The 54,502-nt window shown below is 44.6% G+C and overlaps 1 long non-coding RNA gene across 2 annotated transcripts; it reads left to right on the top strand.

Moving 5' to 3' along the window:
* The first annotated feature begins 34,291 nt into the window (after positions 1–34,291).
* Positions 34,292–36,906, top strand: LOC309535038. Of its 2 annotated transcripts, none has more exons than XR_014220988.1 (2): positions 34,292–34,392; positions 36,743–36,906. It is a non-coding gene; the product is annotated as an uncharacterized lncRNA (long non-coding RNA). The 2 variants fall into 2 exon arrangements; XR_014220989.1 differs by having other exon boundaries at positions 34,292–34,468.
* The last annotated feature ends 17,596 nt before the right edge of the window (positions 36,907–54,502 follow it).

Here is a 54,502-nt window from a genome sequence, read left to right as displayed (position 1 = left end):
CTCAAAGTAGAAGGGAAGAATGGCTAAGAATATTCAGTGAATCATGGAAAAATGCACTGTTTTAAAATGAACAATGTAGACCAACTGCCATAGCAACCACAACTGGTGAAGAGAGCACTGGCTTTCCCTGTGCTTCATTTTATCCAAAAGAAGTACAATGTTTGCAAGTGAATATTACATCTTAGCAACATGCATGTTGCCTGTTCCTAGAAGCAAGCCTATGCCTTGCTATTTTATTTGTCTTCCTATCTGGTCACATTTATATCCTGCCCTTCCTCTCACAAGGAAACACATGATGTAACCCCGGAGTTTGTCCTCTCCAGGAAGAACATGGCCAGTTTCAGTGTTGCAAAACCAGAAGGCAGATGTAATCACAGAGCCTATGGGGTAAAAATGCAGGATATAAATGAATACCCTGATTTAATAGCCTACCATTTTCTACAGTGCTTGTGTTGCATTATAATTTAACAAAACTAGTGTTGCTCTTATTCTGGCAGAACTCAAATTTGAATCTTTTCCTTCCAATCACATTTCTCTTTTTAAAATAATTTTTCTTTTATTAATATACAAAATATAACCCAAAGCATAAAGAAACGTTTAAATCTTTTTCGAGAAACCATACAGGAAGTGACTTTGTCATTCAGGAAATATGGCGCATGAGAATGTTACAGGGTTCATTCACATCCACAGCTACTCTTGACTCACACATTGTTAACCTCAAGAGCAGTCTGCGGTAATGTGCTCTATGTAAGAAGCTGCAGCATGTGCAAAACAGAGCTGCTCACTGACAGAGATGTATTTAGGGCAGTGTGACCAGTTCCTCTGCACTGGATGCCAAGCCTATGGGGTGCTGCAGGGTGTCGCAACTAAGATGTAGCAGGAGTGCCAACTCCAATAAAATATTTTCGGGGGGGGGCAGGTAAGCCCTGCTCTACATAAGTGATCACATGACGCAGCACACCCACACCATATTAATGGCAATGCTAATAAACTTGGGGGGGCACTTCTCCTGCCCCCTCCCAAAGAACTTCACTGCAAAGTAACTGAGTGAAAACACAAAAATAATATACAATTTTGAACTTTGTGGGTGTATATGTTTTACATATACTGCATGGATAGATTTCTGAAATGCATTTCCTAGAATATCCAAAAGATGGAGACAATGTATAGCAAATATTTTCTTTGAGTTCTGTTCATTGTAACACATTTTGCGCAGATACATAACCACTGCCGGATTTACGTATAAGCTGAACAAGCTATAGCTTAGGGCTCCACTCTCTTGGGGTCCCCCCAAAATTTCACTATTAATACAGTGGTACCTCTGTTTAAGAACTTAATTTATTCTGGTGGTCTGTTCTTAAGCGGAAACTGTTCTTAACCTGAAGCACCACTTTAGCTAATGGGGCCTCCCGCCTCCACTGCACTGCTGGAGCACAATTTCTGTTCTCATCCTGAAGCAAAGTTCTTAACCCGAGGTGCTATTTCTGGGTTAGTGGAGTCTGTAACCTGAAGCGTCTGTAACCTGAAGTGTCCGTAACCCGAGGTATCGCTGTATACTTCTTCTTAATTGTATTTCAGTTCAACTTTGATAAAATACATATTTTGTTATGTGCAAATGGCTTTAGATACCTATTAGGTCCATAAATTACCATATAGCATATATTCAGCACAAAATTTGTTGACAATTTTGTTGTTGACAAAGGACAGCTGGACATATAAAGGGCCCCATTACCTACAGTAGCTTAGGGCCTCATCAAACCTAAATCCGGCCCTGTACATAACATTATACTGGATCTCAGAATTTGACAATGATTACAGATCAGTGGAGCAATACAATTCAGACTTGTCCCATTATCATCTGTGGGACTTTCCTCTGGGTAAACATGCATATTTTCCTCCTGAGATCCATCACGTTTCTCCTGTCCTGGTCTCTTCTTGTGCTGGTTCACCACTAGGTCTATATGGAGGAAAAGGTGTTTGAAAACTAAAACTTTATGTGGTATTTTACCAACTGTGCTTGAAAAGAGAGGGTGAGGTGGGGAGTCACACCGTAATAGTAAGTATTCCATAACGAAAACATGCTTTTTGAGCTGAGAGAAAGTAAAAGGCAAACTTAGTTCTAAAGTGTCATCTGTGGGGATAATCTCCACCCCCCCTGCCCATGGAGTGTCATTCATGAACTGATAATATGCAAATTATAGTTACAATTAGATCATAGATTTGTTTTTAAATTGGGAGATTTTTGAATGTGGTGAATAAATTGGGAGGTTTTTTTGAACGTGGTGAACTTTAGTGAGTGTGGTGATTATGGAGACCAGGACTCACGATTCAGTATTTCCAATTGTTTATGTATGTATGTATTGGCTCCCAGTACGTTTCCGAGCACAATTCAAAGTGTTGGTGCTGACCTTTAAAGCCCTAAACGGCCTCGGTCCAGTATACCTGAAGGAGCGTCTCCACCCCCATCATTCTGCCCGGCCGCTGAGGTCCAGTGCCGAGGGCCTTCTGGCGGTTCCCTCATTGCGAGAAGCAAAGCTACAGGGAACCAGGCAGAGGGCCTTCTCGGTAGTGGCGCCCGCCCTGTGGAACACCCTTCCAGCAGATGTCAAGGCGATAAACAACTACCTGACATTCAGAAGACATCTTAAGGCAGCCCTGTTCAGGGAAGTTTTTAACGTGTGATATTTTATTGTATTTTTGGTTTTTATGGAAGCCGCCCAGAGTGGCTGGGGAGGTATAAATAATAAATTATTATTATTATTATTATTATTATTATTATTATTATTATTATTATTTAAGAACATAAAAAACATAATAAGAACCTGCTGAATCAGGTCAAGGACTCATCTAGTGCAGCATCCTGTTCTCACAGTGGCCGACCAGATGCCTGTGGAAGACCTGCAAATAGGACCCAGGCACAAGAACACGCTTCTTTGGATTTCAGCAACTGATACGCAGAAGCATCACTGCTTCTGACCCTGGAGGCAGAGGATAGCCCTCATGGCTAGGAGCCATTGATAGTCCTCTCCTCCATGAATTTGTTTAATCCTCGTTTAAAGCCATCTCAACTGGTGGCCATCACTGCCTCCTATAGGAGCAAGTATCATAATTTAACTATGCGCTGCATGAAGTACTTTAGCTTATTATTTGGTACAATTTGTAAGAGAAAATGGAGTGAATAGAAATGTAACCATGTTTGCTGATTAAAAAAATAGCTATTCCAGAATCTTTTATCAAATGTTTACGGCAATGATATAGGAAAAGTTGGGTGGTAAACATTTAAAATTAAAATTTCCCCACTGACTCCACAGTAACTTACGAGAGGAATTAATGGATGAAAAGTAGAAAGTTCTCTTCCTTAATGATATCAGATACTCTGCCTCCAAGAAAAAAATCGCTACTGATTTATATACAAATGGTATCTCATTCCTGCGAAATGGATTAAGAATAGGCAGAGCAGAAATATCCTGGTCCATGACTTTATATTGCTGTTGTACAAATGATTCAGGACTGCTTGGAAGGAGGCTGAAGAATCTCTTAAACGTGAAGATTATTCTAATGCTATCAGTTAGATTCATGCTTAGGAACATAAAGGACATAAAGAACATTCAAGAAATTGTTAGTAAACTGCAATAATTGAGTTATCTAGTAAATGAAAGGCTACTGAAGGTCTCTTTAGTCAATTGGTTAAAAATAATTTGGAATGCCTTGTGTATTGAAATGTTCACATATGATAAAATTTCATGTCACAAGGGAGAAGCTAAACAAGGCAAGAATATGAAAACTGGAATTGGTTATAGAATGTACCTTTTGAATACTAGCATTTTAATAAAATGATTACTCAGGAGTGTAATTACTGCTTAGCAGTACATATGATATGATATTTGTAGATAAATCAGATTTATGATGGTATCTTTATTGGATTTTATAAGAATCCCCATTGTAGTTTATGAAATACAGTATAATGAACAAAATGTAATTTCTGTTTTTAAAAATCAATTATATTATTAAAAAAATTCCCCAGACGATTACCCATTTAAAATGCTGATAGTTGCTGCTTGAGCTACCTATGTATGTTTGCCCGCCTGTGGACATGATGATGGTGATTTCTGGCTTTTACAGAAATATTTGCAGAACACTTTTTATATTTTTCAGTAAAGTTTATAAAAGAAGGAAGGACGGAAGGAAGGAAGGAAGGAAGGAAGGAAGGAAGGAAGGAAGGAAGGAAGGAAGGAAGATTTTTGCAGTGACTCTAGCTGGAGAACAAGACAATATTAAGACAGTCTATAATTCAATATTGTAACTGTCAGGCTTTCCAACTTATATATATATATAACTCAGTCACTAGAGCATGAGTCTCTTAATCTCAGTGTTGTGTGTTTGAGTTCCATGCTGGGCAAAAGCTTGCAAGTGGTTGGACTAGATGACACTTGTGGTGCCTTCCAACACTACAGGTGGAATCATATATATATATATATATATATGCTTTCGTAGATTTTCACGGGTACAGGAATGCAGGTTTTGGTGTCTTCGGGTGTCTTCCCGTGTAAGAGTCGGGGTGTCTGTGCGACGTTTCGACGAGGTCTCACTCGTCATCTTCAGGCTGGTGCTTTCGGCTTCTTGTTACTGGAACAGAGCAGAGTCTGGTGTTTGAGTTCCTATAAATACTGTTGAGGGGTGTGGTGTATAGCCTCCAACGTTCTGGGCAGAGAGGAAGTTCCTAGATTAGTGTGCCTTTTCTTCTTTTGTTCCTTAATTACTTGAGGGATATCTTGGGTGATTTCATGAGTGATATTCTGAATACCACTGGGTGGGTCATTAAGTGTAGATTAGTTGCTAAAGCTTTCGTGTCTTGACCTCTTGAGCTTGTGAAGAGTTTTTCTGAGAAGATGGCTGTGCTGCATTTAGTTGTGCTCTGGCTTGGCTTCGTGTATAGGGGCGAGCTGTGGTTTTGTGCCTTGTGCCAGCCAGATCTGTGTAGGGATTGCAGGGGGGTGCAGCATCCGGAGGTGCCACTATAGTTTGGCTACTGGATGGAGTCTGTAATATGTCTGTGGAGAGGGTCTGGGTTTGGGTCTGGTGTGGTTGATTGGTGACGGCGTTCTGTGTGCCTCTGGTTCTGGTGTCGGTTTTTGTGGGGAGGGCTAATTTCCAGATGTCTGGCAGGCGGGACGTGTCGTCACGCTTGTTCATGTTGTGAGGGTGTTTCTCTATCTCGATGGCTTCCATGATTATTCTCTTGTGGTGATGTTCCATGTTAAAGAGCAATTTGGAATCTGCAAAATTAATTTCGTGTCCTGTTTCTTTCATGTGTTGGAAAAGAGAGGAAGTTTTTTCTTCTTTTTTGACGGCATTCTTGTGTTCTGCGATACGTGCATTTATTCGTCTGTTTGTTTGTCCAATGTACGTGGCTGGGCAGACTTTGCAGGGTATTTCATAGACCCCTTGGTTTTCCAGCTGGATTTTGTCTTTTGGGTTTCTGAGGATATTGGCTATTTTTTGGTTGGTGCAGAAGGCTGTTTTGATATTGTGTTTATGGAGGATTTTGCTGATTTTGTCTGTAGTGCCCTTGATATAAGGAAGGAGGGCCATGCCATTGTTTTCTTCTGTGTCTTGGTTTTTGGGGGGTGTTTCTTTTTGGATTAGCTTCGTAACCCTGTTTTTCTGGTATCCATTGGCGATTAACACATTTGAGAGATTCTGTAACTCAGTTGTCAAGTGGTCTTTGTCAGCCAGGCGTTTGGTTCTGGAGATGAGAGTCTTGGCTACGGAGTTTATTTGTGCAGGGTGGTGGTGTGATTGTGCATGTAAGTAGCGGTTGGTGTGTGTTTTTTTCCGGTAGATAGTGTGTCCTAGGGAGCCATCAGGTTTTTTGTAGATTAGGACGTCAAGAAAGGGGAGTTGGTTGTTGTCTTCTATTTCCATAGTGAATTGTATTTTGGGGTGTAGGCTGTTGAGATGTGTGAGGAAGCTATCTAGTTTTTCTTTCCCGTGTGGCCAAATTACAAAGGTGTCGTCAACATATCTGAGCCAAAGTTTGGGTTTGTGTTCTGACTTGTCTAAAGCATTGGTTTCAAAGTGTTCCATGTACAAATTTGCGATGACCGGTGAGAGGGGTGATCCCATAGGTGCTCCTTCTATCTGTTTGTATCTTTGTCCATTGTGGATGAAGTACGTGTTGGTTAGGCAGTGGTTGGTCAGGTCCAGGATGTATTTGGGGGGGTTGTATTTGTTTTGAATGGCTGTCAAGGCTTCATTAATGGGCACTTGAGTGAAGAGAGATACAACATCGAAGCTCACAAGTAGGTCATCGGGATGTAGGTATTGTTTCTTTATTGTTTCTATGAACTGGAAGGAGTTAGTAACGTGTGAAGCGATGGATTCTGCATAGGGCTGAAGTTGCTTAGCGAGAAATTTAGCGAGATTTTGTAGAGGTGAGCCTATGGAGCTGACTATTGGTCTGAGTGGTGTTCCTTCTTTGTGTATCTTGGGGAGACCGTAGAGTTTGGGGCATCTGGATGATTTTTCTCTGGGGATGATTCTTAGCTGGATTTCTTCACTGATAGGAGAGGCTTTTATTTTGGATTTGGTGGTTTTTTCCAGATAGGTGGTGGGATCTGTTTTTATAGGTTGGTAGGTAGGGTCTTGGAGTAGATTTGATAGTTTTGCTTGGTAGTCCGATGTGTTCATCACAACAGTGGCGTTGCCTTTGTCTGCTGGGAGAATGATTATGTTGTTGTCTTTCCTCAGGTTGGTGAGTTACTTGTCTTTCCTCAGGTTGGTGAGCTTCACACGTTACTAACTCCTTCCAGTTCATAGAAACAATAAAGAAACAATACCTACATCCCGATGACCTACTTGTGAGCTTCGATGTTGTATCTCTCTTCACTCAAGTGCCCATTAATGAAGCCTTGACAGCCATTCAAAACAAATACAACCCCCCCAAATACATCCTGGACCTGACCAACCACTGCCTAACCAACACGTACTTCATCCACAATGGACAAAGATACAAACAGATAGAAGGAGCACCTATGGGATCACCCCTCTCACCGGTCATCGCAAATTTGTACATGGAACACTTTGAAACCAATGCTTTAGACAAGTCAGAACACAAACCCAAACTTTGGCTCAGATATGTTGACGACACCTTTGTAATTTGGCCACACGGGAAAGAAAAACTAGATAGCTTCCTCACACATCTCAACAGCCTACACCCCAAAATACAATTCACTATGGAAATAGAAGACAACAACCAACTCCCCTTTCTTGACGTCCTAATCTACAAAAAACCTGATGGCTCCCTAGGACACACTATCTACCGGAAAAAAACACACACCAACCGCTACTTACATGCACAATCACACCACCACCCTGCACAAATAAACTCCGTAGCCAAGACTCTCATCTCCAGAACCAAACGCCTGGCTGACAAAGACCACTTGACAACTGAGTTACAGAATCTCTCAAATGTGTTAATCGCCAATGGATACCAGAAAAACAGGGTTACGAAGCTAATCCAAAAAGAAACACCCCCCAAAAACCAAGACACAGAAGAAAACAATGGCATGGCCCTCCTTCCTTATATCAAGGGCACTACAGACAAAATCAGCAAAATCCTCCATAAACACAATATCAAAACAGCCTTCTGCACCAACCAAAAAATAGCCAATATCCTCAGAAACCCAAAAGACAAAATCCAGCTGGAAAACCAAGGGGTCTATGAAATACCCTGCAAAGTCTGCCCAGCCACGTACATTGGACAAACAAACAGACGAATAAATGCACGTATCGCAGAACACAAGAATGCCGTCAAAAAAGAAGAAAAAACTTCCTCTCTTTTCCAACACATGAAAGAAACAGGACACGAAATTAATTTTGCAGATTCCAAATTGCTCTTTAACATGGAACATCACCACAAGAGAATAATCATGGAAGCCATCGAGATAGAGAAACACCCTCACAACATGAACAAGCGTGACGACACGTCCCGCCTGCCAGACATCTGGAAATTAGCCCTCCCCACAAAAACCGACACCAGAACCAGAGGCACACAGAACGCCGTCACCAATCAACCACACCAGACCCAAACCCAGACCCTCTCCACAGACATATTACAGACTCCATCCAGTAGCCAAACTATAGTGGCACCTCCGGATGCTGCACCCCCCTGCAATCCCTACACAGATCTGGCTGGCACAAGGCACAAAACCACAGCTCGCCCCTATACACGAAGCCAAGCCAGAGCACAACTAAATGCAGCACAGCCATCTTCTCAGAAAAACTCTTCACAAGCTCAAGAGGTCAAGACACGAAAGCTTTAGCAACTAATCTACACTTAATGACCCACCCAGTGGTATTCAGAATATCACTCATGAAATCACCCAAGATATCCCTCAAGTAATTAAGGAACAAAAGAAGAAAAGGCACACTAATCTAGGAACTTCCTCTCTGCCCAGAACGTTGGAGGCTATACACCACACCCCTCAACAGTATTTATAGGAACTCAAACACCAGACTCTGCTCTGTTCCAGTAACAAGAAGCCGAAAGCACCAGCCTGAAGATGACGAGTGAGACCTCGTCGAAACGTCGCACAGACACCCCGACTCTTACACGGGAAGACACCCGAAGACACCAAAACCTGCATATATATATATATATATATATATATATATATATATATATATATATATATATTTGCTTTCGTAGATTTTCACGGGTACAGGAATGCAGGTTTTGGTGTCTTCGGGTGTCTTCCCGTGTAAGAGTCGGGGTGTCTGGGCGACGTTTCGACGAGGTCTCACTCGTCATCTTCAGGCTGGTGCTTTCGGCTTCTTGTTACTGGAACAGAGCAGAGTCTGGTGTTTGAGTTCCTATAAATACTGTTGAGGGGTGTGGTGTATAGCCTCCAACGTTCTGGGCAGAGAGGAAGTTCCTAGATTAGTGTGCCTTTTCTTCTTTTGTTCCTTAATTACTTGAGGGATATCTTGGGTGATTTCATGAGTGATATTCTGAATACCACTGGGTGGGTCATTAAGTGTAGATTAGTTGCTAAAGCTTTCGTGTCTTGACCTCTTGAGCTTGTGAAGAGTTTTTCTGAGAAGATGGCTGTGCTGCATTTAGTTGTGCTCTGGCAAAAACCGACAAAAACCGACACCAGAACCAGAGGCACACAGAACGCCGTCACCAATCAACCACACCAGACCCAAACCCAGACCCTCTCCACAGACATATTACAGACTCCATCCAGTAGCCAAACTATAGTGGCACCTCCGGATGCTGCACCCCCCTGCAATCCCTACACAGATCTGGCTGGCACAAGGCACAAAACCACAGCTCGTCCCTATACACGAAGCCAAGCCAGAGCACAACTAAATGCAGCACAGCCATCTTCTCAGAAAAACTCTTCACAAGCTCAAGAGGTCAAGACACGAAAGCTTTAGCAACTAATCTACACTTAATGACCCACCCAGTGGTATTCAGAATATCACTCATGAAATCACCCAAGATATCCCTCAAGTAATTAAGGAACAAAAGAAGAAAAGGCACACTAATCTAGGAACTTCCTCTCTGCCCAGAACGTTGGAGGCTATACACCACACCCCTCAACAGTATTTATAGGAACTCAAACACCAGACTCTGCTCTGTTCCAGTAACAAGAAGCCGAAAGCACCAGCCTGAAGATGACGAGTGAGACCTCGTCGAAACGTCGCCCAGACACCCCGACTCTTACACGGGAAGACACCCGAAGACACCAAAACCTGCATATATATATATAGTGTATATGATTCTATATCCTTTGCTCTGTGGAATTATTTATCTCGAAGGTGTCTGCTCTTGGATACTGGTGGAGGTCTTTTGGTCACTGTTGCTTTCTCTGTATTTTACATTCTGTGCTGTTCTTTGTATTCATTCATTTTGTTCTTCTTTTTAAAAAAGCTTCATAAAATTTTGTATTTAAAAAACCCTACTTTAAAAGAAACTAATCACTGCCAGACTTTAAAAACACAACCCACAGTCCTTGCCCCCAGAATTCATGCCCAGGAGTAAGTAAGGAGAGGCTAGCTGCCTGATTTTGCCAGATGGTTCTGCACCTAATAGCAGACAGTGATTCAAAGGTAATGAAAGGCAGCTTGTTTCCAGCACAGACATTCTGTTGCTTTGAAACAATCATTAAAATGTCACCATTCCTGGGCCCTCCTGCTCAGGCTTTTCTCACTCATCTCAGCAGTGGGAATCTTTACTCCCCCCCTATCACCCCATGACAGTGTAAGAGTTCAACTACACCTTTGCAGGCAGATATAATGATGTGCATTCCATGAAGAGCTTGTGTTTTCAGCTTCACATGCCATAAGGATAAAAGCTTGGGCGAGTGCTTTCATTTATCCTCGTAGTTGTTTGAGGTGTCAGGAAAGCTGCCCGCTCTTCTGTTGGCAATTCCAGTCACTCTGTGCAAAGCCAGACTCCTTTGAGCCAGTGTGCAATCAGGCCAGACTTGCGCTTGACAAAGACAAAGGGCCAGAGCGCATTGTTCTTTGGTCTCATACCTCACCAGATTCAGAAAATGCACACCGCTGCCTCCCATGATGCATTTATGTATATTTATGTATAATGCATTTATATATATTTTTGGCTGTGTATGCATCATGCATTTAAAACACATTGATCTTGCGCCAAAGCAGCATTCTTTGCAACAGAGCTGAAATTCCCTGCCCTCTTAACAAATGACAGTTCCCAGGATACTTTGGGGAAAATGTGTGATTTATATATATGTGTGTGTTCTTTTTCTGCAGCTAATATAAATAAAACAATATGCCTCAATAATCTAGTTCATTGCCAAAGTGAATAATCAAAGCTAACAAAATCGCTATAAACAATTTAGTAATCAATACAACAAATTCTCACTTTCAAGGGGTTTGCATCAGCATAGGCTTGCTCCGGTACCATGGAGAAAAATGTCTTTTTGTGTGCACAAAGGGGGCATAAAATTCCCCCTATCCCCCCCCGACCTGTCCCATATTTTGCCTGACCTGTCCTTTATTTTGCCCAACCAAAGGTGGCAACTGCCCTTAATCTGGTGCTGCCCTCTTTGGCTTGTGTCCCCTAGCAACTGGCATCCAGAGGCATACTGCTTCTGATACGGGACCAGCACTGATAACTTCAGCCTCTCTGAATTTGTTGGATTGCCTTTTAGACCCGCCACTCAAGTTTACGCCATCTTACAGGATCAAATGCTATAGCTAAACTATGCACTGTGTGAAAAAGTATTTTCTTTCCTCTGTCCTGAATCCCCCCCCCCCCATTCAGCTTTGTGACTCCAGGTTCTAGTATTGAGCGAGAGGGACAAAAGCTCTCTCTCCACTATCTCCACACCATTCATGATTTCTTTCTAGTTTTATTTTGAACAGTGGCCCATCGTGCATTTTTTAAGTCCTTGAGAAAAGCAAACTTCTAGCCCCTTGACTGCACCTGCTTAGGCTGTTCTAATTGGCCTCCTGCTTATGCATTTGGCTCTCGTTCTCAAAATGAAACATATTTCCCTGCTAGAATTCTCAGCTGCTTCTCCTCTGCCGACAAAGGCATCCTTATTACGTGGCTTGTCGTTTGTTGTTTGCATTTCGAGGAAAATCAGCTGAACTGAAGGCAGAAGATGTGGCCTGACTGCAGAGCTGCCATCTGCAAGGCTGGGGCCAGCCCAGTTTTGGAAAGGTCAAGGAGAGCTGCTGGGCAGGGAGAGCTGGGGCAAAGCTGCGCAAAGCTCATAAAGAGGAGGGGAAATTCAAGCATAATCTTCGCCTCCTGCTTCCCACAGCTCTCTCTGATGCTTTTCCCTTAGCAACATACACCGAGCGATGAGGAGACCTGGGAGAGAAAGAGGGAGAGAGAGAGACAGCTCCAGGCACCACCTGACATAATTAATTTTAGATCAAACTCGGCTCAGCATCACGGACCTCTATCCCACTGTTCCCATAACATCAAGGTAGTTTTGGTGTAAACAACAGAGATTTCAGGAAACAATTTTAGAATAGCCCGAAAACACACATTGGTACGTTGGGACAGGCAAGGCCTCCTGTCAAAACGTTATGCCACTCCGCAAAGCATGTCCTCTGGCTCGCTATTTGCAAGTAAGAATGAAAATGCAGTGAAAACAGCAAAAGGGGGGCAGAGCTGTGTTTGAATTAAGCCATCAGTTTTTGTGTGGGTGTGTCAGATCCAGGCTCACACTAAACTTGCTCCGTTCCTAGATTGGGATAGTCTGCCCTCAGTTCCCCATGCTCTAGTAACCACCCATCTGGACTACTGCAATGCACTCTATGTAGAGCTGCCCTTGAAGTTGGTCTGGAAGCAGGAGCTATCATTCTGTGAGTCTATGAGCTACTGCAAAATGTGGCTACTACATGGACCGGTAGCTTCACCGAAAGTGCTGCACTGGCTGCCAGTGAGCTCCCAGGGCCCACTTCAAGGTGTTAGCACATACAAAACCTTAAATAGTAGCTGAAATTATGGTACCTAACACCAAGGAAACTAGCTCTAATATGCCCAGGAACCTCATCAAAATGCTGGAGAGGATGCACCTCCACAGGCACATACCTCCACATGTGGCGGGAATGCCCCAAAATCCAACAATCATACAAGAAATATGCAAAATAACTAAGCAAGTATTAGAAGTCACCCCAGAACTGGCCCTGCCACACATCTTTTAATATAATAGTGTCCACTCACATCACAAAGAGCTCATAATCCACCTACTCTCAGCAGCCAGAAATATCATAGCCAGACACTGGAGAGACCTGTCAGAAGTAAGCATGGACCAATGGTACCAAATAGCCTTCTTAGAAAAACTAACCAATAAACTGAAACTGACGTGGGGACAAATGGAGGAAGATGCCTTCACCTAGTATGGCTCCCCTTTATCACATACACAGCCCAACAAGACAATCACACATAGCTGTCAACGTTTCCCTTTTTTAAAGGGAAATTCCCTTATTCTGATTAGGATTTTCCCTTAAAAAAAGGAAAAAGTTGACAGCTATGCAACGAATCCACCAACAGCATATGCATCAATATGGCTAACCTGATTAAAAAACACCCACCCACCCACTCGCACAGGAAAACAAAGTTCACCACAGCCAATCACAAACAAGGAACCACACCCTAGGCCAACCCCAACCTCTCTCACCAGCAAAGGAACACAAGTGAATAGTAAAGAGAACCCACAAAACCCCACACATACATTAAGTAAAATAGAAACATCACCACCCGACTCCACCCCCACTCACCACGACCCCCTCCACTTCTTTCCCCCTTTTCTTCTTAATGTAACACTAATGTCTCAACAAATGAAACTGATCTGTAGAAAATGTAACTTGAAAAAAGAGACATTGCACATACTTTTGTAAACCAAGACATTTTTAATAAAAATAGTGGTGTTTTTTTTTTTAATAGTACCTAAAATAGTACCTAAAACTTCAGGAGAGATTGTAGGCCTTGTTGGTGGTGCCACCATTGGGTGCTACCCTCTTGGCTTTTACCCATGACAGGGCCTTTGTGGTGGTTGCTCCTCATTTATGGAATGCCCTCCCTGGCGAGATACGTCTGTCCTTCTCACTATTTACATCCTGGAGGAATTCAGAAGCCTAACTTTTCCCACAGGCGCTTGATGACTGAAAGATACTGTTCCTGGGAACCTTGAAATCACAAACTGTTAAGTTGTATCAGCCCTGCAAGGAGGACCAAGTGCCTTCAATAATCCATGGTCTATGGCAGGCCCTGTCAGGCCTTCCCGTGGCTGCAGTGGACCCCTTCGGGCCTCACTCCAGCTAGCTTCACCAGTTTGCATGGTTCCAGGAGAAGTGTGTGACTGCACAATGTGCACTGGCCTCCCCCAATCTTGGGGGCAACCTGGAGCCGGTGTACGCAAGGTATCTCCACTGCCACCCATGGGCCTGCTCTGCTCCCCCAGGTCAGGCCTGAGCCGGGGGGGGGGGGCGGAATTGCAACAGGCACAAGCACTGCAGCCAAGGCCCAGCTACTTCTGGTGCAGAGCCAGGCTCCGGTGAAGGAGCCTGCTATGGGGGTGCCTGTTTGGGCCCCCTCTCAAAATGGCACCTGGGGCCATGGCACCCCACCGTACTACACCTGATTGTAGGTGGTAGCATTCTCCTTGATATGCTAGCTTGGTGTGTCCAGGGATGCAAATCTTGCACTAGGCAGTTCGGCCACAGTTTGTCACCTGATGCTGATGGGAGCTCGGCTGTTAGATTATACAGGGGGTGGACGTCTCAGCGCCTCTGAGATTGTAAGCCTACCTCAGAGATAAAGGCTAGGGACACAGGAGTTGCCTTGCAATGGGTCAAACCCTTGGTCCATCCAGCTCAGCAATGCCTATACAGTGGTACCTCGGGTTAAGTACTTAATTCATTCCAGAGGTCTGTTCTTAAGCTGAAACTGTTCTTAACCTGAAGCACCACTTTAGCTAATGGGGCCTCCTGCTGCTGCCACTGCACCGCTGCTGCACGATTTCTGTTCTCATCCTGAAGCAAAGTTCTTAACCCGAGGTAATATTTCTGGGTTAGCAGAGTCTGTAACCTGAAGCGTATGTAACCTGAAGCATATGTAACCCGAGGTACCACTGTACGGATGGGCAGGGTAGCAGCTCTCCTCCAGGCTTTCGGATGGCAATTTCCCCCAGCCCTTGCTGGAGATGGCGGGGATCAAACCTGGTATCTCTGGCACCTGGTTCGTGTCTTCCGCCACTGAGCTACAGCCCTGGCCACCTGACAGAGGCTTCTGGGAAGTGCTTTGTTCCCTCTCAGTAGAATCCCCTTGCTGGGGAAGCTGCGTCTCCTCCATCTCTACCCATCATGCCACTGTTGAAAGGACAGAGGCCCTGTCAGGGAAATGAGACTAAACCTAGACGGTTCCACAAAGCAGAAAGATCAAAAACTGAAATTCCCGTAATGAAGCTTCTCATGACAAGCTAACTTTTCACTTTTCCAGTATTATAACTGAAAACTCTGCTATGAATCTTAAATACATTCCTGTATAAAAGAGAGAACCGCAGGAGGGAAGAGTCTTAGTTAATGCTTGCAGACAGGGAGAATTTTGCATGTTGCTTCAACCATTATTAAATACTCCACCGAGCCCAGTTTGAGCTGCTTGCAACGTGAATGACTTCTGGAAAGGTGTTTCAGATACAAACACTCTACATTTGCACTTTTACCAGTTTTATTAGCTTGTCTCTAAGGCATCGTTCCTTTGAAATGCAGAGGCTGCTGCCTGGAAACCCTGACCCTGGCTTCAGTCTGGGCGAGATGGAAATCGGAGGCCAGCTGGGCTCCATAATTAGGAATATGCTGGTGCATAATTGGGGAGATGAGGATCTGAATGAGCTCAGTGTGACCAGGACTGAGGAGATGAGCTGTAAGAAGATTAAGGACATAAATGTTTTCAGTGAATATCAGGTTCCAGCAGGCTTCACCCCAGACCCTACCCCCTAGGGCAGCTGTAAGGCCCACAGCCTACACCAAAGTCCACTAGCACAAACCTTCCAAGTGCTCCTATTTTCCAGGGACAGTCCCGGAATTACAGAAGCCATCCTGGTTTCTGATTTGATCCCAGAATGTCCATGTTTTCCTTTTTCCTCCCCTCCATGACTTGGAGAACAATAAAAAATGGTGTCTGTCTGTGTGTGTGTGTGTGTGTGTGTGTGAATGTGTGCTCAAGGGCAAAAACGGAGTCATACTTATCCTGAAAATAAAACAGCTGCACCAAATGAAGGAAATGGTGAAGCTGGCACACAGCTATAAATTTTGAAGGAAAATGTCACCAATCCACTTTAAATTCTATAATTGCAATGCAGCCAGCCATTTTTAAAGGAAGTGCATGGAGTGTTTATTCCTTTATTGTAAATGGAGCCTTACACTGTCTACTCGTAAGTAAGTCCCAATGTATTCAATGGAACTTACTTCCAGGTAACTGGGCCAAGAGTGGGCACTCTTATACTGCAATCCTAAACATTTTTACTCCGAACTAAGTCCCACTGAGTTCAATAGGAGTTACTCCCTAGTATGTTCCTGTTCATTCTCACAGTTGTTGTTGCTATTATTATTATTATTATTATTATTATTATTATTATTATCATTATTTCCTTCCTTTTTCCCTGACAGGGACTCAAGGCAGCTTACAGCTAAAATCTTATTTCATTCCATTTATCTGTCAAAGGTGTTGCACACAATCCCTTCCCTCACACATTTTTCCTTTACAACAATTCTGTGAGGTAGGTTTGGCAGAGTGGTTGCAATTGGCTCGAGGTGTCCGATGTGTATATGATGTCTATGTGTGCGACAGGGTTCAAATGTGGGAGAGGTTTCCTGATGTAGTTTCCTATTTTCATCAGAGAAATGTTGGAGGATGCGCTAGCACAGCCTGGCAGTGAGCAGCTATGAGCCACCATTTAAACACTCCCAATATCTGAGGCATTGCTGTGAGACACTGAGGAAAATTATTTTGAATGCACTGCTACCGCATTTAAAGCCAGAAAAAAACATTGTCACAAACTAGGTCTAGGGAAGGAGGGAGGACAACACGCAGGAAACACCAGACTGCAATAGCTTGGCAGTCTCACCATCTGGAGTCTTCAAAGCAAGTGAGCGATCAAAGGATGGCAAATTCCAAAGAAAATGTAGAAGCAAATGTAATCATCTGCTAATGGTTGCAGATCCAGTTGCTCTAAAGGTCCAAAAGCTGGCAACCCCCTTTCTTCTATATTAGGAAAAGGTGCTGTAGCCATCAGATATCAAGTTAATGATTTGCAAATGCAATACATACATCTTACCATTGCCAGCCTCATTTGGTTATGTATTTGGACATATGGACTGCTTATATTAACATATATGTTTAAATTAGGATCATTGGGTTGTTCCTATTGTTAATGTGAGCTGACATTGTTTCTTTCTGTTATATTTGTGCTCTGTAGTATATATGGATTGCCGCTACACTGTTCTCAAGCCAGTCGCCTGGCAGCTGATTCAGTCCTTAAATATGAATTGATATCAAACTAATGTGAAGTGAATTGTTTATTTGTGCTTCTGATGATGCTAGGAAACTGAGCAGAGTTCAGAATATTCTATTTGTATGAAAAAATAAATGGAGTTCAGTTAAGCCAAAGTGATGCTACACTGACAGGGCTGTTTCAAATTCTGGATCCTTTGGAATCTGGTGCCAGGGCTAATGGTTCTGTGGGGAGGCTGCCCCATAGCACTTTTTTTTGGGGGGGGGATATGTTTGCAGATCTGCCTTGTGAGCTGAGCCTTGGTTTTCAAAAGCTGGATACTGTCAAGGTCCAGGTGTCAGTAAATTGTTATCTTTCAGTTCTGGAGGAAATGTAAGATGACTACCATCATGAGCCAATCTCCCAATCTGGCCTGAAAATGGAGGGAACAGGATCGAAAACTGCATTCCAAATTGATTTTACACAAGAGGGTGGAGGAAGCTGCAAAGTCCATCATGCATTATGTGCAGTCTTTCAGTTTAAAAGGTGGGTTCTCAAATAATTCCCATTATATGTGAGAAATATATGGTTTTGGAGTAACCAAGCAACTCCCTTGAGCAACACTTTCTTTGATCTTCCACTGTGTCCATTATTTCACTGATTTGTGCTTTCTTGTATCTGGGAAAGGGAACAAGGTCTCAGCAGTCAGAGGCAAAAAACTTCTGAACACCAGAAACCACAGGTGAGTGCTCTTCTGCTTGAGTCCTGCTTGCGGGTTTTCCATAGGCCCCTGTGAGAACAGGATCCTGTACAGTGGTACTGTACCTTGGGTTAAGAACTTAATTCGTTCTGGAGGTCCGTTCTTAACCTGAAACTCTTCTTAACCTGAGGTACCACTTTAGCTCATGGGGCCTCCCGCTGCTGCTGCCACGCTGCCGGAGCACAATTTCTGTTCTCATCCTAAAGCAAAGTACTTAACCTGAAGCACTATTTCTGGGTTAGCGGAGTCTGTAACCTGAAGCATCTGTAACCCGAGGTACCACTGTACTAGATTGGCCTGATGCAGCAGGCTCTTCTTTTGTAACAGGGAGGAAATGAGCTACAATTTCTGCTTTCTGATTTTTACCTTCCATATGAGAAATTCCCTCCTGTGAATTTCCCACAATTTTCTCCGTAGTAGGAACTAAGGCAGCTGGCTTTTGTGTGAGAGAGTGTCATACTAGTATATTGTAAAAAATGAATACATTAAACTAGGAAATGTAGTCTACCTTATCAACTTTTGATGAGGCAGCAAATACATTAAAAATAAATAAAAACACACGGCAAGGAGAGGTCTAGAAGGAGTTGTGAAATACTGGTCTTTCCTAGAAAATGCACCCAAACAAGATTTTAAACTTTTCTAATGATTTTTAGTGTTTTGAACATCTACAGACGAGTACTGGCTGGCATTTGAGGATAAGCAGAAAAGCCTTGGGGGGAATCTTACGTAGCTCGCTGTCCTATTTATGGAATTGCTTTTAATCCAGATGAGGTGTCCACTAATTTAAGAGAAGGGGAAGTGGCTTTTTGCAATTCCTCTTTCCTGCTGCAGACCATCGCACCCTTGAAAAAAGACTGCTCCAGAGGGTGGGAGACCCTCCAGAAGAGTATGGAAGGTAGCACAAAGGAGGGCTGTGGAGGGAACCAGCAACTTCAATCAAACGCCTGAGGAAGCAGATTTTTTTGGGATTCAAAAATTATGTTGAGATCCATCTCAGATGGCTTGCTTAAGTGTCTTGGCAGGAAGACAGTACTGTATATAAGTGCAATAAATGCAGTAAACAAATAAATAAAAGTGAACATTCATTGCAGGGCCTTCTCTTTGGTGACCCCGCAACTCCGTTCCTCTGAAATTAAACAGGCTCCAATATTTATGTCCTTTTAGTGGGCTTTGAAGACTCATTTTTTCTTGATGGCATTTAATGATTAATATAAACAGGAGGTGTTACACAAGGGTCTGGTGGAGTTTTAAAATTTTATTTTTATCTCTGTGCTTTTGTTGGGTTTAATATTTTCATTATTTATTAAGTTTATATCTTCAGATATGTTGCTTGCCACTTTGTGGAGCACATTCTCAAAAGAAAAGCTATAAATCCTTTTAATAAATAAATGAAATAATAATAATAATAATAAAAACTATCAGCATTGTGGAAATGAAATGTTGCTCGCTAGTCTCAAAAACTTTCTGACTGCTTCTCATCTGACAGGAGGGGTTGATGGAGAAGCTGAGGCTTGACAGATCCCGCTTGGGCCACCCACGAGAGTTGTCACTGGTTTAGAGTCTCATGGCAGGTAGCAAACAGCACAAACTTGAACTGTCCAAGTCAGACTTGCTTGCCTGACAAGTCTAGGCCTAATGCCATAGCAAATGTTGACGACATCTGTTCAGGAAATACTCTTGGGATGGGAGATGGCCAACTTCTCTTTACCTTGCCAGAAAAGCATAATGTGGCCTCGGCATAACTGGCAATCAGACTGACTGGCTCAGATCCTGCCCTCTGAGATGCCGGAATACCCTTTTCCTGTAAAGTTCTTCGCTTTGTAGTGAGCATCACAACAGAGTGAAATGAAAAGCATCGAACCTACTACTATGTGTAGCACTCCAAGCATACAGCAGAAAGTATATAATTCCTCTGTACATGAGACAGACACATTACACCCTCATTGCAAAAATTCCATAAATTTGGACCAGGTTATCAAATATGGGGGGAGGGGATAGAAGGTCGATTTTGGCCTCCCATTGCAGTGTTTTATATTCCTCTCCTAAGACTGAAACTATGCAGTCAAATGGGGGAAGGTAAATGGGTTCAGTTGGGGGCACTATAAGATGGGCAATGTTTGTGTGTGTGCGCGCACACAGGATGGGGTTAGTTTCCTTCTCCCTGATTCTAGCCACTGAGAATCCAATCTGCTCTATGCTAGATTCTCTTTCCTTACTGTGGAATATAGTGGCAAATTAGAATATGTATTTATAGAGATGATTTAACTCCCACGAAGTCCTCCTTACAGAACTATCATTGCTTTGTAATTTTCCACCATGGAAGAAGGTCTGAGCTTTAAACGTAGCCTGTCACGGGGATTGCTTGATTTGCATGCACAGTTACTACTGCTTTGCTCTCCAGTTAAGCAGTTCACATGCAAAGGGCCAATTATGGACTTAATTGGTCATTTTCACTTGGAATAACATAGCTTTGTCTGCAATCACAATAATTACAAATACGCATTCAGAACAAATTTGCATGTTCCTGCTTGAATAATTGGTCTTTTCTTTTTTTTTAGAATGTGCCCTCCAACAGTTTCAGAACTTGATTGTTAAATGGCAGTGAGATGAGACATCTTATTTTTTGGCGGGTGGGGTGTGGGGATTTCGTGATGTTTAAACTGTGACTCTCAGAGAACTTGAATGAGGATATTTTGTTGCTGCGGGGGAAAGTAAGCCTCTGATTAGATAATGCTGTCTTAAGAACTGTTACGGAAAAAATCTGGGTGCGGGGTTACTCTGCCACCCAGCTCATCGGACTAAGTCCGTGGGTCCCTGCGGAAGAAAATGAGCTCAGCCGGACGCAGGAGCAAACTGCAGAAGATCCAAGTTTATTGCGCAACAGGTTCAAGGCGAGATTGAACAGTGAGAAAGGGGTGACATGAACTTTTGAGTTTTCCCTCCATGTCCCAGAATACAGTGCATGAAACGTCACGAATACATTATGGGAAGGTTGGGTTTCACAAGTTACATCATGAATATACTTTACACGTCATGAATACATTATGAAAAGGTGGGATTACATTAATTAGCATTTTCGGATGAGGGAGGGGGGATATGCGGAGCGGGAAATATACATAGATACACATTTATTGAGTACTGGTGGTGGCAAGACAATGGGCCAGGAATATACATCGTCTGTCACCTAGTATTGCCCGAAGGAAGGATTTGCAAAACTATCTGACAGGATTAAGAAGTTCCTGCGTACGTGACCTGCCGCTTTGGGGATTATGGAAGTAGGGACAGCATCATGGAGTCCAAGGGGAACTGAGTTGAATGGCACCGAGAACGAGCAGATCAGAACCACGGCTGATTTTATATCAATTTTTGAAGATTTCAGTGATTTCTAAGCCACTCTGTACTAGAGAGCAAAAGCAGAAACAGAGTGGATACATTGTAACAGGATTTTGACAGTATTACTTGAGAGATTATGGAGGACAGGGGAGGGGTGATGGAGTCCTAGAGAAATTGAGCAAATATATTGTAGTGAAGAAGACATTGCCCCCCCCCCGTTCCGTATCAGTCCCCCATTCGGAGATAGATTTGCATTAAAGTTCTGTAAGAACTTGCAAATCTTTTCTCCGCACCCTAAATCTCGGTGAATGGGATGTGTGGCTTTATGCAAACCTGAAAGGGACTTGCAAGCCATGCCTCTTACGGTCATTTGCAAGTATATCAGTGCAGGTAGCTGCATATAGGGTATTATATAAAGAACACCTCTTGTATTTTGTTGCTAAATTACTTGTGGCATTCTCAGTAGTGTTTTATGCTTTACACCTAGCAGGAAGGTCTAATTGACTGAAAAATGCAGTTGGTGTTTTGTCCTTCGCCATTTTTGTGTATTTCTCAGGTGTCAAGCTAGCTCTTCTGTGGTCTCACACTGACATAGTGCTACAGCAACACATCCTGTCTGTTGAATCCCCTCAGGGCTTTCATTTAACCATGTCGCCTGGCATTCACCATAGCTGGCACAGGTTTGGGCATCTCTGAGGGAGATGTCTTCGCCTTGGCCTTTAGCTATGGGATTTTATTATAGGCTGTGGTTTTGCACGCATGGGGGTTGCTCACTTGCACTTAAAGGACCAAAAGGCTAATTGCAGCCTGGATACACGTGCCCAATTCAAACTGAGTCCAATTTGAATTTATCTTGCCCCATGGTTCTCAACTCTTCAAACCAATCTGTTAAAAGAAAACCATTCTTAACAAGGGCAGTTGTCCAAATAAGTCAATTTAAGTCTATAAGGAATCATTCCTGCTAAACGAAAGCATATGCACCTTCATGTATCTTATCAGCTTCTCTTTGGTAAAGCGAGTTTTAGCACATTTTAAAAATGGGTAGGGAAGTTGGGAAGTTGGCAGAGTGCCAGGTGGAACAACGAAATGTGGTTATAAATTTATCTAATTCTAAACATTGGACTACATAATAGCCTGACCTATTAAAAGCATAAAATGTATGAGAATCCTTCACTGGGGTGTAAGGAATAAGACATTAAACATAAAAACAATTACACACAAAATAGCCCCCCCACAAATAACACACTGTCAGACACATTTCAACATTCCTACGTAATAACACGTAATACAAACAAACTAATTAAGTATCAGTTGCATATCTTGACACAATTGTGATCTTTTACGCATGTATCTTTTGAATCCTGGAGCACAGAGGCTTGAGGTTCAAGTGAAAAGATGTCCTTGTAAGTCAACTCCACCCCCCTTTGTCAGGCCCACTCCCCAAGCAGTCTCTGTTGTCTGTTGTTGCTGGTCTTGCGATGGCGAAGTACTGAGTTGAGGGGTTGTTGCTGCTTTTCATCATTGCACATCTGTAGAAGTGATATTCTGTAAGGGGGCAGGGTTTTGGGGTGACTTAAAAACACAGTTAGACAAGGAAAGGGCAAAAGGTAAAAGGGATGTCCTCCAGTTTCCATGGGAAGCTGCAAATAATAACAATCTTAGTGGATTAAACATTTTATTCATTATCATTATTGGACTATTTTGATTGTTGTTAGCCGCCCTGAGCCCAGCTTCGGCTGGGGAGGGCAGGATAGAAATAAAATTTACTATTTAGTATTATTTATTATCACATTTCCATATAATTACTGTTATTATCTGCTAAGTTTGTTTGCTTTCCTTCACTTAGTTTTTGTTGTTGTTGTTCTTTTCATATTATAAAATAAAAATTACTCCACATGTATAGAAAGAGAACTGAAAAAATACAAAGGTTAAAAAAAAAAAAAGAAAGCAAAAAATTAGATTACCAGTTAGATGAAAATGGACTTGACACAAAGACATCAGATTCAGAAAATAACTATTATTAAATAGTACAAAGATATTATCAAAACCACACATATTACTACTGGACTGGAAAAAATGGAAAAACAATGAGGAAAACTTAAAATTCACCATGTGCTATTCAATAAAAGAACTTCGTGAGACTGACTTTCAACATGTGATGAACATGTCCCCCAAAGTAAAACACAAACACACAAAAATGAGCTATGAGGAACCAAAAATAAATAAATGCTAAGACACACAATTAATAAGTAACCTGAAGTAATCTGTTTTGGCATTCTAACATCCCAAATGAAAATAAAAGTGTTTCTTGATGTGACATCAGCTGTAATGTTAATAGCGGAATACTGGGAAATGAGTTAATACCAATAAAATGAATGGCAATTTAAAGTTGTGCAGGTACCTTGCACTAGCCAAAATGACAGAATTAGTAAGAAATGCTCAGGCCAAAGGTAAACAAGTACCATTCCACAAACAATGTTTGGTTGTGCTTCGATTAACTTCATAGACATCATGGAGAAACTGATTAAATAAATGAAAACAGATTATTTGTAACTTAAAAAAATGTCAAAGGCACAAAGAGATAGAGGTCACTAATACAGCAGGGATTCAGACTTGTTTCACAGAACAGAAAGAAAGTTGCTGTGGGAGGAAAAGGGACAAACACTTTGTTATCAGGGTTCACATATCCTGTTAAAAGGGAAAATTATTTCATGTGAAAAGCCTGTCAGGAAATGCTGTTCCTAAAATTCCCAATCAGGGGGGAATGCTTTGATATTTACCTGTGAAAAGAATTTTGCATGTTAAGATTTGGAACCTGGAAAGCTCTTGACTTTTGATGGGCTAGTTTTTTTTTTTTTTTTTTTGTAGCCTTTTGTCTTAAGTAGCCCCTGGGGCAAAGACAGATTAAGGGTGATTTCCCTCAATGGTTCTGACTTTTCTTTTACATTTGGAAGAAACCTCCTCTCCCTCCTTACAGTCCCCCCCCCCCCGTCCTCTCTCTCTCTCTTCTTTAGCTGATCTAGCCTCTGTGCATGTGCAGAGTTCATGTCTCAGCAAACCTTTTGTACTATTGAAAATGTTGCATCCTTTGGCTAAATTAACATTTGAATAAGGGAAGGGAAGGGTATGGAGTAGATTTTGAAAACAGGGTTTGATTTTAAACAAAAAAGAGAAACTCAGCAATTTAAGTATTCACCAAAACTAGCAATTTCAGCCCAAGGAAAAGGGACTGCTTCCTTTATGTACAGGAAAGGGCTAATATCCCTCTGGCCATTCACGGAACAATCAACCGCTCTCTTATTTATGAGTAAAAATGGCCAGAGTTAGAATTCATAGGATTTTTAACATTCTCAGTCATTTCAGCCTTACCATTTGCAGACAAATTTTACTGCCCCTTTATTTACAGGATGGATGGTCAAGGCGCCTATGTATTCGTATGTGCTGAAACTTTGAGTTGACTTTGAAGTCTGATTTTTTTAAATAGTAGACAAAATGATAAACACTGTAATCACCCAAATGCTTGATGTTACCAGTTGTGCTCCAAAAAATAATGGCTTCATCTCGCACCTTTTAAAACTAAAAAAGCAAAGCTAGGCTGAATTTCAACTCCATTACCACACCAGAATTTAAGAATTACCCTCCAATGCTTGCAGACACATGGCCTTCCACACAGCCACAAATTGGGAGAGTTGAAAGGGACCCTGGGGTCATGTAGTCCAACCCTCCAAAATATAGGGTTCACAACAAGATCTCACAGCAAGATTTGTACTACCAAAGAGACATACACATTTAAGTACAGATTTACAGCTGGGAAAGGAAACATCTATGCTCATATCATGTACTAAAGAAGAGGAAAATAAAAGTACATAACTTTACACAGAACCCTTTTGCAGAACTTGAGATAGTTTGAGTGAGTTTGCTTTCTTAGATTAAAGAATGCAAGTTCCTAGAGAAATAAAGGAAGATTGAATTGAGCAGTTTTCCCTAGGATAGGGAAAGGATCTTTTATAAAGCAAAGTTAGTTCAATTGATATAACCACTCACAAATAATTAAAACAGCCATAGATTTGATTTAAAAGGAAGACAAAAGTGACAATTTTCCTGAACTTGCAGAGGAATAGTAAGCCTAATCTATGCCCCCCCCTTGCAGTTTCCTTTAAAGGAAGCTTACTCGGGAGTAAATTTACCTGGCACAGAATAAGAAGGAGAAGGGGGGAAAAACCCTGAAAGAGACAGAATGAAACAAGGGGGGGGGGCATTTTCTAAGAAAAGAGGCCAGGACGTCTTATAGAGACTACTGATATCAGGAGCCTTACAATAACTCTCACAATAACCAAATCAAAGTTAAAACTGGACTGACATAATTTTATTAGAAGGAACACCATACTTTCATAGGCATATGCTTAATGAAATACATACACTGCATTTTAGCTTGAGAGCAGTTGGCTCAACTAGGCTTTTGCAGCAGAAACATTAGGTTTTACCACTTGGGAGGAAAACTCTCTTTTGGAGCCCCTCTCAAATAACAAATATTTGCACACTTCATTCTCATTTTTTTGTCTTATTTAGGACTGCTAAGGTCCAGCATGGTTTCCTTAGATTTAAATTTTGAAGCAAGCTTGCATTTTAAACCATGCACACTTAAGAAAGGCAGTCTGCCAGAGACAGAAGGAACAGACAACACACATAACGGACAACATGTAAACATACATATTCTCATATATGTATTCACAGACAACACACATAACAGACAACATGTAAACATATATATTCTCATCCTTTAGTTGGTTATTGCAAGGAGATGGGCCACTACCTTTGGCTTCATTAAGTGAAATTAGTAGGAAGGTCCCACATGGTTTTATGAGCCTCCTTGCCTCTTCAAACACACCACCAGGTAATCAGACTGGTAGGGCTCACAACGCTTGGTTGACTGGGTACCCCTTTATAGATGCATGCGTTGCTGTTGTTGCTTTTTTTTGCTTTTTCTTTTTTTGGGGGGGTGTCTGGGATAGAGAAGGGGAAAAAGAGGGGTTGATTAGGATTGGTATGTCTAGGGGTTTGGTATGCTTAGTACAGGGACGTATAGTAAAGAGGAGAAGGGGCTTCTAGTTGCCTGGCAACTTCCTTAGTGGGTTTTAGAGAGCTCTAGCTATCTGGTTCCTTGCGTTCCATTTCCTATTTCCTTATTTCCTTATTTCCTGTAACCTGGGGTCTCTTTCCACTCTGCCGGTCCTGCCCAATTCCTCATGGGCTATCCCTCCTGGCAACCTCCTACCTATCGTCACATCTCAGGAAAAGGGGCCCTACTGGACGCCCGCGCCATGCAGTGCCAGATCGGGTGGTCCCTGGATAGAATTTCGGGTCGAAAATCCCCCTTGCTTTCGGAAGCGAGCTTACAGTACACGTGGTATGTAGCTCGACCGGTGCGGCTGGGATTGGGATAGAAAGCAAGACCACTTCCTGCCCCCTAGAAAGGACGCTCGGGAAGATCGGAAAGAGAGCTCCAACCCCTTGCTTTCAACTGGGATGCCCGTTGCAGAGAGTCGGCTATCTTTCAAGTCGGGTCTCTCCGTCTTACTTTCGGGCTCCCAATTGGTGCGGCTGGCTGGAGATTTTAAGGAAAAGGGATAGAGCTCAGAACCCCCCTTTCGGGTTGAGCAGCGGTCACCGGTCTCTCTCACTAACCGGACCAAGAGAAAGGCAAGAAGGAGCGATAGAGAGGAGGGCAGAGAATTCAGTTGCCAGGAGACTTCCACCCCCTTCCCACCAGTGCACTGGATTTTCCTTTTTCCTTATACTCACGCGTCTTCTATGATGATCCCGGGATCGATGAATAAGCCGGCTGGATCCCTCTTTTGCTCCCCGGCTGAACTCCTAGGGCTTTCGATTACCGCCCAGAAGATGGCTGGGGGTCCAAAAGGATCTTCCCAGGCAAAATGGCCCGGAGCCGGCTGAAGATTTCGGGGCCCCCAGTCAGCAGCTTGGGAGAACCACAAGCCCCACGTTGGGCAGCCAACTGTTACGGAAAAAATCTGGGTGCGGGGTTACTCTGCCACCCAGCTCATCGGACTAAGTCCGTGGGTCCCTGCGGAAGAAAATGAGCTCAGCCGGACGCAGGAGCAAACTGCAGAAGATCCAAGTTTATTGCGCAACAGGTTCAAGGCGAGATTGAACAGTGAGAAAGGGGTGACATGAACTTTTGAGTTTTCCCTCCATGTCCCAGAATACAGTGCATGAAACGTCACGAATACATTATGGGAAGGTTGGGTTTCACAAGTTACATCATGAATATACTTTACACGTCATGAATACATTATGAAAAGGTGGGATTACATTAATTAGCATTTTCGGATGAGGGAGGGGGGATATGCGGAGCGGGAAATATACATAGATACACATTTATTGAGTACTGGTGGTGGCAAGACAATGGGCCAGGAATATACATCGTCTGTCACCTAGTATTGCCCGAAGGAAGGATTTGCAAAACTATCTGACAGGATTAAGAAGTTCCTGCGTACGTGACCTGCCGCTTTGGGGATTATGGAAGTAGGGACAGCATCATGGAGTCCAAGGGGAACTGAGTTGAATGGCACCGAGAACGAGCAGATCAGAACCACGGCTGATTTTATATCAATTTTTGAAGATTTCAGTGATTTCTAAGCCACTCTGTACTAGAGAGCAAAAGCAGAAACAGAGTGGATACATTGTAACAGGATTTTGACAGTATTACTTGAGAGATTATGGAGGACAGGGGAGGGGTGATGGAGTCCTAGAGAAATTGAGCAAATATATTGTAGTGAAGAAGACATTGCCCCCCCCCCCGTTCCGTATCAAGAACATAAGAGTTCTGCTGGATTAGACCAAAGGCCTATCTTGCCCCATATTTGCTTGCCACAATGGCTAACCAGATGCATATGGGAATCCTGGAAGAAGATCGTGAGCACAACAGCACTCTCTGCACTCAGCAACTGGTATGCGATACTGGAGTCAGAACACCAGCTGCCTTGGTCTTTTTTTCTTCCCCACACCCCACCCGCCAAAAAACAAGATGTCTCATCTCACTGCCATTTAACAATCAAGTTCTGAAACTGTTGGAGGGCACATTCTTAAAAAAGAAAAAGAAAAAAAAGACCAATTGTCTACGGGCAATTGAAGTCTTGGCTGAGGACATGGGGACTGGGGGCAAGATGGCAGGGTGGGAGCAGGAAAGAGTCCAGAAACCAGGGGTTTGAGGGTCAGGAAGCAGGGAGTCACAATGTCAAGGGTCCAAGGACTGAGAAGCAAGGAGTTACGAAGCCAAGGTCCGAGGATCAGGAAGCAAGAAGCCAAATGCAACAAGGCAGGAAGCGTGTTCCTGTGGCAAAGAGCTGAAGGGAAATGCTGACCTTATATCCCTTCCCGGCTCCTGCCACCAGGTGCATTGAGTTACCAAACGGCCTCACCTGTGCAGTCGTGCCTTGCCTCTCCAGAATAAACTTAGGAAGGCCCCAGTCCTGCGAAGCCCTACTGGTCACAGGGCCTGGCTCCTGCACGCACTCCTGACAACAGCCACCATGACTTGCAGCCTTTGATAGAATATCCTCCATGAATCCCCTTTTAAAGTCATCCAAGTTTGCTTTGCTGCTTTGTGGAATGTGGCTGCCCTTACGGTTATCATATGACATGTGGCTGGTGCCAAGGGCTGCCTGAGACATTTTGCTGCCTGAGGTGGAGCAGCAAAAGGCACTCCCATCCCATTATGATGCTTAGAACTCAAGGCAAGCCAAGCTATTTTGGGAGCAGAGGTGGAAAATCCCACAAGCACTTTCCCCTTTACCTGGCAGTAAAAATACAAGAAAAATAAACAAATCTCCACGGCTCTTTCATGACTCCTGAAACAAGCTGCCTGAAGCAGCCACTGTACTCTGCCCAATTACCTCACTTCACCAATGCTTTCTTATGCTGTGTTATGTGACACTTTCTTTTAGCCACCTTACAAATTATTTGGAGGCAGTGTGCTCCTGTGCTGCACAACACCAGCTCTGAAGCTGACAAGTCCTAAGGTGATGACTAGGGAAATTGTTCAGCATAACTATAGCAAATGTACTGAACATAGCACAAAAACGTGCCTGCCTGCCTGCCTACTGTCGTGCTTAAAAAAAGAGAAAGGAAAATAAGGCTGTGCCTTTGGCTCGTTGCCTAAGTTGCATACGCCCATTTATCTGTTTACAGTGGGAATACATTCTCTGAGCAGGGTTGTGAGGACATACTGCCAATCAGGAAAAAATGCAATTGGCATGCACTTCAGTTGATCACATGGAAAAGCCCTTGTATATATTTGCTTTCAATGGTTGCACCCCCATTTCCCAAATTTGCTCAAGGTGGTTAGTGACAAGTTATATAGATTGAACTCTGTTTCTCAGACATGGCAAAGCTTCACCTCTTTAACCACTTTGCTGCTGTAGCAGACCCACCACTTAAAACCAGCAGTATCAGGCAAGTTCAGATGTGAACATCTGGCACATACACAAATATGCATATATGGGAACCATCTTGTACACCTGCATACTTTTTATTCGCATCAGAATGCCCAAATGTACAAGTTCTTTCTTTCTTTGATTTTTTTACTGAACCAATAGATGCGATTTTAAAAGGAGAACTTTTAAAAATCCTTCCAGCAGAGGGCAATCATGTATTTGAAATGGAGTGATAAGGAGCAAAGTTAAAGGGCTCTTTAGCCATTTGCTTTGATCTCCCTTCTGCCCCACAATAAATCTGATTTTAGAGTCGCAATAGGTTACATGGTTTACACAACATAAGAAAATAAGACCAATCTTGTGTCTTGTAAGCTGCTTAGAGGTTTATCTTGTAAGCCACCCGGAGGTTTTATTGCAATCAAGCGGTAAATAAATTTTGTGAAATAAACAAATAAAAAATTGGGTCCAGCACCCTTCTCAGAGTGGTCAGCCAGATCCCTATAGGAAACATACAAGTGGGTTTGGTGCTTTGTGAGTGCTCATTGCCCATGAAATTGGTCTACTTTTCTCCTTTTGTAAATGGAGAATCTAAGAATAAGAATATTGTAGGGAACCTTTGAGCAGGGAAAATGGTCCTTGTACCTTGCCGGACACACATACAAGCGATTATCCACATAAGGCAAGTTACATTTTTAGGATTATTTTTGTTAAAATCATAGAATTCTAGAGCTGGAAGGGACTACATGGTCTGAATGTTTAATCAGAGAATTGGTTTGATTAATGAGTTATAAAGGTCTCCTCAATCAGATGGCAGGGTTTGTTTGTTTGTTTGTTGAAAAGATAATACTTTTAAAACATGTACAACTACAGAAAGCAAGCACCATCTTAAATGAGCTATCACTCCTTTCTGACACAGGCATGCCCCTGCAGATGAGACTGAATAGTGGGAGGTTCACAATAGACAGAAACATGCATTTCTTCACACACCACACAGTTAAAATATTGTTGTAAGGATGACCATCAGCGTTGTGAAGGTATTAGCCCTCTAAGTGCCCTCAAGCTTTTAAGGTTGTTTTCTAAAAATAAAACAAAGTGTGAAGTTAGTATTTTAGCCTTCTCCTTTGTTCAACTTCTTACGTCTTTAATAATTGGAGTAATATTCAAATACTTCATAGAGTGGGCCTCTCAAAATCAATGGATTTGAGTTACTATGTCTACTGATTCATTAGGTCTACTCTGAATATAGCTAATGCTGGGACTTCCGGTTGGCGCCAGCGTTCAATGGCGGATTTCCCTCCGAGCTCCGGAGGTAGTCTGCTCCGCGAGTTCGGGTCTGACCGCTACGGCGAAGCGGGGACCCTTAAAAATCACAGGCGCGGAAGCCTGTGAGCAGGAAGACTCGGCGGGCACCTTTGCGCCCCCCCCAAAACCGCAAAGGAGCCTTTTTAAAGGCTCCAGAACGGCAGCGGGTGTGCGGCGCGGTGCTGAGAGTCGTCACCCAAGCCCATGGAGCGAAGCCACGTCACCATTGTCAGAGAGTGCTGATTCCTTCCTGAAATTTGGACTGAAAATAACTACCCGTGAGTAGGATTTAAAGATCTATTGGGACTTTAAGCTAATTAAAAGACGATTTGGCCGGAAACGGGAAAGGCATAAAATAAGGAAGTCTGCCTTTCCGGACTGCAGAAAGTTTAAAGCAAAGAAAGTGCAAAGCTGCAATTTGAGAAGGATTATTTGGAAAAAGAGTAAACTTGACATTAGAATCGAAACCCCCCTCTTGCATGCAGGAGCAGAGGGGGAGAAAGGTGGACTTTTGAGACCTGCATGAAAAGGAACTATTGGAAAACTTTATCCGCTGTCTCAAAGCCCTGGGAACGGACTGCCTGGATAGGGAAGCCGAATAGAGAACTGTCACTTTGTTAAAGGAAATTCTTTGAAATTGACACTTAACTCGACTTTGTGAAAGATACAGAATTACTGAACTGCTAAGTTTTTGAAACAAATCTGGGAATTGTTGAAGTAGACCTTTTGGGGGACGTTGGGGACTTTTTTAAAGAGACAGTTTGTTGCAAAAGTTTTGGAGATCTCTCCCCCTAGAGGATCCTGTTGAAACAGTTGCAAAGTGGACTACTTTAAGTTGAACAAACAAAAAACCAAGGTATTGGAGAAAAACTTAACAGTTACTGAAAGGGAGAGGTTCCAGAATGAAACAGGATTAACTGTGGTTAAGAAGGTGAAATACTTGGGGATTAATATGACATCTAAGAATGTGAATCTATTTAAAGATAATTATGAGAAATGCTGGACAGAAGTAAAAAAAGACCTAGAAATATGGTCAAATTTGAAGCTTTCCTTGTTAGGCCGAATTGCTGTTATTAAGATGAATATTTTGCCTAGAATGTTGTTTTTATTCCAAACATTGCAAATTGTGGATAAGATGGATTGCTTCAAGAGGTGGCAGAAAGATATTTCGAAGTTTGTCTGGCAGGGCAAAAAACCCAGAATAAAACTTAAGATTTTAATTGATGCAAAGGAAAGAGGGGGATTTGCCCTGCCGGACTTAAAACTGTACTATGAATCAGCAGCTTTCTGCTCGATGAAAGACTGGCTACTTCTTGAGAATACAGACATTTTGGATTTGGAAGGTTTTAACAATGTTTTCGGATGGCACGCATATATATGGTATGACAAGGTGAAAGCTCATAAAGCTTTTAAAAATAATATTGTCAGGAAAGCATTATATAATGTCTGGATTAGATATAAAGATTTGTTGGAAAATAAAACCCCAAGGTGGTTGTCGCCAATGGAGGCAAAAGCCGTGAAAAAGCTTAACATGGAGGCCAAATGGCCAAAATATTGGGAAATTTTGGAACAAGAGGGAGATAAACTGAAATTACAGAGTTATGAGAAATTGAAGGTTAAAGTACGAGATTGGCTCCATTATTATCAAATAATGGAGGTTTACAAACAGGACAGGAAAATTGGCTTCCAGGTGGAGAAATCAAAATTAGAAACAGAACTGCTAGAACCCAATACTAAGAATCTGTCAAGAATGTACAACTTGTTGCTGAAATGGAATACACAAGATGAAACAGTGAAATCAGCTATGATAAAGTGGGCACAAGACATTGGTCATAACATTATGTTTGCTGACTGGGAACAGTTGTGGACCACCGGTATAAAATTTACGGCATGTAATGCCTTAAGAGAGAATATTATGAAAATGATATATAGGTGGTACATGACCCCAGTCAAGCTAGCAAAAATCTACCATTTATCTGATAATAAGTGTTGGAAATGTAAAGAAACTGAAGGTACCTTTTATCACCTTTGGTGGACGTGCCCAAAGATTAAGGTCTTCTGGGAAATGATATATAATGAAATGAAAAAGGTACTTAAATGTACTTTCCCTAAGAAACCAGAAGCCTTTCTCTTGGGCATTGTCGGCCAATTGGTGCCAAAGAAAGATAGAACTTTTTTTTATGTATGCTACAACAGCAGCAAGAATACTCATCGCAAAGTATTGGAAGACACAAGACCTACCCACTCTGGAAGAATGGCAGACGAAGGTGATAGACTACATGGGACTGGCTGAAATGACTGGCAGAATCCGAGACCAGGGGAAAGAGACGGCGGAAGAAGATTGGATGAAATTTAAAATTTATCTTAAGAAATATTGTAAAATTAATGAGTGCTAAAATGTTGCGGTTATAGAAAATAGGGGATTACAGCTGTAAAAGATTAAGTAAAAGAAAAGAATAAGGAAAAAATAGATAAAATTAAGGGGGAGGATTCGCTGAAACAAATTTGGGAATTGGGATGCAGAAAGGGGAGGTACGGGGAAGTCGGTGAAGTAAGTTTTAAGAAAAAAAGGATTCGAAATTATACATGTTTGTTTTTGTGTGTGTATGTTTGTATTGTGTATTGTGTGTGTTTTTATAATTTGTTTGTTTTATAATTTGTTGTTTTTATAATTTGTGTGTTTTTAAAATCCAATAAACATTTATATAAAAAAATATGAATATATCTTATGCTGAATAAAACCCTTGGGTTTTATGAAAGGGGTGGGGGAACGTCCAGCCCATGAGTTAAATGCAGCCTAGCGGACTCATAAGAAGAGAAGACACCCTGGAAAAGACCCTGATGTTGGGAAAGATGGAGGGCACAAGGAGAAGGGGACGGCAGAGGACGAGATGGTTGGACAGTGTTCTTGAAGCATGAGTCTGACCAAACTGCAGGAGGCAGTGGAAGACAGGAGTGCCTGGCATGCTCTGGTCCATGGGGTCACAAAGAATCGGACACGACTAAACGACTAAACAACAACAGTGGACTCTCTCCAGGTCATACTCCTCTCCAGCTGTACGCTACACACTCAAGTGATTTTGCCTGGTTGGAATGTTTCCTTGAACATTCTTGCTTAAGTGGATTTAAAGGGGGGGCACTTAGAAACCTCTGACTTTTGCATAGCTGTACAAAGACGGGAGTCACATTGACTGTGCTATTCCCCTCTGCCTCCCACTTACCACTGGCATGCAGCCCTGGGTAGGATGGTTTTATGGCTTTGCCTGCTAGCAGTACAGAGGAAGGTTGGTCTACATATTTTTAAATAATAAACAAGAACACAAATAAATCACTGCTGAGTTGTACTCACAATTGTGAGGCCTGAGGAGATTATGCCTCCCCAGCTGTTGCCATTGGTTACAGACTACCTGTGACGTCACAAAAATACATGGCAGCTGAGTGGATAGAAAGGTGGGCCTTTCCCTCTTCCACAGAGGCAACAGCTATGGCATTCAGCACCATGCAGTCTCCCTCCACTTGGAGGAAGCAAATTGACAGATGGACGGAGGTGATCATGGGGCTGTGGGATGCTTTAGAGCAACAGCAAGGCAAGTTTGCTTGCAGAGCGGGAACATGGCTTGAAGGTATCTGAAATCCATGGCTGGAAGCTGGCTGATGTCTAGTGGTGGCCCTAGCAGAAGTTGGCAAACATTGGTGGGTGGAAGCTGGTGGAATTTGCATTTAGAAGCTGGTGGGTGCTTTAAGGCTGAAGCAGGCTGGCGTTTGTGGGTGGAAGCTGGTTGAAATTCACCTTCGTAAGCCAGCTGGCAGGAGCCAGTGGATATTTGTGAATTGATGGTGGGGTGTGAATGAACGGACAGGGAAAGAGGAGTGAATGTGTCCATTGGCATAATAATAATAATAATAATAATAATAATAATAATAATAATAATAATTTATTATTTATACCCCGCCCACCTGGCTGGGTTTCCCCAGCCACTCTGGGCGGCTTCCAACTGAATATTAAAAACAGTACAGCATCAAACATTAAAAACTTCCCTAAAGAGGGCTGCCTTCAGATGACTTTTAAAAGTAAAATAGTTGTTTATTGCTTTGACATCTGCTGGGAGGGAGGGCATTCCACAGGGCAGGCGCCACTACCGAGAAGGCCCTCTGCCTGGTTCCCTGTAACCTTACTTCTCACAATGAGGAAACCGCCAGAAGGCCCTCGGCGCTGGATCTCAGTGTCCGGGCTGAACGATGGGGGTGGAGACGCTCCTTCGGGTATACTGGACCGAGGCCATTTAGGGCTTTAAAGGTCAGCACCAACACTTTGAATTGTGCTCGGAAACGTACTGGGAGCCAATGCAGATCTCTCAGAACCAGTGTTATGTGGTCCCGGCGGCCACTCCCAGTCACCAGTCTAGCTGCCGCATTCTGGATTAATTGCAGTTTCCGGGTCACCTTCAAAGGTAGCCCCACGTAGAGCGCGTTGCAGTAGTCCAAGCGGGAGATAACTAGAGCATGCACCACTCTGGCAAGACAGTCCGCGGGCAGGTAGGGTCTTAGCCTGCGTATCAGGTGGAGCTGGTAGACAGCTGCCCTGGACACAGAATTAACCTGTGCTTCCATGGACAGCTGTGAGTCCAAAATGACTCCCAGGCTGCGCACCTGGTTCTTCAGGGGCACAGTTACCCCATTCAGGACCAGGGAATCCCCCACAGCCACCCGCCCCCTGTCCCCCCAAAACAGTACTTCTGTCTTGTCAGGATTCAACCTCAATCTGTTAGCCGCCATCTATCCCCCAACAGCCTCCAGGCACTCACACAGGACCTTCACCGCCTTCACTGGTTCTGATTTAAAGGAGAGGTAGAGCTGGGTGTCATCTGCATACTGATGAACACCCAGCCCAAACCCCCTGATGATCTCTCCCAGCGGCTTCATATAGATATTAAAAAGCATGGGGGAGAGGACGGAACCCTGAGGCACCCCACAAGTGAGAGCCCAGGGGTCTGAACACTCATCCCCCACCACCACTTTCTGGACACGGCCCAGGAGAAAGGAGCGGAACCACCGTATAACAGTGCCCCCAGCTCCCAGCCCCTCAAGACGGTCCAGAAGGATGTTATGGTCGATGGTGTCAAAGGCCGCTGAGAGATCCAGCAGAACTAGGAAACAGCTCTCAGCTTTGTCCCTAGCCCGCCAGAGATCATCAATCAGCGCGACCAAGGCAGTTTCAGTCCCATGGTGAGGCCTGAATCCCAATTGGAAGGGATCCAAATGGTCCGTTTCCTCCAGGCGTGCTTGGAGTTGTCTGGCAACCACCCGCTCAATCACCTTGCCCAAGAATGGTAAATTTGAGACTGGGTGATAGTTGGCCAAATTGGCTGGGTCTAAAGATGTTTTTAAGAAGCGGTTTAATGACCACCTCTTTCAGCGGGTCTGGGAAGGCTCCCTCACAGAGGGAAGCATTCACCACCCCGCAGAGCCCATCGCCCAGCCCTTCCCGGCTCGCTTTTATCAGCCAGGATGGGCAAGAATCAAGGAGACAGGTGGTTGGCTTCACTCGTCCAAGCAGCCTGTCCACATCCTCGGGGGTAACAGATTGGAATTGATCCCATGTAACAGGACTAGACAGAACTCTAGCACTCTCCCACCCTTCTTCTTGGATATTGGCTGGCAAATGATTGAGCGCGTGAATGGGAAGTTTTGAATGTGGTGGAGGCAAATGGTAGGTGCATGTGCTTGGATGAGAGGTGTGAAAGGAAACTGGTTATGAAGAGACGAAACCTGTGGAAGTAGGAAGGATGAAGTTAGTGGATGAAGTCACCAGGCAGATGTCAGTGGTGGTGCTTGGATGATGCTGTTGGATGGTAGCTGTCACCCTCACTGTCTGTTTTTTTGCTTTTTGATTCCAGGAATATCTGAAGGTGATGAAGCTTTCCCAAGACCATGCATGAAACCAACCATAGGGCTATCTGAACCCCCACCCCCCACCCCTGGTGAAAGCAATGAAGAGAATTACAGGGCTTAAATACAAGCCAGCTTATATTTCTATATAAATGCTTTTTCCGAATACATATACCGGTACCTTTCATGTCTCTTCTATCTTTTTCTTCAGACAGATAATGGAAGGTCAAATACCTGAGCTTATGGTGTGACCCCCTGCCCCCCCAATCAACACACATGAAGGGTGGGCTGTAAATATTTTTTTATAATAAACCATTACTGAGGTGCCCCCACAATGGTCAGGCCAAGGGAGGTTGTGCTGACGCCTCCTTAGCTGTTGCTATCAGCTATAGGCTGCCTCTGATGTCACAAAAGGACAGAGTGGCTGAGGGGAAAGAGGCAGTTACTAGAGGGAGGGAAAAGCCCCAGGAGGAGGAGGCGGCTGAGAGGGGCTGGGACAGGGCCGGCTGTCTACTTGAGTTGCCAACCTTTTGCTCTCTCGGGGCTCCTGTGCCTGTCACATCTACATAACTGTAAAGGGAAAAAATGCAAGAGGTGAAAGCGCTGCAATCTTCATTTTGTACTATGTTCTGCACCAAATACTGCCTTCTAAATGAAAAGCAGAACTGTTGAAGATGATTCTGGATATGAGGCTGATAAATGAAAATATGTCCCAGCTACGTACTTAAAATAGTGAAGAAATGTGACTTTTCTTCAGAAATTGGGGCGGGGGGGGGGAGAGCCAGAAAGCAGCTGTATCTACAGGCATGTCTTACTGAATTGGCTTCTTGCGTGCAGCAATTGCTTTGACAAGATTAAGGCCTCGGAAGTTTATTTATTACAGAAAAGCACAAAAGAAGGCAAGGACAAAAAAGAAGAAGAAAATTCTTGCAAAGCAACAAACCACCTGCAAATCCATCTCGCATTTGTATTGTCTCTCCGCGTTCTGCTCAGCTTACTCACACATTCAGTGTGACTGCCCCACAGGCTCACTTTTTCGCTCTCTCCCACCATTAACCTGTGTGCCTTTGTTTCCATCCCACGCAGAGTATTGTGGCTTCTTTCATACCGGCTCAGAGTTTCACACAGGCTCTCATTCCCAATCTTTACTTTTAAACCCATTTTCCTCTCGCAGCGGCTTGCGCAGTGGAGACGGCACATTCCTTCCTCTCCTCTCCTCAGCATCTCCACTTGATCTTTGGCTAGGATCTATTTTGCAGCGTATCCTAGGATTTCTGTTCACACCAAATACCACATTCAACAAACACTACATCACTTCTGGGGGTTTGCTTGGCATCAGTGAGCCTTCCTGGGTCAAAAGGGCCCTTCCCTTTGCTACTCCCACTAGCCAAGGACAATTATATTGCCATCAGCTACAAAGAAATAGGAACAGCCAAATTGTCTGGCGGCTTTTGGGAGTGTGAGAGCTGATAGCTGAGTGGGAAGCAAGCAGCTCAACAGTTAGACGCACACCACACAAGTGTCCTGTTTTAAGCGGAACATCCTGTTTTGGCTCCTGGGTTCTGGCTGCTCCAGAGAACGAGTCCAAAAGACACACCTTTCTCTTTTTGTCCCGCTCTGTGGCGTGAGTCAGTTGGCTCACACCAGAGTGTGGGACTAAAAGACAGAAGCAAATGGAACTTGCCGAATTGACTGGGAGACTCCGGGACCAGAGAGAAGAGATGGTGGTAGAAGACTGGAAGAAGTTTAAAGAATATTTGAAAAAATATGTTAATATTTAAATCTTAGAATAGCTTTGGAAGTGGATATAGGCTGTAGGGTTAGAAGTAGAAGATAGTGTATTTTAAAATAGTATTATTTGTAAGGGGTAATATGTGAAGATTTTTATGGTAAAAGTAAGTGTGATAAAAGAAAATGGTTAAAAATTATGATATATGTAAACTGCTAAAGATGAGGTAAAATGAAAATCAGATAGGGGGGACTTGGGGAAGTCTTGGGGACTTGGGGAAGACTTGGGGACTTGGAGGGCAACCAAAATGGTCAAAGGCCTGGAAACAATGCCTTATGAGGAACGGCTAAGGGAGCTGGGCATGTGTCAGGGAACTGACATCAGAGGAAAGGGAGTTGGTAGGGCTCCCAGAGACTGGGAGAGAGTCAGCAGCCAAAGCAGGGACCAGCAGGGGGAGCGAGGGGTCTCTGCCACGTCGTGAGTCCAGGAGACGCGTTTCCGTTAAGGAGCTTCTTTGCTGGAAACGCTTCCGCAGGCAGCCACTGTCAGACTCTACTAGTGACTAGAGCAGACATGTCTGAGGAGCTCTGTCACACACAGAGGTTTGTGGAGCCGCACAAACTCTGAGGGGGCACAATTTTAAGCACAAGCAGCTAATCATCCCCTGACAGCAGTCTGACAGTCTCTGTACGCTGCCTGTGCAGGAGAAAGCATCATGAGCAACCCAGCCGGAACCGGAGAGGCAGGGGTTGGAGCTGGTCCAAGCTTGGAAGAAAGGTATCAAGCTCTGGAGGTCCAACTTGCGCTGCAGACGGCGAGGCTCGAGGAGAGAAGGGCTCAGGATGCAGACAAAAAGGGGAGAACCACTCAGTTCCCCAGAAAGGTACCAGGATTGGTGCAGAAGTTTGGGGGGGACCCCAAGGATTACCATGCCTTTAGGACAGAGATGCAATATGCCCTTAATGTGCAGTTTGATGAGTTCCCTGATGAGGAATCGCGAGTTGCTTTCGTAATTGGGCATCTTGAGAAGGGGGCGCGAGACTGGGTTCGACCCCTGATGGCAACGCACAATGATATCCTAAAGGACACTATGAAGTTCTTTCGTGCAATGGATATCATGTTTTCCAGCGATATTGAGGAAGGGGTGGTGCGCAGACAGCTAATGGCTTGCAAGCAGGGAAGCAGATCTGTCCGTGAGTACTGGACTGAATTTACCATGCTGATTCACAGATTGGGGTGGGATTTATCGGCGGCACCCATTCAGATGCTATTTGAAGAAGGTCTTTCTTCGGCTGTGAAAGACGAGCTGTCCCGGAGCCCCAGGGCGGTGTCTATGGATCAGCTGACCAAATCTGCGCTGACCATTGGAGCGCGCCAGGAGGCAAGAGCCTTGGAGAGGCGGGAAGGGAGAGGGGAACGTTGGAAGGAGTTCCGCATTCCAGACATTCCTGAGCCAGCTTTCCCGCCGGCAGAGCCGATGGAAATCGGAACAGCCCGCGCGCGCGCAGTTTCAAAGCCCAGTGAGGGGGCTAAGAAGGAGGGAAAAGGAGCCCGGAAATGCTATCTCTGCCAACAGCCAGGCCACTTTGCCAGAGTCTGCCCCCAGAGGAAGGAATGGCAAGGGATGGTGGGAGCTGTTGAGGGGGGAGAGCAGGGAGAAACGGAGCAGGTAAAAGCCAACGCCTGGTTGCCACCGTCAGGGCACTGCAGCCAGGCCAAAGAGCAGTGAAAGTGCCCGTGCCAGAAGCTCCTCGACCTGCTCTAGTGATTGAAGTGTCGCTAGAGCTGCAAAATGGACACCCCCTAAAAATAAAGGCGCTGTTGGACTCAGGCAGCTCCTGCAATTTTATGAGCAAGGAGTTTGCTGCTGAACACCAGATACAGACTATCCCTTTAAGCAACCCCCTGCAGGTGACCACGATCGATGGCAGGGAACTGTTGGGAGGAGGAGTCAGCTTGCAGACCGTCCCAATGATAATGAGGGTGGCAAGGCACACAGAACTGATAGCGTTTAATGTGGCCACCTTGGGAGGCGCTCCCATTATTTTGGGAATGAGCTGGCTAGCCCTACATGATCCGCTGGTGGGCTGGCATCAAAGAGTGGTTTCCTTCGGTTCAGCACATTGCTTAGAACACTGCAGGGGGGAAAAGGGGTCAGCAGGGGCCCAAGCCACCCTGGCAGGGACTGAAGTAATGGAGAAGGGGAAGGTGCCACCACAGTATGCTGATCTCAGCGACGTGTTCAGCGAGAAGGAAGCTGACCAACTACCCCCGCATAGGCCCTTTGATTGCCACATCAATTTACTCCCTGGAGCACAGCTTCCTGTAGGCAAGTTGTATGCCATGTCAGACAGGGAAATGCAGCAGTTGCGAGAGTTCATTGACAAGAACCTGAAGAGAGGCTTCATCAGAGAGTCCAAGGCAGCGGGGGGTAGCCCAGTGTTTTTTGTGGATAAAAAGCACACGGACAAGCCGAGACTTGTATGTGATTTCCGGCAGTTAAATGCAGTGACAGAGCCGGCGGCTTTTCCTATGCCCAGGATTGATGATATTTTGACCAGGGTGCGGAAAGGAAAGATTTTTACAAAGCTGGACCTAAGGGGGGGCGTACAACCTGATACGTATAAGGAAAGGGGATGAATGGAAGACCACCATGTTCACCCCTTTGGGGGCATTTGAATACCTCGTTATGCCTTTTGGATTACAAACAGGCTCCGCGTGTTTTCAAGCCTTCATGAACCACGTACTGGGGCCTTTGCTCTACAAGAATTGCGTGGCCTTCTTAGATGACGTGTTGGTGTATTCGGAGAATGAGGAGCAACATGTGAGAGACGTCAGAGAAGTGTTGAGCAGGCTGCAAGCCAACAGGCTGTGGGTGAAACTGGAGAAGTGTCAAGGAGGTGGAATTCCTGGGGTACCGCTTGTCAGACAAGGGGTTGGCCATGGACCCCGGCAAGGTTCAAGCAGTGCTGGAATGGAAAACACCCAAAACCAAGAAGGATGTGCAGAGGTTCCTAGGGTTTGGAAACTTTTATCGTAAGTTCATCCGAAACTTCGCCCACCTGACGGCGCCCATCACGGACTGTCTCAGCAGTAAAAAGAAGTTTGTTTGGACGGGGGAGGCGGAGCGAGCGTTTGAGGAACTGAAAAGGGCCTTCGCCTCTGATGAACAACTTCTGCATGTGGATTTACAAAAAAAGCTGAGGGTCGAAACAGACGCTTCTGACAGAGCCATAGGGGCGGTGCTTCTTCTGCAGCCGGGGAAGGAGGAGTCAGAGTGGCGACCGTGTGCCTTCTTTTCGCGAAAGCTGAACAAATCCGAGAGGAACTACACGGTGTACGACCGGGAACTTCTTGCGATTCATGAGGCTTTCCGGAGATGGAGGCACCTGCTAATTGGTGCACAACATAAGGTGCAAGTGTGCACGGACCATAAGAATCTAGAGTATTGGAGAACTGCACGAGTGCTCAACCAACGGCAGTTGAGATGGGCCCAGGAGTTCTCCAAATTTAACTTTGAGATTTGTTACGTGCCAGGCCCGGAGAACGTTAGGGCGGACGCTCTCTCACGCAAACCTGAATATTTGGAGGGGGAGGGTGCACCCGAAGAGACCCATGTCATTCCCGAGGACCGCTGGGTGTGTGGGGCGGCATTGGTGGGGCAAAGGGAACTGGTAGAGGGAACGGTGCAGGATGAATACGCCCAGGACAAACTCAGGGGTCTCAGGAGGGAGGGAGACAAACCCGGGGGTTTTGAGGAGAGAAACGGGGCGTTGTACTACAAGGGAGCGTTATATATACCTGAAGGGGAATTGAGGGAAAAGGTACTCAAGCAACTGCACGATAGCCCCACAGCAGGGCATTTTGGGCAACACAAAACCATGTGGCTGGTTACCAGGGAATTCTGGTGGCCCAAGGTCAGGGAAGATGTGCGGGAGTATGTGAGAGGGTGTGACCAATGCCAACGAGCCAAGGGGGAGAGGCGGGCACCGGCAGGTTTATTAGAACCACTACCCACGCCGGAAAGGCCATGGGAGGCAGTGGCAATAGATTTCATGACTGATCTGCCAAGGTCCAGAGGGAAAACAGCCATCATGGTTGTGGTAGACCTGTTAACCAAGATGGCCCACTTTATAGCCTGCTCACATGCGGTCACAGCGGAAGAAACCGCTAAATTGTTTGTGGAAAATGTGTTTAGGCTGCATGGCGCCCCCTTGAGGGTGGTTTCTGACCGAGGGAAACAATTTACTTCCAGGTTCTGGAGGAAGCTCATGAGCTTATTGCATGTAGAGGTGAATTTCTCAACTGCCCGTCATCCAGAAACCAACGGGCAGGCGGAAAGAGCTAATGGTGTCCTCCAGCAATATTTGAGGTGTTATGTGAATGACAGAGAGAATGATTGGGTGGAGAAGCTGGCGTTGGCAGAATTTGCCTACAACAATGCAGAGAACGTGTCCACGGGGATGAGCCCCTTTTTGGCTAATCACGGGTGTCATCCCCGAGCCTTCCCAGGGGGGGAAGGGGAGAACTGGAGCGTTCCAGCTGCAGAACAGTTCGTTGAAGAAATGGAAGCGATCCATCGCCAGCTCCAACTTAATTTAAACAGGGCGAAGGAGGAATATAAGAGGCAGGCAGACAAAACCAGAAGGGAAGGGGAAAGCATTAGGGTGGGGGACCAGGTGTGGCTGTCCACCCAAGGGTTACCATTCAAAGGGGGTTGTAAGAAGTTAAGACCCAAAAGGCTGGGCCCATTTGAAGTCACGCAGCAGGTCAACCCAGTGGCTTTCAGACTCCGGTTACCGAACCACATGAAGCTGCACCCAGTGTTCCACAGGTCGTTGCTGTCACCGTATAAAGGGGACAGAGAAGGGAGGGTCAATAGGGGACCAGCTATGGAGGAAAAAGAACACAGCTACCATGTAGCGGAGATTCTCGATTCCAGGTGGAAGGGAGATCAAGTAGAGTATTTGGTAATGTGGGAAGGGGAGCCGGAGTCGGAAAACACCTGGGTCATGGCAGAGGATGTAGATGACGAGGTTTTGATAGAAACTTTTCATCAGAGATTCCCTCGTAAACCTCAGCCAGTGGCGAGGTTCCGGAGGGAATACTTCGCCACCACCGACGAAGAAGAAGAGTTGGAGGGGTTCTCTGATTCCGAGGCGGAGGAGGATTCAGCGAGCCGGAACGAAGACCGATGGAGGGAAATGTTCGAGACGTCTGAAGATGAAGAGGATTCTTTTCGGGGTTTCAGCTCCTCACCGCCCAGAGGAGAGAGTAGGGGCGGGGGGGAAGGGGGCCCTGGAGGGGAGGTGGATGTCAGGGAACTGACATCAGAGGAAAGGGAGTTGGTAGGGCTCCCAGAGACTGGGAGAGAGTCAGCAGCCAAAGCAGGGACCAGCAGGGGGAGCGAGGGGTCTCTGCCACGTCGTGAGTCCAGGAGACGCGTTTCCGTTAAGGAGCTTCTTTGCTGGAAACGCTTCCGCAGGCAGCCACTGTCAGACTCTACTAGTGACTAGAGCAGACATGTCTGAGGAGCTCTGTCACACACAGAGGTTTGTGGAGCCGCACAAACTCTGAGGGGGCACAATTTTAAGCACAAGCAGCTAATCATCCCCTGACAGCATGTTTAGCCTGGAGAAGAGGAGGTTAAGGGGTGATATGATAGCCATGTTCAAATATATAAAAGGATGTCACATAGAGGAGGGAGAAAGGTTGTTTTCTGCTGCTCCAGAGAAGCGGACACGGAGCAATGGATCCAAACTACAAGAAAGAAGATTCCACCTAAACATTAGGAAGAACTTCCTGACAGTAAGAGCTGTTAGACAGTGGAATTTGCTGCCAAGGAGTGTGGTGGAGTCTCCGACTTTGGAGGTCTTTAAGCAGAGGCTTGACAACCATTTGTCAGGAGTGCTCTGATGGTGTTTCCTGCTTGGCAGGGGGTTGGACTCGATGGCCCTTGTGGTCTCTTCCAACTCTATGATTCTATGATTCTATGATTCTATTCTATGATTCTATGATTCTATGATTCTATGATTCTATGATTCTATGATTCTATGATTCACCTAACAATGTTTAGAAAAAATAAGGACAAGACAAGAAATTGTTTGTATTGTTTGTTTTTCTGTTTGTGTTGTTTATTTGTGTTATAAAATGAAAAAAAAATTGTGGGGGAAAAAGACAGAAGCAAAACCTACCTTGCCCTTCCCCCTCCACATCAGCACTTTTCTTCCTTCTCTTGCTGTGGCACTTCTGGAAGCCAGCACTTCTGGAACTGCAGCACTGGCTTCCAGAAGTATTTCTGTGGTACTGGCAGTGGAGGAGCCAGTGGCTTCAGAGGAGGTTGCGCCAGTGATGGCATCATTGGCGGGAGAAAGTGCAATGGGGGAGGGAGGGGCAAGGGAGGAAGGGGGTGGGTGGGCAGGCAGTGGCAACTGCGCGAGCGAGCAAATGATGGGGGTGGGCGGGTGTCCCGATTTGGCTTCCCAAATTGTTGGAGGGTATGTGCAAAGCCACCTCAGGAGGGGGAAATTTAGAGCAGGAAAATGTTAGAGGGAGGGAATATTTAACCCTTTCTCTACCTATCAATTTCCTTCTGCGACTCTTGCCCTCCCAAGGTTGCTTTTCTCCCTGGGGAGTTCCAGTCAGCTGGTTCCAAGCAACTGTCCAGGTTTCCTTATGGATGTAACATTGAATTCTGCTCCGAGTTAGGCCAAACCTTGACTTAGCTTAGTGTGGCATGGGAGCAAAAAGGACCAGTGGTTATGAGCTCCTCTCTGGGAGCCTGCATGTTCTCAGAGTCCCAGCAAATCATCGTGTGGCTTAACTGTGTTGTGTGAGGCAGGCCAATTTGTATCTAGTTGGCTATGTGCTGAAATGTTTGGAAGGGCATGACCCCAGCATCTTATGTGAGCATGTGAGAAAATGAGCAATTGTGTGCTGAAGTCCTTGAAGCTGCTCACCAAGGATCTTGCACAAAAGGATAGCCATCTTTTTGAAGTGCGTTGGCAAATTTAGCACCAAGGCTTCATCCTACATATGTCAACAGTTCACGAGGTAATTATCTGATATGGAAGCAGTGGAACAGGGAAATGTCTGTTGCCCTTTGCTACGAAGGAAAACCTTTCATTAGTTTGGAGCAATTGTTAGAGGAGTGCTCGTGGTTTAGCATTATATCTGGCAGAGCACAAAATATTAGCACTGGCTGAGCATGGAAAACACACATACGCAAATACGCAAACACCATTATCAGCTGGGAGCTGCTCAGCCATCTCAGTGGAGGAGCAGCTATGTGCTCTATATTTTGCCACTGTCTACATACATGACTGGGACGCGGGTGGCGCTGTGGGTTAAAGCCTCAGCGCCTAGGGCTTGCCGATCGAAAGGTCGGCGGTTCGAATCCCCGCGGCGGGGTGCGCTCCCGCTGCTCGGTCCCAGCGCCTGCCAACCTAGCAGTTCGAAAGCACCCCCGGGTGCAAGTAGATAAATAGGTACCGCTTACCAGCGGGAAGGTAAACGGCGTTCCGTGTGCTGCGCTGGCTCGCCAGATGCAGCTTGTCACGCTGGCCACGTGACCCGGAAGTGTCTCCGGACAGCGCTGGCCCCCGGCCTATAGATGTGAGATGGGCGCACAAACCCCAGAGTCTGTCAAGACTGGCCCGTTCGGGCAGGGGTACCTTTACCTTTACCTTTACATACATGACACTTCACAGAGCAGAGACAAAAGAGAGATCTCTGCTCCCCACGAGCATATAAACTTAATTTTGACAAGGAAAGAAAAGGAAGGTTGAGACAAGCCTAAGTAGCGCCACATATGAGCAAATGTTGTGGCGCTACTTAGGCTTGGTTGTAGTTGGTCTATCTCGCTCACGATTGCCAACACTGACTGGCAGCAGATCTCTTGGGTTTGGTTCCCTAGGATTTCACACACAAGTCTTTTCCCTCAGCCCTACTTGGCAGTGCTAAGGATTGAACCTGGGACCTTTTGCATGCAAATATCTACCATGTGTACTCTACCACTAATTTGTGGCCCTTCTCCAAATTTTAGTGGTGCCCTGTGCAACACTAAAATCCCCCCTTGCACTCCACTGTACAGCATTATTGTGGTGCCCCCTGCAGCGTGGCACCCAGTATGGCCAAACCGGTCACACTACCCTAAAACTGCCTTTGTCCATGCCCAAATGTAATGCAGGAATGCAATAATAGTGAATGGCTCCAAGTCACCCAGTGAGATTCATGGCCGAGTGGGCATTTAAACCTGGGTCTCTGCAGCTTTAGTCCAATGGTCTAACCACTACACCACACTATTCACTAGGCCACAAAGTTTTACAGAAAGGGCATTTTAATGGCAAAAAAGAGAAAAGTGATACTGTGTACTTATTCCATAAGCAGAGATAAAATGGACAGTCATTAGGGATGGGAGGATCTGTCAATTTCTCCTGATAACCACATTTTTGTATGTTCCTTTGACCAAGGTAAGCAATTTCCTCTAATATAATACATTTTTGTGTGCTATTTATTTTTATGCATGCTTTCCCCCAACTCATGCCTTTTTATAAGCATTATTTCACTGCAGAACTGCATCACAAAATTTTGAATTTTGAAAGAGGGCGGTGATTTGTATTGTTTCGGAAAGTGAAAAACTGATAGATTCACCTTTAAGTCTGAAGTGAATCAAATTTCCTTCCCACCCATAGCAGTCATTTAAGCCTTAATTTTTAAAAGAACAGCAGACCTTCAGGTCTATTTTACCTGTGCCATTTTCCCATATAAAAATGCCCCTGAAGCTGCTATTTGCTCCATGGAGGAAAGCAACCAGGGGCATAAATGGCATTTTTATGTCCTCCTCCCTGGGGAAACAGCAGCTTCAGGGGTGTAATCGAGAACGTGACAAGCCCATCTCTCCCAGCACTACCAATCTGAAATACTCCCTCCACATGGCTTCTTGTGACGCTTCTAGTTTTACTTCCTGTGGCAGTCAGTTCCATGAGTGAAGTATGATGCATTGTGTACAATAGCGCTGCTTTTCTCTCTCTTTCAAACCTAGTACAGTTGTACCTTGGATCCCAAACACCTTGGTACTCAGACATTTTGGCTCCCAAACTCCGCAAACCCGGAAGTGAGTGTTCTGTTTGGCGAACCTTCTTTGGAACCCAAACATCCGACAGGGATTACATGGTTTCTGATTGGCTGCAGGAGCTTCCTGCAGCCAATCAGAAGCTGCATTTGGGTTTCCAAATGTCTTGGAAGTCGAATGGACTTCTGGAAAGGATTCCATTCAACTTAGAAGGTTAACATCACTGGGAGAAAGAGAAAGCTCCATCTTCCGTACACTTATATCATTCCTGTTATAATCCTCTATATCCTATTTCTTCTGAGACACCTTTCTCCTAGCTCTAAAGCTGTTTTGTCCCTCCTTCTGTGCCTTGTTCCTTAATCCTATCAAAAGTTTTGCTGCGATACTTTTGAATACCTGGTTTTTCATTGTGTCCACATAGTGGGTATAGTGGCTGGGGTATATTGGATGACAATGGCAGAACGAGAGGGTGGGGACGGGCGTAGGAAAGGGGGTGGTACATGCCAGGTGTCATCCCAGAGGGGGGTAACAAAGTCGCCCCAGGGCAGATTGCTGCCCCCCAGGTGCACAGCATGTGTGCTGCTCTGGGTGCCTGAGTGGCTAGCTCCTCCGCTGGGTAGGGAGAGCTTTGGTGGCAATTTGGCATAAGCAAAGAGAATGTTTGCCCATTGCAGTCTGATGATCTCTTCAGAGAATGCACTAAGTAGTAGCAATTAAGAGTTTCATTTAAAGGAGCTGCTATATGGCCCACGCTACAAATCTGCAGAAAGGAGGCTGGCCTGGCCTATTGCTGAATCATCCTCTGGGGAAGCACAGGACAAAGGCGCAAGCTGACAGCAGGCACAGTTAGCTCTTTAAGCATCATCATTCAGTGAGTCATTAAGGTATTTCCTATAGAAATGTCTGCATTAGAGAGGCATAGATTCATGGGCTCTGCATTCACAGCCAGACCAATCATAGAATCTCAGAATTGTAGGGACCATGAGGGTCATCTAGTCTAACCCTCTGCAAAGCAGGAATCCTTTGCCCAATGTGGGGCTTGAACCCTGAGATTAAGAGTCTTGTGCACTATTGCCTGAACTATCCCAGCTAGGTATAAATACACTGGGGCTAACTCTACCGTAATGCACTGTTATGCTCCCCCTACCTAATTCTCCAAGAGCTAAAAAGTTCCTGGAGGGAGTGCTTAGCTAGGTTTGGGGTTTTACAGCATTTTGTCACATTTTCATTTATTTGGCATTATGCAAGTTGAACCAGCACGGTGCAGTGGTTATAATTTTGGATTGGGACCTGGGAAATGGGTTCAAAACTTCATTCAGTCATGACGCTTATGGGGTGACCTTGGGACACAGTCACTGTCTTTTAGGGTTGTTGAGGGAATAAAATAGGGCGGCGGGCAAAACCATGGAGGAAAGGCGGGATAACAACAACAACAACGGCCTGGAAACGATGCCTTATGAGGAACGGCTAAGGGAGCTGGGCATGTTTAGCCTGGAGAAGAGGAGGTTAAGGAGTGATATGATAGCCATGTTCAAATATATAAAAGGATGTCACATAGAGGAGGGAGAAAGGTTGTTTTCTGCTGCTCCAGAGAAGCAGACACGGAGCAATGGATCCAAACTACAAGAAAGAAGATTCCACCTAAACATTAGGAAGAACTTCCTGGCAGTAAGAGCTGTTTGACAGTGGAATTTGCTGCCAAGGAGTGTGGTGGAGTCTCCTTCTTTGGAGCAGAGGCTTGACAACCATATGTCAGGAGTGCTCTGATGGTGTTTCCTGCTTGGCAGGGGGTTGGACTCGATGGCCCTTGTGGTCTCTTCCAACTCTATGATTCTAGGTAGAGGCAGACAGCTAAAACTAAAAATGTTAGTTTATTTTGCAATAGCTGGACAGCTTAAGCACCCTTTTAGCAAATCTGCTGCCCTGGATAACCCTTTCTCCAGATGCTTCATGAAATTATAAACCTCTTGTCGTGTCTTCTCCACATGATTGCTTTACATGTAAGAACATATATACCAAATACATCATGTGTTGAAGGCATTGCAACAGCTGCCCACTATCAGAGATGACCAGAAATAAGGAAGTAATAGTATCTTATTATCTTCCCAAGCTCCTGTTTGACTCAAAGTCCTCCTTGTAATGGCTTGCCTTGAAAACAGAGGGCAGGGTATCACCCAGGGTCTGCAATAAGGCTTTTAGCAGAATGTTCCAACATCACACTAGCCATCAAAATGGTGTTTTTGTTCATTGAATAGAAAGCGGCTTTTTTGACACCTTGTTTTGTCAATGCTGCTAAAAACAGCACAACAACCCAAGTCTCCTGCTGGCCATACAAATGTTTGCCCTTTGAGGCTCCAGCCCTGCTGGAAAAAAAGTAGGAGCCGCCGTGTTCTCAAGCAGTGGAAAAAACAAGAAACTTAGTATGAATTACGCATTTTAGTGGACCAAACAGTGAAAGAACAGAGCTATTATGCAAACAGCTTTGAATCATCAATGAAATGCTTTCCCCAGGTATTTCGTAATAAAGGCTGTTCCAAATCATAGGAAACCTTTGAGCATTTTAAAACTGTTAATCCACTCCCCCTCCCATTCAGATTAGACTGGAGTACAGTAGTCTACACCCTCACCTATTTGAGTTTGTATATGAGGAGCAGCTTTGGTCTCTCCCATTCATATCAGTAGGCATTCCCTTTTGTGATGGTCTCTGCCTTTGAATGTGTGAATTCTTTTATGCTAGTTAACTACTGATAGGGCATGTGCAGAGATCAGAGATAGCTGCTGCATACCTTGGGTTAAAAACGCGAGAGAGAGAGAGAGAGAGAGAGAGAGAGAGAGAGAGAGAGAGCAATTTAATCTTTATTGATTTTAAATATTGAAACCACTCACCCCAAAAAGAACAAAAGAAAAAAACAAATCACACCCTATACAAAGAGAATGTTACTTATAAAATAAAGTTCTTCCATGCATTGGGACTTTCGTCTTCCTCAGTATAGGTCCTTTGTTTCCTTGTTGACTGCATATTGTATACCCTTTATTATAAATTGTAATCTTTGTGGCATATAACATTGCAGAAGTTAATCAAAGCATGTCAAAGGTTTCATATGTGAGCAATGTTCTTTTAAGTATAATTTGTATATATCTCATTCTTTGTTAAACTTTGGTTTGTCTGGTTCCTAATTTTTCCTGTCATCTTTGCCGATTCTGCATATTCAAATAATTTCACTTGCTGCTCCATTTTAGTTGGTATTTTATCTCCCTTCCACCATAAAAAAACAGAATAATCCCTGACCAAAAAAGTGTGCAAAAGCACATTGTGCAGCTTTCTGGTTTTGTGCAACTCTGAGGGACCAAAAGGGGAAAGAATATTTAGGAGCACACCAGAAAAAGTTACAAGTGCAATCAGAAAAGAAATGAAAGTATTAAGTAAGTAGCAGGCATGGAAAGTGGCGCGGCAGAGGGATTATTGATCCAAACACACTGAAACAGATCATCCACGATCCATCTGGAGTGGCATGGAGCCCCATTTTCCCCAGTTTATCTAATTACCCTTGTATCAGGTTATTGGCATCTGTCTCAAGAGACAATGAGATGCACCTCCAGTGCAGACCCTCCAAGTGTTCCTATTTTCCAGGGACATCCCTGATTTAGAGAAGCCGTCCCAGTTTCTAATTTGATCCCAGAATGTCCTGCTTTTCTTTAGGATGTCCTTATTTTCATTGGAGAAACATTGGAGGATATGGAGTTATTCCACCCCAAGCCATCTGAAGGCAATCCTGTATAGGGATTTTTTTTAATGTTTAATGTTTTATTCTGTTTTTATATATGTTGGAAGCTCCCCAGAGTGGCTGGGGCAGCCCAGTAAGATGTGTGGGGTATAAATAGTAAAATTATCATTATGGAGTGGGACGTCCCTATTTTCATCGGAGAAATGTTGGAAGGTATGCCAGTGGTGCAGTCAAACCACTGGAGAATCACAGCACCCGCTGTGGCTGTAGAGACTGGTAACTCGTAACTGCTACCTCTCACATGGTTTTTGCTGTGTAGCAGCACCAAAGTGACCTCTCAGGGGCACGAGCCTGGGCAATGTGTGTGGAAGTCCTGGGCTGCCCAGATGACAAGACCCCCATCTCAGCCTCACTGCTGTGGTCCAAAGGAAAGCAGAGCAATACGTTTGGCACAAGCTTGGCTGCAGGAGTTGCCGGAAGGAGGCGTACAAAGCACCACCACCCAACCTTTAAGGGACTGCACTCTGAATTTGTGTAGGGTTTACTGTGGGAATGTTCAGGGAGGCAGGAGAGGATATATTGTTTAATTATATCCTTTCCAACTTGTGTTAACAAGTTCTACAATTTAGCAGAGTAACATTTTTAAACTTGTGCAGCGGATAGCGTTTGCCAGGCTTGTATAAGCCTCAAAAATAAGTTTCCTGGTAATTTCCCCTTTAGTCCCTTATAAAAAGATAGACACGACACAATCTTCTATAAAAGTATAAAAAGAGTTTACTCATTCATTCTGTTCACAGATGGATCCCAGAAGACAGACTTGAGTTACAAGAGTAATATACCTGGAAACTATCCCATAAGGAGATAGCTCCTTTGTCCTCTCTTGGCTGAGCATCTCAGATTAAGCAGATGTTGCTTCTTCGAGGAATGGAGTCAAAGAGAGAGAGATGGCTGCCCTGCCCTGTGCTTTTGTCATTACCTGCATAGGGAAGGTCACACCCACCTCTGGTCATATGTAGAGAAAGCCTTCCCAGCCCAGAAGGAAACAGGAAGTTTACCTGCTGGCTGGACAAACATTCCTCCTCATGTGTAAACATATTCACTCTGGGAATGTTGTATTTGACTTCTCTGTGTTTTACATCCCACATATACTCCTTAGCCTTTTCTCTGGAAGATGTACTGCAAGGCAGTAGGTATCAGGTAAACCCAAATTTACAGGGGAAAAGCATGGGGACTGGTTTTGTATGAGGACTACACAAATTAATGGGGACCCAAACAGTTACAAACACACAGTAAACTCCAGTGTGGAGAAGTCCCTACACAGACAGACATCCCTGTATTCCTCCTAGATGCTTTTAAAGCCCCATCACTCACCTCAGCCCTCTCTGCTTCTCTTCCTCTGTTCACCACACTCAAAAACTTCAGGTTCTATTATTTCCTTCTTTTGCACACACAGCTAGCTTGCCCCTCCCTCTGGAGTGAGGGGATAAGGATGAGTCACTAGCATGTCCTAGATTTCCTGGGCTGTTGGCCTTTCTTTTCCTAACAAAAGAACATTATTAGCAGTCATTCTGGTATCATAGGCATAGCTGTCAACTTACAGATTTGAAAATAAGGGACCAGCAGCCTTGAAAATAAGGGACCAGCAGCCAAAATAAGGGACCTGCAGCCTCACCTGTTCCAGGCACTCCAGTCTTCCTGTCCTTCTGCAGTCTGGTCAAACTCATGCTGGTAGCTTCGAGAACACTGCCCAACCAACTATATAACCAGAGGTTCAACTGAACAGAATCTGAATCACATGCACCACAAGGCCTATGCAGCCTCAACTTAAGATGGCTCCCTGGCCTGGCTTTGTACTGCAAAGTTTGCTGCAGCACGTGCAACAAAATGGCGTCCAGCATTCAAAAAAAACCCCAGCTTGTATTAACTAGCCACACACAAGGCATGCAAGCTCCAGCCCCCAGTCATTCTTAGGCTTCTTATTGGGTGAGCAACCCAGCCAAGCAACACAGTTGGAGCCTCCCTCCTCCCTGGCCGGCAGGGAGGGAGGGGGAGGAGCTGCTTCCTTTGAAATTGAAGGGACATTATTTAAGGGACATTTAAGGGACATCCATCAATAAGGGACAGTAGCGGGACATGGCGCTGGAATAAGGGGCTGTCCCTTCAAATAAGGGACACTTGACAGCTATGATCATAGGCCCAGATTCAACTAGTAGATGCACTAGTAGGAGCCAGCACAAGGAGTCCTGCTAGCACAATGGGACTTTCCACCCTCTCCTCTCCTATGCCCCCCACAAATAAGCTCTGTGGGGCCCAGGAGAAGCCCCAGACAGCATGCGGGGGAAAGAGAGGGGAGTCCATTGCATTGGGGAACCTGAAATGCTTGCACTGATGGAACGATTGGGAGAACACAATGTCTAATTCCCCTCATCAATCCTTTTCTGTCTAACCACTCAAACTCACAACACAATATACATTTTTGGAGCTTCAGGGTTAAGTTATACCAATGCAATATAGTATTAGAAGAGAACACAGCTGTGGTGGGAATATCAGAAGTCTGGTGGGACTGCGATTATCAGCTGGGACACGGGTATACCTGGGTGTAGAGATGTACAGAAAGGAGAGAGTAGATTGCACTAGCAAGGGTGCTGGTCAAGATGGCAAAGAGGAGTTTGAGTACAATAAACTGGAAACTTCAGGAGGAATGAACTCCGCTAGCTAATCATTCTGGGTAGAAATATCAGGCCAATAATGGAGACAAAACTAGAATTAGTTAGTTCTGCCTATTATGGGCTGTGGTTCCAAGCATTGTTGGATTCCTGGCCTTCTGTCCTACTAGCCCCAATAGGCACCAGCCGCCTCTGCTAGCCCCACAGCTATCAAAGGTGCAGGATCCCCTGTCCCCTTTCAACCCCTTGTCACCCTAAATCAGGGAGGCAGCCCAAAGAGAAATGTGACAATAACTGATGGTGACTTCACTTATCCTCACAGTTCCCAAAGGGCTTAGCTGCAATTACATCTCTAATCAGATTCTAGGCATCCTCTGGGACAACATGAGACATGTATGAGCACATTTCATGAGTCTTGTTTTGTTTTTGTTTCTAAATAGCAGGCATAAGGACTGCAGTGCATGGGAAAGGGATGGTTAAGGGTGAAGTGGGGGGAGGCAATTTTCAGTCTGGGGAGAACGGTAAAATCTTCCTTCCCATGTGCTGTAGTACCAAACTTGATCCCACTATGCCTA

The sequence above is a fragment of the Podarcis vaucheri genome (assembly GCF_965113315.1).
Source record: "Podarcis vaucheri genome assembly, chromosome: 1".
Classification (NCBI taxonomy): domain Eukaryota; kingdom Metazoa; phylum Chordata; class Lepidosauria; order Squamata; family Lacertidae; genus Podarcis; species Podarcis vaucheri.
The sequence above is the reverse complement of the archived record's forward strand: the minus strand, read 5'-3'. Positions and strand labels throughout refer to the sequence as shown.